General features: G+C 47.4%; 1 protein-coding gene across 8 annotated transcripts; it reads right to left on the bottom strand.

Moving 5' to 3' along the window:
- Nucleotides 1-1364: 1364 nt before the first annotated feature.
- On the bottom strand, nt 1365-29443 carry Pik3r5 (phosphoinositide-3-kinase regulatory subunit 5). 8 transcript variants are annotated; one of them, XM_035447950.1, is made up of 19 exons: nt 29337-29443; nt 24678-24889; nt 22625-22725; nt 21654-21722; nt 20783-20921; nt 14117-14186; nt 9070-9244; nt 8171-8324; nt 7078-7161; nt 6149-6851; nt 5866-6028; nt 5429-5554; nt 4818-4946; nt 4560-4653; nt 4233-4309; nt 3947-4040; nt 3771-3853; nt 3167-3279; nt 1365-3072 (listed from the first exon to the last, which is right to left on the bottom strand). In XM_035447950.1, exons 2-19 carry the CDS (start codon nt 24874-24876, stop codon nt 2931-2933), a joined length of 2715 nt encoding a protein of 904 aa, XP_035303841.1. In that variant the 5' UTR covers nt 24877-24889; nt 29337-29443; the 3' UTR covers nt 1365-2930. The 8 variants fall into 8 exon arrangements, with proteins under 8 accessions (XP_035303841.1, XP_027282901.1, XP_027282903.2 ...); XM_027427100.2 differs by having other exon boundaries at nt 24774-24889; XM_027427102.2 differs by lacking the exon at nt 29337-29443 and adding an exon at nt 28838-28975.
- Between the last annotated feature and the right edge of the window lie 32417 nt (nt 29444-61860).

The raw sequence follows: 61860 nt of genomic DNA, 5'->3' as shown, positions 1-61860 counted from the left end.
TTCGACCCCTGCTTCTCTCTCTACTTTCAGCTAGCAGAGAAGCTGGGGCCATCCCTGCCCAGGAGCTCTTGGCCCTGAAGGTGTAACCATTTGGATCTCAGGGACAGCTGGAGAGGTAATGGGCCACTCAGTTTCTGGCCCCAGCTACCTGGGAAGAACATAGGAGGTCCAGCCATTGTTTCTAAGGTGCCTTCTTTTCAGGAAGGCTTCCAGGTCCCCACTTAACTCAGCAGAGCTAAACACAGCTCTGGCTTTCAGCTCACAGAACCCCTAGGGACAGACAGATTTCCTGAACTACAGACTTTAGTAGCACAATCCCCTTTTACATACTTCCTCTCAGACATCCCACAACACCCCTGAGAATAGACCTGCCACCCCTTTTAGGGGTAAGGAGTAGCTTGCAGATGTGGTGAGGTAGCCAGGGTTGCCCACAGAGCATATCTTTTTTTTTTATCACACAGGTCCAAAGTGCCTGTGAGACCCACAGTGAAGACCTGGACTCACCCCACAGCTTGCAACCACGCCATGCTAAGCTCAGCTTAGACCAGATGATCCCTAAGTGTCTGTGGCCGAGTGGGAAAGAACAAACGCTGTTTTAGCCTACTGAGTTCTCAACATGCATGGCAGCCTACTGATACATTGTAACCTCCTCAGAGCCAAAGCAGCTATTCCGGGATGCTGGAGCTGGCATCCTCCACTGTCCAACACTTCCTTTTCCCTCCTTGTGACCCAAGTGTACAGGCAGTCATCCGGTGTGCAGGGCCATTATCGACCTCTCTCCCTTACTCTCTCTTTCCCTAGTATCATGGATCCAGGTCCTCTATTTCTCATCAGAGACAAGAGCCTCAGGCCCACCCCTTCCCCAAGGTTGGAGGCACAGGGACATCAGGATACCTTGGCTTATGTTTCTCAAGTGAGCGATACACAGAACTGCAACTGTCGAGATGTATAGGAGTTTTTGTTCTGTGGGTGAGCGTGTGTGATGTGGCTGAAATGGAGGAGTGTCAATGAAAATTTAGCACAAATATATTTTCTTTGGAGTGGAAAATTATAAATAAACAACTCAATCCCCAAGAGTCTTATTTCTGCTCCAACTGAAACGATTTTTTAAAATTTATTTTTTTATTGTTTTTATTTATGTATGTGTGTGTTTCTGTGTAAGTGAATGCCACATGTGTGAATGCCTTCGGAGGCCAGAAAAGGGCATCAAATCTCTTGGAGCTGGAGTACAGGCAGTTGTGAGGCACCCAATGCAGGTGCTGAGGATTTGGGTCCTCTGGAAGAGAGGCAAACGCTGCTGAGCCATCCCTCCAGCCCTGAATTGATAAATGTAAATCCCAAACAGTTCAACGACATGCTCCATATTGTAAGTCACTGAACATACAATAAATCAATTTTATTTCATAATAATATTAAATTCCATTCATTGATTCATGTCATGTTGATCATATAGAAGAACAACATGCTCACACCGCAAGTTAAAGTACACTGAAACACACGACTGGACACTGTTCCAGAACCTGGCAGATACACAGGTGGCTAAAATGGAGGGTTGACAACACAGTGGCTCTGCCCACAGTCTCGCAAGTCGTAAGCACTCTGGAGTTTCATGGGCTCCTATGAGCCCGGGGTCTTTGGTGCAAAACAGTTCTGAAGGGCAGGAAGGAGGGCTCTCTGTGCAACTTGTTAAACTTCCAAGGTTCCTTACCTGCCTGTGCTAGCCCAAGTTCAAGTCCTGGTCCAGACCGCCACCGCCTTACCACTCTAGCCACATTTTGTCAACTTTTTGAGCCCCTCCAGTTCGGTAGGCTTAAATTTCGGGTTCTTGGCCTATTGCATGCCAGTCCTTTTCCCTGCATGAGTGCCCTGTCTCTACCATTAGATACTCACCTCTCTGTCCTCTACCCCTCTGAGATCTTGTCCAGAGAAGATAGGAGCTGCTGTACACAGTGTGCACTAGCCCTCCCACTGAGAGGAAGTCAGGGCACTGGGACCCGCCTGCTAGGGAAGTGGGGGAGGATTCGTACCTAGGTGGCCCTTCCTGACTGCTGCTTAGCCCACATGGGTTCTGCCTCATCCATAGGTGAGGAAGGTCAAAGATGAGGATGATCTTGAAACCATGGGAGTCCTCAAGGGCAAAGGCAGGGCATCTGCAGCAGAGGGTCAGGCACCAGGCTTTCCTGGGCAGCTGCTGGGAGCCAAGCCCTGGTCAAGGTTCTTCAGGGACTCTCCCTTTGAGGACTTACTTCCCTTTTCCTTCAGTACTGAGGAACCAGAGGCTCAAAGAGATGCATTAACTTCCGCTGGCCGTTTAGCTAGAAAGGAACCAAGCATGTCCTGCCTCCCCAGTATCTGAGACCCAGAAAAGGGGCTCGGAAGAGAGTCGTACCAGGTCCTAGCAATGGACCACATATTAGTGCTGCTTTTCAAGGGATCCAGGGAGCTTGAGACAGAAAGCATGAGAGTGTGTGTGCTCGGAATAGTGGTAGTAGGATAAAGAGATGGTATCTGAGGCCAGAAAAAAGGTCTCACCTGTCTTTCTCCAATATATGCCTTAGAGAGACTGACCTCTAGATAGAGTCCCTGAGCTGTGGATAAACCAAAGATGGGCCCAGCCTAGGGCTTGGAAAGGAGGCCTAAACCACTGCAAGACTCAGACCTTTCTTCAGGGCCACTCGCCCATCCCTCTCCCTCTGCTCAGTGGAATCTGTAAGGCTAGGCAGCCGGGCCGTTCTTTCTCTAATGCTGGTTTCCTCATCAGATCTCTGAGGCTTCAGATACCACTGGCCACATGTCCCTGGCCCATGCAGGGCCTACAGAGCAATCCCAGTGCCGCCCAGGACAATTTGGTTCTCTACAGAGGGCAGATGCCCCGAGAGTGGTCCAGGAGAAACTGTGCACATTCCTGTCTAGCCTGGTTCCTAATTGCATTAGGGCAGAGCTCCACTGAAAGTCATGATGGGGAGGCAGAGAAGGGAGCACAGGTCAGGACCAGCCTGTGCTGGCTGGTTGAAGGACCTCTGGGATGGCAGGCTGCTCTTCTCCGGCTTGTAGCAGGGTGACACTTCACACCTACAGGGCAGGGTGGTATCAGAACAGGGATCTGCATGATCTACACCCTTCCCTGGGACCGCCTTTGCTTAGCAGAGCTGGCCCCCATTCTCACCTGACCACGCTCTGTAGGATCTTTCTCTCATCCTGGTCTAGACACACGGCAAAGGGGCAGCTGCTGGAGCCGATGATCTGCACCTTGTCCACTTTGATGTGGGACGTACTGATCTGGAAGGGAAACCCTAGTCAGGCCCCGGGGCCCTGACCATACCTTTGCCAGCCCTGGGCACTCCCTCCCCCTAGAAGTGCCTATAGGAGCTGCCAGGAAGGGGGGTGGGACAGGACTGGCTGGCAGCTCTTGAGCAATGACCATCAGGCCAGGCTGCCTCCTCCGCAGTCTCTGCCTCTGAGTCGGGAGGAATCAATGCACCTCTCCCTCCAACTCAGAGACCCCAGAGTTCCCTGATGTGGCGCCCATACTGGCTCAGACTTTGTGAGCCTGAATGACCATCACGCAACCACACGACCTTTTTCATATGTATGCATCCTCCACATTCTACGCCTGTATATACCACCCCCCAACCACACTCCACACGTGCCTCTCCTTTCCCAGCGATCCCTTCTCTGTCTCTCACACACACAACACTTGGCCACCTTCACATGCAAGTCCCACCGGACTCCTGCCGGCGCTGTGTGTGGGAGGTGAGAGAGGCTCTTACCTGGTTAAAGCCCTTTTTGGATTTAGGGTTCTGCCTTTTCAGCACTTCCGTCAGGGTTAGCGTCAGTGCCTCCATGCTGGAGTCTGAGGGTAAAGGGTGGCAAGGGCGGCTCAGGCCAGGCTCAGGACCTTCCAGCCAACGCCCCTCCCCTCAGCCATCCTCTCCAGCCCCCTCACCTAGCTCCTCTGGCTTCCGGCAGGCCTTGTTGAGGTTAACAGAGGTACAGACCTTCTCTAGGTTGCTCCAGCGGCTTCGCCCACTGATGGCTCCCTGGAAGGCAGCACAGCCAGACCCTTCAGCCCAGAGCCCCAGAGCCTGATGCCTTGGGAGGGTGTGGATGCTAAAGGGCTACTTATCGGTACAAAGGGAAGTCTGGGGGTCTACTAGCGGGCCTGGGAACACTAGAAGCAGCTCTGGGTCGGAGCTCTGGTGAGGAAGGGGCTCAGGACAGGCTTCACTTACCTTGCTGTAGATAATCTGTAGTGTTAAAGGAACGGCTTCCCGGTCATCATCAATGCCCAGCCGCTTGCTGCCTGGACCTGTGCCACACAGACACACTCTTCACTCCTTCTCCTTCCAGCATCCCTGCTTCCCTGGGTACCCCCTTCCTCTGGCCTAGACTCTTCAGGGCCCCAGTTCCCCAGGGACAGGATTCCTTCTGCACCCTATTCCTCCCCCCCTTTAGTCCTTCCTCTGCTCTTCCTTTACAGGACCCCATCTCCAGCCACTCCCTCCTTTTTTCTGACCCCACCTCCTAACCATCTCTATAAGTGTTCCCGCAGAGCCCACCTGAAGCCTTGATAGCACGTGTGGCCGCAGAGTGACCCAGTTCCAGAGACTGAATGAAGATCTCCGTAGTCTTCTCTCCAGTAATGAAAGTCAGCTGGAAGGGGCAGGAGCAGAGCACATATATCAGTGTGGACCCCTTGGACCAGCACAGGGGCTTCTTAGGGGTGAGGGTAGAGTGCTGTGGGCCCAGCTTGCCACAGGCTGGGACCTGGCCACGATGACCATGGTTACCAGGAAGTCTGGGAGAAGCAGTCTCACCTCTGTCTGATAGACCTGCAGCAACACTGGGCGGGCTGCAAAGCGGCAGTAGTAGAGCAACATGTCGGCCAAGATGGGCAGCTGGGTGGCCGAGCCCTCCAGAGGCCGAGATTCTGTCTTCAGGGACTGCTGTGATAGATGGGACAGCCAAGCCAGGTGGGGGATGTGGACGAATGAAGGAAGCCACCAGAGGAAGGGAGGTAAGGACACACACAGAGGCAGAGAGAACAATTTGGAGGCAGACAGAGCAAGAGGGAGAGAGAGAAAGTAAGGGAATCTGGAGGGACTTTTGGGCCAGGAGCCCAGTGTAGCCTTTGTGCTCCACCTTGCCTGGCACACAGACCTCCCGGGTGATAGCCAATAGAGAGAAAGGGAATTGACACCTAAATTCCTTTGTGCCCTCCTGAGGATCCGCCCCCTTTTCCACAGTGGCCCCAGCCCTTGTCTCTCGCACCCTGGGTTCAGTCTCCATTCTGCTTCTTATATACCCTTCCTCTCCCTTCCCAAGCCAGCCCTGGCCCTCTATGGATTTCCCCAAAGCCAGAATCTTCAAAGCGAGGCTGAATGACAGCAGCCAGTGAACTCTGGCCCCCACCACAGAGTCTACTTACCTGGCAAAGGACTTCAGGCGGCAGGTACATGAGGCCCAACACATTGCGTTCATACCAGGGGTCAAGCACACCGAGGTAGTGAGAAATGTCATTGGTACTGTCCTCCCATGAGGCCATGCCAAGCTCCTGGTTAAAGGGACAAGAGTTATCCCTACCACATAGAAGGCCAGGCCATCATAGCTATGGAGCACAGGATTCTATCTGTAACCCCAAGCTGAGCTTCTTTTCATCTCTAGAGAATTATGAAGGCATTCCATCTTTGTAGTCCAACAGAATGTCATACCCAAGTGCAGGGCGGAGACCTGGAAACAAGGGCCAGGCACAGGAAGTGCTCGCAGACACAGGGGTCATTTTGGATGATTTTTCAACCACTACCTGGAACCCGCGCTTGTCTATTCCACTTTCCCATCCCATTTGGCCCAAGGTTGGGGACATACTGCAGGGCTGGGGTGCTTCAAGGAGTCTGCAGGGAGTGGCGATGTCTGACTCAGAGAGGATGGGCAGGTACCAGAGCTTGTTCCCTGGCTTCGCTTCACGGGCACATAGAAGAACTGAAGCTTGAAGAACCGTGTGAGGAGCGGGTGACTGTTCTCCAGCCTCCTAGCGAGGAGATAGTAGGAGGTTAGCCCATGGTGACTCCAGGACTCTGGGTAGGCATATTCCACCAGCACCACAATCATGCTGCATACGGTAGCAACGGCACCCCGTTCCCGTCCTTACCTGAGCTTGCTGTATGCCCGAGCCACCTTCCCTGAAATTCGATCAGAGCCAAAGACCACAACCCGTAGTGTGGAAGCCTTGGGGTCCTCATCCCCACTGAGGAAGGGGCGGCGGCGCTGGTGGTTTGAGGGTGGGGCCAGAAGCCAGCTGGGTAGTTGGGTGCTGAGCTTGGGCTGGGGTAGGGAGCGGGAGCGCTGAGCCCTGGAGGGGAACTGGGCTGGACAGTCCAAGGGGCTGCAGAGGCTCCCTGCCCGCCGCAGGGGCAGGGTTGGGTCTGAGCTGCCCTCCAGGCTCCGAGAGTCTCTCCGCAGGACCAGCTGGCTGGTGCTCTTCAAGAGTTTATAGATCCTGTTGAACTTACGGCCAGGCCTGCGGTGACCCTGGCGTTGCTGGCTACCAGTCTTCTTGGGCCACTCTGAGGAGCTTTCCTCAGAGTCCTCCACGTAGCCACTGTCCACACCATCCGAGAGGCCAGAGACAAAGGTGGTCAGCACCTGGCGGGACAGCACTGGCCCTGAGGCCTGAGAGGAGGTAAGCAACAGAGTGGAGTCATGAGACACCAGAGAGCTGGTGGAGAGTAGCGAGTCCCTTTCAGCACAAGGCCTGTCGATCTCCAAGTCCTCCTCTTCCTCCTCTTCATCATCTCCCAGGATCCCTGGCTGCAGCAGTTCCTGTTCCTTGAGAAGAACTTCCTGTAGAATGTCTACAGAGAGACAAAAACAGTGTTTGGGCTGGTGTCTTTGAACCCTTGAGGAGGGTAATGGGCTCTGGAAGAGGTGTTTGGTCTAGGGTTATCATGTCCCCCATCGGCTAGGGTTATGGCCTGTGTAGTGGGCTGGGTGGGGGTGGGGTTTGCAGAGGAATGTGAAGCATTCAGAGGCAGGATCAGACAGACAGCTGGCAATGCCCTGACTCCCGTTGTCCCTTACCAAAGCTGTCCTGGTTCCAGCTGTAGGTATAGCACCTAGCGACAGGGATGGGGATGGTGTGGAGTTTTCCAGGGTTTGCAGTGTCTGTAAGAGCAGGGAAGACAGGAAGAAGGGACTGAGAAGGGGCCTTGAAGAATGGCCAGCCCAGCCCCCCAGCCTTGCAGAAGAGGCCAGAGTGGGAACAATACAGTTAGGGAGCCACAGAGCTGGATGGACTGGGGCACAATGAAATCCAGGATACCTGACTCTCAGCTACAGGGCCCTTCTTTAAAGAGCTATGTAAATGGCAAGCCCTTTCCTAACACTGTGGGTATGGACAAGTCACAGGCTCTGAGCCTCGTTTTACTGCCAGTCCAGGAAAAAAAATAGAAACGTTTTAAAAGGTTTGCTTGCATGTTTTTGTTTGTTTTGGCTTTTGTCTTTTTTCAAAACATGTTTGTTTGTTTGTTTGTTTGTTTGTTTTTGTGTGTGTAGCCCTGGCTGTCCTGGAACTCGCTCTGTAGACCAGGCTGGCCTCAAATTTGGAGATCCACCCCCCTCTGCCTCCCAAGTGCTGGGATTAAAGGTCTACACCTCTGTCTGGCCTGCACTTTTGTTTTGAGACAGTGTCTCACTATATGGTTGGCCTCAAACCCATAAACTTCCTGCCTTATCCCCCCATGTACTGAGATTACAAGTGTGTGCCACCATGCCAGGCTCCTTAAAAGGTTGAATGGGGAACATGGTACCTGAAGTTGCCAACCGATGCTCAGAATCTATGCCACCTGACTCTGGTAAGAGTGGCAGGGACACCTCTAACCTTTAGAGTAAGATGTGACCGTGATGCAGGTGGGCCCAGGGACATGTGCAGAGGTAAAGAGAGCAGCCGGATGCCCTCAGTGAGTTCTCTTCCTCTTGCTAACACAATAGCAACCCAGCCTTGTATCTGCCCACAGGAACTCTGCGTGGGGACCTGAGGATCACCCAGATGCTGAGGAACCTGGCCACTGGAAGGCTCTATGGCGCAGAGCTGCCAGGCCCACTGGTGTGCACACTCTGGGTACCAGAATAGATGTTGGGGAAGTGGACAGAGTTGTTGTCCCCCAGCCTTCACCTAAGATGCCAGGGAAGCCAGCTTTTTCTCCCACTGCCTTCAGCTTGGTCCGGAGCCATTTCCGGGCCTCTGCTGCATCTTCTATGCCAGATGCCAGCTCCTGTGCTTCTGTGGTCTCGGTGAAGATATCATCAAGCTCTTCTAGCGTCTTGGACTAAAAGTGCAGGAGGAGACAAGGTGTGTTCCCGGCCCATGATCAGGCTACCCGACTCTCCCAGTTCCCAGTACCTGACCAAGGGCAAGCTGCCCTCAGCTTCCTCACCCTCCTGGTGCTTGGGTGGCAAGGAGCCAAGCCACCCTTAGCCCACTGCCTTTCTATGTTCATTTTCAAAAGGCAGGAGAAAAAAAAGCCCAGTGAGAACACTGCAGAGTGGGAGGGATTTCATACCCCTCATGCACACAGAATGGCGAAGGGTTGTCCATACAGTGCAGCTAACTGGTCAGAGAGGCAGGAAGAAACACAGACCTTTGTCTAAATCTTATCCCCATTCCCACGGCATAGTGCCTTCTTCACCACAGAAGCTAGGCACCAATGCCCAACTCAGTGCCTAGAGCACAGCCAGATTCTGGCCAGGACCCAGAAGTGCATCAGGGCCAGCCTTGCAGCCAATGTCTAGAGGTGCCACTTGGGGTTATGGAAGTAGCATATCATGGTTTTTTTTGGTGTATTGTTTTGTTTTGTTTGTTTGTTTGGTTTTTTGAAGACAGGGCTTCTCTGTGTAGCCTTGGCTGTCCTGGAACTCACTCTGAAGACCAGGCTGACCTTGAACTCACAGAGATCTGCCTGCCCCTGCCTCCAAAGTGCTGGGATTAAGGGCATGTGCCACCACTGACTGGTGGAGGTAGAGTATCTTCATAGCAAAATGCTTCTTCATAGACCCAGGTTCCCTGGTCCTTACCTGAAGTTTGTGGTGCAGGCTAGGAAGGTCACAGTGGGCCCCAAACGTGGCCTGAAAAGCATGCAGGAGCAGGGTGATGTAGACACCATGTGGTGACTGTCTAGGTGCACTCAGCTTGTCTGCCACAGCAAGGAATTCAGCCTGTACCTCAACCGGGTTCAGCAACAGCACAGTGCTGGGGACACAGAGGACAGGCTATGGTTTTGCTGCGTCCTCCGTGCCTATGGAGCTCAGTTCCATTCGGGACTCCTCACAGGAGAGCAAAGCAAGGCAAGTGACAGAAGCTGCTAGGAAGGGGCTGGGGGCATTGCGTGTCCATTTCCATGGGGAATGCTTATGATTATGCTGGAGTGTTTTTCAGGTGGAGTTTTCAAAGACTCTTTCAGACCTGAACTTGAGGGCTGGAGAGATGGTTCAGTGCTTAAGAACTAAACTTGAGGGGCTGGAGAGAACACTTAGTAGTTAGTCACATATAGTGCTCCTGCAGAGAGCCTGTGTTCCCAGCACCCACATGGCAGCTCACAACCATCTGTAACCCAGCTCCAGGGAATTGGACACTTCTGACCTCTGCAGGCACCTGTACAAACATACCTATGCCCTCCCCCACACATACAGACCCACAAATAATTAAAAATAAATATTTTTCAAAAATACAATAAAAATATTTTTAAAAAACTGAACTCAAAGAGCTCAGTTAATAGAGTAACTATCTAGCATGCACAAAGCTCTGGGTTCGATACCCACGTAAACTTGGTGCTGTGGTGCATGCCTGTAACCCCAGCACTTGTGAGGGAGGGTCAAGAGGATTAGAAGTTCAAGATCAATCTTGTCTACATAACAGTTTCTAGGCTAGCAAGGAATACAAGAGATTCTTCCTCAAAATCAAACACAAAACCCTGAACTTTACTTTTGGTTGTGAGCCTAGCCTTTAATGGCTGAGCCATCTCTCCAGCCCTGAACTTTACTTTTAAACCTACGTTTCCCCTTAAGTTTTATTTAAGACAGGATTATGCTATGTATTCCAATCTGGCCCATGACTCTCTGCCCTTAGTCTACTGTGCTGCCTTGATTTTCACAGTCATTTATTCCTATGGGAAACCTGAATAGATACAAGTTATTCACAAAAGGAATGATTTGAAGCCAGGTGATGTGAAGCTCAGTGATGGCTTTTCAGGGGAGCAAGAGCATGCCTGCCACAGATTGTCATTTATTGTGACCTTGGGTGACATCTGCCCAGAGGCAGGAAGGTTGTCAAGTCAGGCCTGCCTCTGAATCCTCCACTCCTCCGGGCATCTTTCCAAACCAGACCAGAGGCATCAGGTCTATCATGGGGCTGGGAGAGGTAAGTGCTGGGCCACCTCTCCCTCCCAGCAGGATATCTGGGGGCCCTTGTGGTGTCAATGTTCAAATGTCTTTGTTATGGAAACTTTCAAACACATTCAAATATTAAGAGCATCATGGGACCTTTCTCATTTCTCTGTGGGTTTCAGAACCTCATAGTGTTAGCCCACAAGGGCTGTAGCAGAAATGGTCTGGACCTGCCCTCACAATCCCACGATGCATCAAACTCCAGGCTAAAGAGGCACCAACGAGGCAGGGTTCCTGCCAGACTCTAAAGGTATCTGTCCTGGAGGGAGGGAGGGAGGGAGGGAGGAGGGAGGAGAGGGAGGGAGGGAGGGGAGCAGTTCAGAGCACAAAGACAGACAGGCCCTGTCCATCAGAGAGACTACTTTTTGTTTGTGATTTTAAATTTCTCTACTCAGAATTAAAACGAGGTAGGCTCCATTAACAATGTCCAGCTGAGGCCCTGCTGAACACATGGTCATTCCTTTCACAGATACGTGCTTACCCCCACTGTATGTAGGACAAGGATAATGGAGCCCCTGCCCTGTCCAGCTTGATTGTTCTCAGTTTATAGACAATGAGAATGAGAATAAACATTTTCTAACCCTAAGCTTTTCCTAGTAAGTTTGGTTTCCTTATTGGAGAAGGCCTTTCTCACAGGGTTCATATAAGGCATATATATATATATATATATATATATATATATATATCATATCCATATATGATACATATATGGATACTTATGAATTGTTTATTTCAGGAACATTTTTTATATTTGGAGCATGGTGGCTCATGGTAGTGCTGAAGGGCTGGAGAAATGGCTCAGTGGTTAAGAGCCCTGGTTGCTCTTCCAGAGACCCAGGTTTGATTCCCAGTACCCACATGGTGGCTAATAACAGTCTATAATCCAGTCCTAGAGGATCTGACATCCTCCTCTGTCCTCTGCAGACACCAGCTATACACATGGGACACAGACATACATATGGGCAAAACACGCATACACAAAAAATAAAAACAAAACTTTTAATTTAGCAGGAGAATAATGCTCAGAGTCCCAGTACATAATGACAAGGAATTGGTGGTTATTCATTAGTCCATCTCTTCAGGTCTCTGGAAATACCTTATTTACTTACTGAACTATTGCACACAGTCCTCCTTACACAAGGTCTCAGTTGTGTAAGGAGCCAACCATGCTCCAAACATATAAAATGAAAAAGTCCAGAAATAAACAATTTATAAATTTAAACCTCAGGCAGTCCAGTTCCATTCACTGGAGACCTGACTCTTCCTCCTGTCTGGCAATATCCACCCAATACACAGTGTGCCCATTGGTCATTAAGTAGTCTCAATGACCAGAGAGCCACTCAAGGCACCGCAGGGGTTGTTTTTCAAGTGATCATTATTCTTTTTAATAATTTTACTGAGGCACATGCTGGCATTTGGGATATGCCAAAGAAACACTGTAAGTGAAAGTTTGTGGCATGTACTATCCATAGCTACAGACACCTACTGTGTGGCTAGGACCAGATCCACTGCAGGGAAGGGACTAACTGCCCAAATTTTCTATCTTTTCTGTTTGTTTCTCAGCATCCACCACAGGCTTTTTGTTGGCTCATTTTTAACTTAGAAGTGCCTAGAGCAGTGTGTACTCAGTGGTGTGATGTGTGTGTGTGTGTGTGTGTGTGTGTGTGTGGAGAGAGAGAGAGAGAGAGAGAGAGAGAGAGAGAGAGAGAGAGAGAGAGGTTGACCCTGGGTTTCTGACACATCATAGTTGATGCAGCGTGCCTCAGCAGTTAAGAGCACTGGCAGCTCTTCCAGTTCTAGAGGTCCTGAGTTCAATTCCCAGCAACCACATGGTGGCTCACAACCATCCGTAATGAGATCTGGTGCCCTCTTTGGCCTGTAGGCATACATGCAGACAGAACACTGTATACATAATGAATAAATCTTAAAAAAAAAAAAAGATGAGGCAGCAATCACAAACTTTGAGACCATGAGTGGTTCCTCAGCCAGGGCTCCATTCTCTAGTGTTTTTCCAGCTGCATACCCAACAGGGCCAGGTGTGATGACTCATCCAGAAATCTCAGCGCTCAGCAAACTGAGGCAGGGAATTGACACAAATTGCAGGCCAGATGGGGTTACATAGTAAGCTCTAGACTAGCCTGAGCTACAGTGTAAGACCCTGTCTTGAGAGTAATTCAAAACCAACACACACACACACACACACACACACACACAGAGAGAGAGAGAGAGAGAGAGAGAGAGAGAGAGAGAGAGAGAGAGAGAGAGAAACAGAGAGAGACAGAAAGACAGACAGACACACACAGAGACAGACAGACAGACAGACAGACAGACACACACACACACAGAGAGAGAGAGAGAGAGAGAGAGACAGAAACAGAGAGAGAGAGACAGAAAGACAGACAGACACACACAGAGACAGACAGACAGACAGACAGACAGACACACACACACACACACACAGAGAGAGAGAGAGAGAGAGAGAGAGAGAGAAACACATACACACACAGAGACAGAAAGACAGACACACACACAGAGACAGACAGACAGACAGACAGGCAGGCAGGCAGGCAGACAGACAGACAGACAGACAGACAGACAGACACACACACACACACACACACACACACACACACACACACACACACACACACACTGCAGTCTAGGACTCAGAGGTGAAGACAGCATCAGCCTGTGTGGTTCCAATCAGATCTTGTTATTTAAATGGAACAGAACAAAGCTGGTCACAGGGGCTGATTCATGTCTGTACTTGAAATGTGAAGGCAGGGGACCAAGAGTACAAAGCTGGAGTCTGTTACATAATAACTTTGGGGTAATAATTAAATAAGTAAGTAAGTACGGACAGCACAGAACCCATTATGTGTGATAGGGTTAAGCTTCATGAAACTCTGTCCCCATCCCTGTGCTAGGCTGTCAAACAATTTTTTTTTTTTATTTTAAAATAGGGTCTCACTATGTAGTACAGGCTGGCCTTTAACTTGCAATCTTCCGTCTTACATGTGGGAATTGCAGGTGTGTGTGACACCATGCCTGGTGTAAAAGTGTACTTTTTAGTATAAATGCAGATCAAGAAGAATGTGGAGAGCACTGTTTTAGTGACAGGAGAAAGATACTGTGGGGAAGGTCCTTGAGTATGGCCAAGTCAAACCCTGACTCAGATACTCACTAACTGTGTGATTTAGGGAAATTACTTGGCCTCTCTGGCCTCCAGTCTCTTCACCTGAAAGCAAGAGATGAAGAAAGTGATGTGTGCTAGCTCCCTTTAAGAATCTGAAGGAAGAAGACTGGAGAGATGGTTCAGTCATTAAGACCGCTGGCTGCTCTTACAGAGGACCCAGGTTCGATTCTCACCCACCCAGTCATGCACAACTATGCATAACTCCAGTCCCAGGAGATCTGATGCCTTTTTCTGGCCTCTATGGGCACATATACACATGCAGACAAAACACTCATAAATATTTTTTAAAAATCAATCTGAAGGAAGACCCTAAGCTCAGATAAAGGAATTGAGGTACAGAACAACACCACAGACACAACAGTTGCCGGGGTCCCTTGTTGGTTGGTGGCTGGAATGTGCAGTAATGGGTGAGTCCTGGATGCAGGGGGATGGCCAAGGGTGAAAGGCCCATGCCCTGGTTCCCCCTCCCCCGAGAACACTCACACAGTGGAACTTCGGTGCCTCCTGGTGGGCAGGCCCTGTTCAGCCCTCACCAGCCGTTGGTAGGAGATCCCTGTGAACCAACAAACAACACAGAGGAGAGGGTAGGTAGGTGGCTCAAGTCCCAGGCAGTTGTCCTGGGCCTCCCTGCAAGCCCGGTTCTGGACAGTTGGGCTGGGAGTGGCCGAGGAGGCTGTTAGAAGACAGCTGCTGTTTGGCCCTTGGGCAAGTGCTTTGCTTCTGTGGACTAGTGACTCCAGATGTAACATACCCTGTGACCTCAGCCTCCACACTGAAGCCAGTCTCTCTGGCTGCCTCTCTGTCCCTTCTTGACCACTTTGTCTGGGCCCCAGCCCCAGATTGGGAACAGACAGCAGGAGCCACTGGCCTTGGGCAGACAGTCATTGGAGCGTGGTCCTCAGTTCCCCCTGAAGAGACAGCTAGGGGGACACCTCTGTAGCTGCTCATAGCTGAGTCCCAGGCCCACTTGAGATGCACCAGCTTGGCCTTCCTGGAAGGCAGAATTTCACAGGAAGGAGAACTCAGGCCAAGGAGGCTGCCAAGTAGTTCCTAGACTCATGCACAGTGTCACTCACGCCTGGTGTCTTCCTGAAGCCGGGAGGATGTGTGTACCAGGTACCCATTAGCTTCCACACTCAACCTCAGATTAGCCAGGCAGCACCCTTCCGCCCTCCTCTTCTCTGCCTGGCTTCCCATACCACCTTGAGGACCTAGGTTTTGCCCAGTGCCTGCTTTTTCTGAAACTCAATCCCCATCATAGCCTGCCTCCTTTCCTCCCCTGTGACTTCAAACACCCACAAAGGAAACAATATCCAGGAATAGTCACAAGGAAGTCCCTGTTGGGCCCAGGGCACTCCTAGCTGGGACTGAGCTGAGGAGTGGAAGGGAATTCCCCTTGGATGCAGGAAAGCCAAGAGAGCTATAAACAAACACAAAGGCCATGGATTTTGTTTAGTAAATGACAGGAAATTACCAATCCGTGATCTTTTAACTTAGGACCTAATTGCTTTAACTGTTGGCCTTTTGTGTGATGTTTAGTTTCTGTAATTGTCACAGATGCCAAAATTAGGTCTACTTTGCATCCTTAAAACTGGCTTCTAGTCAATCCTTAAGAGTCTAAGGATTTGGGCTGCCATCTAGTGGCCATTCATATACATTGCAAAGATAAATTCAACTCGGCCACACCTTCTGCCAGTGTGACACACAGCATAGACCCAATGTTATTCTTGACTGCTGTACACACAGACAAGCAAACGAGCAAGTCTTCTGTTGCCACTATTTCCCTGTGTGTGTGTGTATGCATGCCTGCATGTTTATGGGCCCCATAAGTACATATGAATGTGCATGCAGTGTGTGTGTGCACTTGTGGGGGCCAGAGGTTGGCATAGGGTATCTTTCTCAATTGCTCTCGACCTTATAAACAGAGGCAGGGTCTCTCACTTGAACCCAGAGCTTGCTGGTTCTGCTATCTAGCCAGCCAGCTTGTCTTGGGGATTCCCTCCCACGCACTGGGGTTACAGGTAGGCTGTCAGTTCCGCCCAGAGGTCACAATGTGCTTGGAGGCAGAACTCAGGTATTCATGCTTGTATGTCAAGTGTTTTACACATGGAACAGTCCTTTCAGTGCTTTTCAAATGAGTAGTCCACTCCCTAGCGGCTCCTCATCTTCACTCCTGGCTCTGCCTTTGTTGACCTAGATGGACAGCCAGTCACACTCCAAGCCATAAAGTCCCTGTCCCTGAATATAAGGTCCCCAAAATGCCAGGCTGTGGACTTCCTAGCCCATTGCATGCCACACCAAGTGTTTGCCCTGGCCCCAAGCCCAACTGCCCAGCCTCTCTCCATTTTCCTAGTATATGTGCCTTTGGACTATTGGGCATTGTTGGCAACTGCTGGCCCTGTAGTCACTTGTCCTGTGACATCCATGATGAGGACCACCCTCTATCATGCCTCTTCTCTATGCCCATGTTATGGATATTTCCATTACCTCATCTCGGGGCTGGGGTGCAGCTAGGGAAGGGGGGGCGGCTTCCTACGTACTTCCCTGCTTCACTCTGCAGCACCAGAAGACACTGGTACCTCCTGACCCAGAGAAAGCTGTGTTCTGAGCTGATAACCTGTATGAATAGTCAAGATACCCACAGTTCCAAGCAGAAACACAACCATTTGATAAAACTCCCAAATCCCAACCGGAAGACGCATCTCAGTGCCCTCTGGCCTCTCTTGGTGATGGCCTCTACGATTTACCATGAGGTGAGGGGTTTATGGGATGCACTGATGGGGCTAGGGCCTGAGCTGGGAACACACTAGAGTAGACCAACACAGGGCATGGGACTTTGTCCTATATAGGAAATCTCCCAAAGGAGCACCGTGCTTACACAAAGACAGGAGCAGCTGGGTCTTGCAGGGATCGGGGCACCTGTCTTGGTGTTCAGAAAATGGGAGAGGACTTCACCATGACTTTTGGAATCAAGCAGATGTAGGTTTCCAGGTGGAGCACTTGTTAATGTGTGAGAGTGGACAAGCTGCTGGGCCTAGCTCCTGTGTCATCCATCATCCAAACAATGACGATGTAATTGTAAACAATGCAGTAACAAACAGTTACCACACCAAGGGCTGCTCTGAGGATGCATGGGACTGCACTCACCATGTTGAACACACTGTGAGCACACAGTAGTGACACCTCTGCCATTATCAACAGCAGAAGTCCTGCTTTGGTGGGGAGACTCAGAGATTAAGCAGCCTGTCCAGGGTCATTAGCTAGTATGCGCCAATACAGAGGTCCCTGTCACACTGAGAACATGTTCCTTCTCTCATACTCAACTGTATAGCTTGGACGGGGAAAGTGAATTTTCTAACTTACGTATATGTTGGGAATGCTCTGTCACTTCCTCACCCAATAGGACTGTATATGGCTAGGTGAGGCATAATCCTTGAGGTGTGTATGCTTTGAAAACTGCTGAATGCCTCACATGGAAAGTGCTGATGTCACCAGCTAGGGTTCCAGATCAGTCCTTGGCAGGCAAGTATGATATTCTGCATCACTGTGTTAGCAAGCAGGCAATGCTCAATATACACATAGGCTGAAGCCCAAAGGACTGTGCTTGCTGCAGTGGTTGACACCATTGGGGGTGGAGCCAGTAAAAAGGGGAGGCCCTACTTTGATAACCACCCACTTCCTCCATACATATGGAGACTATGAGCTGCTGTCTCCATAGCAACCGAGACTCAGCTGGGGAAGGGCCCAGCTCCCTAGGTTCGTCACCATCCCTCTTTATGCTCTTGGCAGGACCTGTCTCTGAAGTAATCAGCATCCAGATGCTTACTGCCCTCTGCAAGATGAATGGAGCAGCACTTCACAGACTGCCCCGGGAGACAGGCAGCACTGTGCACCTATTGTTCAGATGGGGAAACTGAGGCAAGATGTAAGCTCCACATCTTGCCAAAGGGTCTAGCAGCTAGAGAGAAGCAGACTCTGAGCCAGGAATCACAGAGGTCTGGTACCAAGTCCAAGGAACCACAGGGATACTGGCCTCTCCTTCAGGAGCTCAAGCTACTCAGGATCTATCCCAGCCTTTTCATACTGCTTCCCTTGGCCGGGCTCACTGAAGATGGAAGGAGGCCGTGCAAAAATAAGTAGCATCAAAAATCACACTAAGACATTTCCTAATAAGCCTACCTCCAAGTCACACAGAAGAAGGTAACTTTATTTAACCCACTACTTGCTGGGAACTAGGGCTCGGCTTCTGTGAACATAGAGGTTATCTTGCAGACAGAGAGAAAACTCACAAGTGTGTTTTGTTGCTGTTGGTGGTGATTTTGTTTGTTTTTGTTTTTCAAGACAGGGTTTCTCTGTGTAGCTCTAGGCTGTCCTGAAACTCACTCTGTAGACCAGGCTGGCCTCAAATTCACAGTGATCCACCTGCCTCTGTGTCCTGAGTGCTGGGATCAATGGCATGCACCACCATGCTGAGATACTCCCCTGCCTTTCTTGAAGCCAGTTCTACTACCTTGCTATTGGCTTAGCAGCAAATGTACTCTCGTTTTGATACAGGTTCAGTATGTAACTTTTGAGCTGTTTAGAAACGATTCTCTAGCACCAGGAGAGGTCATAGTTTCCTATTTCACTTCCGTTTGCCCTCACAGAGGAATGGGCAGCTCTGTGCGAGCTTCCTGCTCCTGGCATCTGACTTCTTCTAGGTCCTTAATGTGTATGTCTGAGACCTCTCACTCTGGGGAAATACCAAGGACTCTGAGCAATGAGTGACCACTTTGGGGTCCTCCCTGCTTTGAGGCAAAGGCCCATCCTCTATTTCCACCACCAATGGCTTCTCTGCCTGGCTCCCAAGCTTAGCATCCTTTTTTTCCAGGGTCATGGCTCACCTCCACCTGCCTCTCCACATCTGTTTGCTGGGCAGATGAGAACAGTGCTCCTGACCAACAACCCACAGAAGCATCTCAAGGCATAGCGAGCATCCTACTACGGTTCACCAGATGGTTCTGCTCGAAAGTGGGAAGCAGTCTTCCCAGAAGTGCAGCATCTCCCTGGACCACTTCAAATAAAGGAGTCATTCAGTTCTCTGGTGTGCACAAAGGCACTGGAAAGGCATTTGAAGCTTAAATCCTTTCTCTTGAAATTGCAAAAGGAAAGAAAACCTTTTCCTCCTAGAAAGGGACCCCAGTCAACAGCCAGAAGCTAAGACAGGTCCATGACAGAGATGGACCTCGCACTGATCGCTCACATTTAGGATACTGTGTTAAGTTGGGTCAGCAGACCATACACTGAGGATAGCCTGTAGTCTCTTTGCAAGAGCAGTAACTTCTCGGGGACTTAGATCTTTTAATTCTCCACCCAAGTCCCTACTGTGAGGAGAGGACTTTGGAGTTCACTAGCTTCATACACCACCTGCTCTGTTTATTTGTGTTGACTGGTTGTGGGGAAACAGACGGCAAAAGTCAAGGAGCAGAGAGATTTGGAGAAGTAAGTCATGGGTCCTTACAAAGAAATTCACAAACATCAGACCTGAACTTTTCAGCACCCCCGATCTGGGGAATAGACTATAGTACTCCTGTCAGCTCGTGTTTACTGTATATGACTGCAGTAAAACGCTGCTGTCACTAAACTCTACCTGGAGTGGGTAAACATTGCGATGGAAAGGAAAAGGGACTGCAATGTACAATGTATTTGGGGTGGATTTTTCAGTTAACTAGTTAATCAACATCTTTTTGATATAAGTTTCTGCTTTTAAGTATCATTTAAAAAAGATTTTATTTTACTTTTCTATTGTGTGCATACAGTGTGTTTGGAAAAGTGCATATGTGGGTGTAGGTGCTCTGGGTGGCCAGAAGAGGGCGACAGATCCCCTGGAATGTGAGTTAAAGTGGCTGTGAGGGGCACCATGTGAGTTCTGGGAACTAAAAGCAGAGCCTATGCAAGAATGCTACTTGCTCTTAATTGTGGAGCCATCTCTCCAGTCTCCATCTTAGAAAACTGAATAGCCTCCTGAGTCCGGGATGTTCTACTACTGAGTGGGGCTGGGAAATGGGGGAGCTTGTTCTCTTGATGTGGGCTACTCATCCAGGTGGTTGTCTCCAACTTGGATAAGCAATTGGGTGCTATAAAATTAAAATGTTACCTCTTCTGGATGAAGACCTGTTTTTGGTTTCTTTTTTTTTGCATAGGCAAACTACATATAAGGGAAACCAGGTAGATGCTCATGTTTAATGGAAATGCTTGTAGCAGTTCACCTGGCCTGTTGCCATATTGAAAATACTTTTATGGTGATAGTTTCCATATATCGAGGAGTTTTTGAATATCAAGAGAGAGTGTTGAAGCTAAGCAAATGTTTTAGAGGCATCTATTGAGATGACTTCCCTGGAGTGGAAACATGGTGAATGACTCTGGTATGGGACAGTCTCCCAGCAAATCAGACTTTAGTTGTTCTTCCTCTTTCTCTGTCATGGCTTTCCTATGGTTCTTCTCATCTTAAACAGCATTTGCAGTGGACAACGTGGCTCAGTAGGAAAGGGTGTTTGCCCACCAAGCCTCATGACCAGAATTCCATCCCCAGGACACACATGGTGGTAGTGGAGAACTGACTCCCAGCTGTCCTGTGACCCTCATGTGTGCGCCAAGGCACACACATGCACCACCACCCTACACAAAATAAATAAATGTGTCTTAAAACAGCATCCACAATTTCTCAAGAACTCTTACTTTTCAAATCCTAAATATGAAAGAACCTGGAAGCGCAAAGTCCTTGTTCCCACTTGTCAGGTCAGCCATCAACCCCTCCCTTCCCAGCAGCAGGCGCTGTCCCTGGAAAAGTCAATCTTGCAACTGCCTATTTGCTCCTGGGGCAAAGAGAACAAATAAAGACCTCTTCTCGTTGATTATTCTGGAGACTTCTCTGAGTGACCTACACAGGCCTGGAGAGGCTCCCTGAACAATTCCTTCTTAAATCATGTCCCACGTAGACAGTTTTAACTTGTGCAAACCTAACCATCTGACGATGGTTAAGCACACCACGAAGAAGGCACTGCCACCCCCTTAGGGTGTGGGTAAGGATGAGGTGGGCCACATGGGCAGAACTGTTCCGGAAAAGACAGTTATCCTAGTCACATGATCCCTGGCCCCCTTGGTCCTCACCTGGGGCCTTGAGCTCAGCATCAATGAAGGTGAGCAGCTCTTGGCAGATGCTGCAATAGGGAACTGGCCAGGTCAGGAAGCAGTGGTAGGTGCTGGCTGCCTTCAGAAGGAGGTCTGAATCCGGTGGGAAGTGTGGTGTCTAGGATAGAAATGGGTCAGTAAGAAGGGTGAAGAAGAGTTCACTTATATTTTAGAACAGCTTCTGCCTCCTTTTTGGAATATCCCACAGAGGACACACATCTCCTGGGAGCAGTTTGCCCCAGGACAAGATCAGGGAGAACTGAACAACAGATGGACAAGATGGTGCCCAGAGCGTCTCTACAGCAGTGGGCTTTGTTTTCATGCAACACTTGAGGAAGCCTCTCTGAAAAGCTGTCAGCTCAGAGGTTGTTATAAACAGTGCCACTGTTTCTACTCATTTTGAGGAACCATCTTCAGCATACATGCTACACATATGCAAATACCCTCATGAGAGGCAAATACTTTTACTCTTTGGGTGGACTGAGTTCAATGTACAAGCAGTCATTTGGTTCACCAGTCTGGTGAAATGCAGAGCTGGTCACAACAGGGAAAGCCGATCCCTAAGGTGAAAGAGGAGATGGACATAAAAATCTCCCAATGTTATCTCCCATGACCGTCCTATGACACAGTTCTCCATGGAAGCCCAGAGACGCCAGGCACCACGCAACCATCTATAGTGACTAGAGGCTTCCCAGGGTGGTGGCATGAAGGGACCTGAAGGTTGAAACCCATCTCAAGTGTCATCGCTCCCACGTTTCTCTGTTTATCCTTAGAGCTGTGAGGCCTGTGGCCTGGATGGAGGCTACTTCTCCCTCTCCTTCCTCTCAGCTCCTGGCCCACCCGGACTTACACAAAGGACAGTGGAATAGAAGAGCAAAGCCAGTGGGGCGAGGAGGTCATAGGTGCCTTTCTCTTGGACCTGTGGAGATGACAGGGAGGTCAAGTTCTCTCAGCCACTGTGCAACCTGAGGCACACAAAACAGTTCACCATCTCTTCTGGGATGACCCCAGCAGACTAATTCAGACATTTCCTTCTCTCTCACAACTATTGCTTGAGCCCTTCCACAAAACCCTCCATTGATGCTCCACAACAGTGGGCCCTTTACTCGTGACTTTGGGAGTTGGGTGGGGTGGGGGGGGCATGGCTGTTGAGTTGGTTTGCTTGTGATCAGTAAGCAAAGGCACCATGTAAATCTGATACCAGGATAATGACTGGATACTTCAATAAATAACAGACATAAGTGATGGACTTTCTTCTAGGGATAACTGGCTAAGAGAGAAAACCACCTTTACAACTCAGTCATACATTAAAAAAAAAAAAAAGACAAACAACTTAAAAGAGAATCTAATAGCTAGAGTCTATTTTGGGTACTTGGTCCATTCTGGAACCTCAGCCCGGGTCAGCATTAAAAGCCTGCACACTCTTCCGTCATAAAAGCCGGCACGCTGAGCTGTCAGAGGAGGCCTTGGCTTCCCTTGCCAATCACTTCCCTTCCTTGTCACTATTGCTGTGAATCTTTCTGAGAAAGGAATTCAGTAAAGCTCCCCGCCCCCCTTCCCTCCTTCCAGTCCATACCTTGACTTACAAGCAATATCTGTTCTAAGTAGCTTAAACTCAGGCCTTCACAACACCTGCTACAGTGTTGTGAAACACTGGACAGAAAAACACTCTTCCTAGGAAGAGTCAGTGCACAAGTGTGGCTGCTGGCCTCCCAGGTTGAGCAAGCCATCCAGGTGGTCCAGGAGCCTCAGCTCTGGCCTATGTCTTGACTCTACAAAGTCAGCCCTAGCTGTGATCATCAACATCTTGGTCACCCTCACCTCTCGGGTCTTCTGTAGGATCTGTTCCAGGAGGATGAGGAAGTGGCCCGGGTCCCTGCTGACCAGCTCTTGCAGGCTCCAGCAGTTCAGACACAGCCCAGCTAGACAGGGGACAAGTTAGGCTACTGGTTAGTTTTGCTCTCTCTGGCTAGCCACAGGCTAGAAGGGGTTTTAATTCTGGAATCCTGCCGTGGGAGAATATACCTGAGTATTTCTTTCTAAAGAGAGTCTGGGAGAAATGCCATCACTAGAAGCCCCCAAGCTCCATCAGGATGTAACAAAGCCAGACCTGTAGCCTCAGCATTAGGGAAGCTGAGGCAGTTGGATCATGAGTTCAGGGGCACCGTAGGCTACATAGTTCAAGGCTAGCCTGGGCTACATAGTGAGCCATACTAAGTAACAACAACAATGATCACAACAAAACAAAAAGTGTGCAAGACTTAATGGCCTGTTTCTCACTCTCATACCTGCATGGAGCTCCCTAGCCATGAGGGCTGCTGAGCTGACCTAGGATCCCTCAGAGGCCAAAGAACTTGCTGATTCTCTGCTCTAGAACCTCAGGTGCTGCAGTGGTCCCACCATCACCCTCGCCCAGCTTTCCTATGGTGGGTGCCAATTCCTACCAGAGGCAAGGAAGTTGGGCCAGAGGTAGAAATTGCTAGGAGAAGAAAGACAGGAGCCATGAGGAGCTCCACCCCAGAACCGAGGAGTCTGTGACAGTCACGACGGTCATGGGGCTTCCCAAGACTGCTTGGAGCAGAGACCAGGAAGGGGAAGCTTGATTCACTAAGTTGAAAAGCTCCAAGCACTTGTCACGGTGACTTCCCCAGACTTTCTTAATGTGTTGGTCTCTGTTTCCCTGAAGTCAGCAAGGGCAAACCCCTAAAAGTTAAAGAGGTGACCACAGGGATGGGGTTGCATAAGTGGTGTAGGGAGTGAGTGCATCAGGGGTGGTAGGGGATGTGACCTTCATGCAGCTGGGGGGCCATGCCTGTGGGTGTGTCGTGAGTGCCTCTGGATGTATATCCATGTACCTATAGATATTTTTTTTCTTTTTAAAACTTGAAAAAGGGCTGGGGTTGTAGCTCAGTGGTAGAATACTTGTCTAGCATGCATGAGACATTAGGTTCCACACCCAGTACTGCAGGAAAAAAAGGGGGAAAAACCAACAACAGAAAAAGAATAGCCTTGCAGAAATTAGATATTTCCATACTTCTTAATTTAATGATACTTACCCCCAACTCTATGTAAACTTTGGCTCTATCAAAACCAGGAAAGGAAGGAAGAAGGAAACGCATTATTTACTGACCTTCTACTATGTGCTAGTATGGTGCTAGACCTTTGCACACATTCTGTCCACCCAGTTTCCCATCTTCTAGTCATTATTATGCCCATTGGGGGTCCCACAAGGACAAATGGAATGTACTTGGTTGTACAGTCAGTGAGAGTTAATACAAATTTATCAAATTCCAAAGGACAGAGAAAGCTGTCCACAGAGGTGACATCTGAGCTGAGACCAGCTTAGGACGTGGCCAGTTTCCAGGGAAGAGATCCAGGCAGTAAGCACAAAGGTCCTGAGGCAGCAAGGAAGCAGGCATGTTCAAGAAGCAATGGCTATCTCCCTCAGAGCAGGGAGCTAAGTGATGTAGTGTGCAAGGAAACCTTCAGCAGCACAAGGCATCCTCACAACTAGGCTCCAGCCTCTAGGGACACAACTACCTCTGCCTGAAGACTCCCTGCAGCCTAGCTGAGATTCTGTCTTTGTACTATTGAAGGAAGAGCAGAGTGGGGCTGTGGAAAGAACCAGAAAACAAGCAAACAATGTTTGGGGAGAGTTGTCTGCAGTCCCAGCTGCTCTTTTGGAGATAGTGGCTGTTTCTAACAGGTTTCATTCTGTGTGTCTACAGATGCTAAGGAAACAAGACAGTGCTAGGAGGAGGAAAGGTAGGAGGAAGAGGAGGAGGGAGAGGAGGAAAATTCTGTGAGAGAAAGCTGGAGAGCCTCATATGGAGGACTTTAAACAAGGACTGTGTCTTCCTCCTGGCTTGCTCACCTGGCACACAGGAATGGAAGCAGAATCTGCTGGCTGCGATACCTGGCCTCTGAGGCTTCATCCAGTTCTGGAATGTCTCCCAGTTCCCAGACCTACCTGACCAGGGTGCAGAACGGCGTCCGAGGCTCAGTCCATGCAAGCATCGCTCCAGGGCATGCTGGATGCGGTCCTCGGTGCACGTTGTGGCTGCTGATTGCATCCTGAGTCATTGCCTGTATGGGGGATAAACACCAGTCAGCTTGTTGGACTCCCTTCCAGGAGAACATCAGTCTAGGAGAGCTCTCACTCAGTAGGGCAGTGGTAAAAGTGGACAGGTGCTCACAGTCCACTTGGGTGCTGTGGGCACTGTGCAAGGAAGCTTCCAGCTGCCTACAGGGAGGGGGCAGTTTCTAGCAGGTTCATCTGTGCAGCAGGAGAGATCACCCCTGTGACAGAAAAGCATGGAGGTGGAGGAAAAGAGGTTCCAGGATGGGAATCAAGGGAGACATGGGACATGCCTGCTCACCAGGCAGTAGGGAGTGTTGCCAAGTGCCCAGAAAATGCCCAGAGATGTCCAGAGAATGGCCAGACCTCAGATATCTGGGCAGGGGACCTCCAGGTGGGAATCAAAACCTTTGTGGGGGTTTTCTTGTGAATTCCCAGACCTGTGTCCCCTTGTCCTGCAGGGTATCCCTCCACCTGCTGGACACCCCAACACCAGCGTTAGGGCTAGAACAAGGGTGGAGTTCTGTCCTCACACCCCCCATCCCCCTCCCATACAGGGACCTAGTTCCTTCCCTCCTTAACCTCTTATTTTGCCCAGCCCCCTTCTGCATTTTCCAGAGATCCAGCGGGCTCAGCTAGAAGGCTACAAGGAGGGGACTTCAGAAAGGGTTTTAGTATCAGGAGGGAAACTGAGAGCCTCTAATAGGACCAACCCCACGTCTTGGTTTTGGGGAGGGCTCTCCGGGTTCTTCAGAAGCCATGGGAGGCATCTTCAGACAGTGACTAAACCAGTTTGTGGCATCCAACAAAGTGAGACCCAAACCGGACTCTGCTGGTCATGAGATTTGTGGCAAATGTCCGAGCTTTCCCCCAAACCTCAGTTTGCTCATCTGTAAAGTGGAGACGGTGATGGTATGGGATGTCAAAAGGCTGCGGGGGGTGGGGGTGGGGTGCAGCACTCTGACTAAGCATCCACTGTGAGATCTGTATCATGAGACCATCGCTGCCACACTTGCCTGCCCTCAGGGGTCTATTCCACTGCAGACACTGTCCCTAGCCTGTCAGGCCTGGTCATCTGGGAAACTGAGGGGTTGGAACAGTTCTGGGGATCTGAGGACCAACCAGGAAACCAGAAAAGGAAGAAGAACTGTGGAACTGAGCCATGCAAACGACATGCAAAGAGGGATGAACTCGCCAACTTAGATCCAGATGGCCATTCAGATCCCAGAGTCCCAGCCTAGGCAAATCCTCCTGCCTCCCCAGCCTGGGGGAGTACAAGCATCCCCTGAGGCAGGCTCTTCCTGAGCTGTCTGCTCCACTGCCGTCCCTAGAGAATGACGATGCCTCATGAAACTGGGATAGCACAGTAACGCCCATGCATCTATGCCATCTTTCATTTCCTGACAACCTATGTCTCTACTATGTGCCTGGGGCAGAGCAAGCATTTGTTCCTGGGTGGAGGACATTGGCCTCCATTAACTATAGGAAGACAGGGACTCCCGGATGAGAGTATGGCATTGGGAAAGGGCCGGCTGACTAGCCCACACTTGGTTGTTTAGGATCTCCAAAGAAGGGATTTAAAGCCAGATAGGGACACCTAGGGTTACGTGAGAGGAAAAATATTCCAGAAAGATGAGATAGTTTTGCTAAGGTCTAGGTGTAGGAATGAGCTTGCCAAGGACCTGGACCCTGGAGCCAGTTGTCAGGACCTTGGAATCCAGTCTGTCCCAGGTCCCATGGCCCTGGAGGGTGGGATGGTGAACTGAGCTCAGAAGAATTTTCACTTACTATTATTCATGACCAAGCCCCTGAATGTTAGCCTCGGTGATGCCAGGATACCTCAAAGTACCTGTAAGCCCTTTCCTAATGGCTGTCATGCTTGCCTTTGGACCAGGTAGAAGCCACTGCCCCTAACAGATAGGGCAATTTCCTGTGCCCTGCTCCTTTTTCATTTTGGGCTGTGCTGGTACCCAGTGTGGCTTAATGACTATGGTATTAACACCTGTGAAGAAACCCTGCCCTTATTGACAGCACCTATCCAACCTGTCCACCAGCTCTGAGCTGACAGCACCTGTTGAAGGAGCTGGAACACTAGGAACCGTCATACAGACGACCTCGGAGACCCATGCCATGACCCAGCCTTTGTCCTTATAGCTGCTCCACCATCAACCCCAAGCCAACTTCCTGAGGGAGACAGGAAGTCACCCCAGCAGATCCTTCACTTTCCACAAGGGGTATCTGGAACCTGGCATGGATAAGGCTTGCCTAGGCCACCAGGAGCAGGCAGAGCCAGAGAGGGAAGTCATACTGCTCTCTCAACAGCTCAGTGGGGCAGATAGGACTTCCCTTTCTCCATAGCTGTGGCTGAACCCTAACCCCAGGTGCAAAGTGCTGAATGTCCCATGCTCTACGGTTCCATGGAGAGGTCGCTCAGCAGTTGAGAGCACTTGATACTCCTGCAGAGAATCCAAGTTTGGCATGGGTTCCCTGCACCCATGCCAGCAGCTCACAACCACCAGCTCCAAGGGTTCCAACACCTCTGGTCTCTTCAGGCACCTTCACACACACACATGTAATGTAAACTTAAATGAATCTTTAAAGTTTCAATAGCTACTTGGACAGGGGCTGCAATGACCTTGGTGCTGTTTGCATGGACCTAGAACAGCAGTGTGTATACTCGCCACCATAAAGAGGAAATGGGTTGTTGACCATTCCGGAAGGCCCACACTCCCTCCAAAACCAAGGGCTTGAAGGATTTGAAGAGAATGTCTGAGTCTCCTACCAGGTGAGGTACCATCAAGTCACTCCCAATGCATCAGGAGCTTTGGCAGGGAGCAGGGAAGAGGCAGAAGTGACAGCTTGCAAGCCCACTGTACGGGGAGGGGTCTGGACATCAGGAAGTCAGTTGGGCTTAAGCAGGAGCCCATCATTGGGGTGGGAAATCCCAGTAGCAAAGACTGGAAGGCTGAACCAACTCTGCAGGATACTAGTGGGGCAGGAGAAAAAGATGGGCAATTAGCGACACAGAGGAATAGAATAACTTGCCTGAGTTTACACAGCTGAGAGGTGGCAAAGCCAGAATGCAAAACTAGGGAGTCTAGGTTCTTAACCCTGCACAGACTGTCCTTCTGCAAATAAGGTGCACTTAGAAAAAAAAAGAAGAAAAGAAGGAAGGAAGGAAAGAAGGAAAGAAGGAAGGAAGGAAGGAAGGAAGGAAGGAAGGAAGGAAGGAAGGAAGGAAGGAAACCAATGCATGTCTCTACTTCGAGGGAAAACTCGGTTACCAGAATTTTACTTGGTGAGGTTTACATTTCCAGATGCTGTTGATCTTGAATCCTACCATGTCTGTGTACACCAGCTGCCTAGCCCAGCCTGCCTCTTCCAGAAAATGGACACCCTTACTAGCCACAGAGATGACACCCTAAAGCAAGGTAGCATACCAGGTCCTGCCTCTCTAGCCTGGGGGTTGGATAAAGCTAAGTGAACTGGGTCTTAAGTCACCTCTCTGGTCTTGCTGGTGTGACCAACATGAGTCTCCTTTGTCTTATACTGTCTTGATGCAAATGTGAGACACAAATGAGCCTTTTCAGCCCCCACTTTTTCTGCCATGTCCTTGTCCTTACAGGCATCAGAGCCCAGTATCCTCGTTTGCTGCTAGCAGCCTCCCCTTCCCCCGCCCCATGTCAACAGCACCCCAAATACTGCTCCAGTGCCTGCTGACCCGTGGCTTCTTCACCCTTCTTCCTGTGGCCTCAGTGTTAACTGGTTCTAAGGAGACAGCCAAGGTCTTCTCTTTGGAAGAGCCAGATGTCCTCAGAGACCAGGGCAGAGTTTCTGGTATGCTGGGCTCCCTGGCATATTGCATTTATCTACTCGTGCACAGACAGACATACAGGCAGACAAAACACCCTTACACATAAAAATAAATAAATGATTTAAAAAAAAATAGGACCTACTGGATGCTGGGCCTGAGGAGCCTGAAGAAGACAATAGAAATGCAGTGTAGGAGTCCCTCAGTGAACTACAGAGATGAGAGTAGGAGTGGACTCACTCAGAGCCTAGTGGGTCATGTCAGCCCTTGTGCTCAATGCCTGGCCTTGTACGCTCAATTTGGCCCTGATGACTCAGTGACATCAGCCATTCTTCATGACTTGTGGGCAGAGCCCCATTGGCTCTAGGGAAGGGGTTACAGAAGACAGTAGGATGAACAGACACCTTTTCCAAGAGCTTGGAAAGCAAGATCCGGCTTGTTCAGTATCTGATGCCCAACCCTGGGATCCCCCTCATTAAGAGGAGTCCCCATTGTAAATTTCCAGATGCCACCAGACAGGCTTCCCTGAAGGGCAGTGTTGAAACATTAAACAGTGGCCACTTCCACGTCCAAGTTCCTTTTCTGAGCCAGTGCAGAGGGCTGGTGACCTTACTGAGGAACCTGAAGAGAGTAGGAAGGCTTACCCTGAGAGACAGCAGAAGCCTGAAGCGGGAGTGTGAGCCCAGACAATGGGTAGTCTTCAGCAGCCTTTGCTTGGATGGGCGATCACACCCTCCGGCCAGCAGTGAGTCACCTCAGCTCTTACCCTTAAGTTATTTTTGAATCTCTTTTCTAATTTCTCCTAGAGTTACTGGAACAGGTTTTCAAATGCCTATTTTATGAATTCTGGTTTTCTGACCTCATTCCTTTTTATCAAAATTTCAAAATGCATTGGCAAGGACAGGTATTCCCACATTATTTTACAATGATTTCTGAATCTGCAGTCTCTCCATGCTGTATCACTATATTGTCTAAGCATAGATTCAGACCTGTGCTAAACATTTTATGGAAGGTTACAGTTGCTGAAATAATTATGTTTGACATTTACATTAGGCGTAGTAACCATGGTAACAGCATTTGTGGACAGTGGCTGGAGACCTGACTTGTCTAATCACTCACTATTGCATGTCTTTGTACCCCGGAGTTCTTTATTTCAGTTCACTTCTTGCTCAGCTGGGTGTTCTGAATAATGGCAGGCTGAGTGTGTGGCTAAGGTGTGAAATCTTATAAGTCATATGTCATTCAAGAACTATAGCCTTGCCAGTGACAGAGCTGGCAGCATTCATCATCCTCCCCACCCCTTCCCTATGCCTACAGAAACCACAGTTAGCAAAAACAAAATGGCTGTGACAATGAAAAGAATTATTTAATGTGATTGGATAAAAATTAATGTAGAAATTAATATTTTCTCATTGTAAAATGAAGGCATGCTCTAGGGAAAGGGCCCGCTTATAATAACATCAAGAGAAATAAAAATAATAAACTTTCAAGATAAGCAATTTTTGGGGGTGCTTTCCAGGCAGGGTTTTTCTGTGGCTTTGGAGGCTGTCCTGGAACTAGCTCTTGTAGACCAGGCTGGTCTCGAACTCACAGAGATCCTGCCTGCCTCTTCGTCCCAAATGCTGGGATCAAAGGTGTGTGCCACTACTGCCCAGCAAGATATGCAATTTTTATGAATAAAACTTTTGAGGGGCAGAAAAGAAGAGAAGAGTACGTGGAAACAAACACATCCTCTCATTAGGTGGAAGATCCAGAATCACGAATAACAACGCAAAAAAGGATCAAAAGCCTAAACCGGAAGCTGCAAAACTCTTGGACACAACAGAAGAAGCTTCTTCACACTGTATTTGTAGACGGCTCCCTGGAGCTAACACCGCCATACTCACTCCTGTTGCTGTGATAAAACACTATGACCAACACAGAAGGAAGAGTTTATTTGGGCACACGATTCCAGAGGGTTAGAGCCTGTAAAGCTCTAACAGCATGGCAGCAGGTGGTGGGCACGATAGTTGGGGCAGGAAGCTGAGAGTTCACATTCTCAACCACAAGCATCAAGCAGGCAGAACAAACTAGAAGGAGGAGAGGCCTTTTTATCTCAAAGATCACCCCTGGTGACATGCATCCTCCCTCAAGGCTGCACAATCTAAACCTCCCCCAAACAACTCCACCAACTGGGGACCAAGTGTTCAAATGTCCAAGACTATGGGAGACATGACTTGTGCAAACACTGAAACTACACAATGAAGAAGCCCGGGCCACAAAAGAAAAACACGGACAAATCAGATATCAGAGCCCAAACTAAATCAGATCTGAGAAACAACACTGCATGAAAGTCTATGGTCAGGGGTAAAATGTCCACAGAACAGAAGGCTTTCTTGTTATTTGAGTGATAATGGACTAATATCACTCCTACAAAGTGATATTAGTCGAAAAGAACTCCTACAACTCAACCCCATCACCATCACCATCCTTCATTCCCAATAGACAAAGGACTTGAATAAATGTTTCTCCAGATAAATATGCAGGCGGCTAATAGATACTCGAAAGGAGCTTTTTGGTGCCAATGAGATGACTCAATAGATAAAAAACAATTGTCACACATGCGCATGACCTCAGTTCAATCCCTAGAAACTTACATAAAAGTAAAAGGGGAAAACAGACTTCACAAAATGTCCTCTGATCTGCACACGTGGGCCATGGCAGGTGCACCCTACACACATGCATCATGCCCCCCACATACGCAATAACACTGATAGTAATAGAGAGTTTTCACTGTTGGTCAACATGGAAATGCAAATCAAAACTAGGCTACTCCTATTAGTATGGCTATTATTAAATAAAAACAACAGCAAAGTAAATGTCAGGGTGTGAAGAAGTCTGGATGTATGAGACTCTGCTCTGGGAATGTGAAACAGTGTAGCAGCCACGGAAGAACAAGATTCCTCAAAAGACGACCAAGAGAACTGGCATATATGATCCTGCAGCTTCAATTCTGGACGTAGGCTCAGGATAAATGAAAGCAAGTTCATGAATGTCCATGTTCATAGAGGCATTAGTTACAGTGGCCGGAGACTGAAAGCAGCCCAAGAATCCATGGGTAACTGAATGGACAAACGAGGGGTGTGTGTGTGTGTGTGTGTGTGTGTGTGTGTGTGTGTGTGTGTGTTAGCATTCAGTCCCTCTCATAGGAAGGAAATCCTGGCATGACACACACTGCAATGCAGATGAACCTTGAGCAGATTATGCTGGTGAAGTAAGTTGGAATGCATGGGTGCCCCTGTGTGAGGCAGAATAGTCAGTCATAGAAATAGAAAGTTGACTTATGGCTGCCAAAGGCTGAGGGAAGGGGGTAGGAAGTGGTTTAATGAGTACAGAGACATGAGATGAAAAGAGTTCTGGAGACCAATGGCATTACTGGGTGAATGGACTAAAGACTACTGAACAGGGGTGGGGGTGTGGCTCTGCTTGTGACGCCCACATAAATGAGACGTGATGATGCACAACTGTAACTCCAGCACTCAGAAAGCAGAGGCAGGAGGACCACAAGTTCAGAGTCACCCTCAGTACTTGAGGTTAGTCTGGGGAGTCTGGGGATACATGAGACACTGTCTTAAAAAAGAAAAAAAAAGTTTTTTAAAGGTTATTAGATAGTTGACACAAATGTGGTTAAATTGTTTGTTATACAGTATGTACATTTTACCACAAGTAGAAGAAAAGAATTAATTAGTGTGATATTCCAAAGGAATGTCAACTCATCATGAATTTCAGTTGGAAGCAGTGGTTCTCAACCTTCCTAGTGCTATGAACCTTTAGTTCAGTTCCTCATGTTGTGGTGACCCCCAACCACAAAATTATTTTTGTTGCAACTTCAAAACTCTAATTGTGCTACTGTTATGAATTGTAATGTAAATACCTGATAGACAGGCTATCTGATATACAATCCCAATGTGACCCACAGGTTGAGAATCACTGTCCTAGAGCGTAGTAAAGAGGGAGACAAGGAGCAAGGAGGGAAGGTTGGCTACTGCTGAGTGACTTTTCTGTCTCACACACTGTTTTTCAGTTCCACTTGCTGATTCCATTTGATGACCACACTCTCCTGAAGACACAATCATGGTTGCCCACAATTCCTGCCGCTCAAGCAGGTTACGCCATTCATTTATTCAGGCGTCTGTCATCACAGTTCCTATGGTCTGAGCTGGAAGCACCTTCAAACTTGGTCTAACTCTCAAAGTCCACATCCTCTCTCCATTCGTCCACAGGAACTCATCCCCTAGACATGCAAAGGTCTGCACACCTAGGCTGTGTGCATGAGAGTGGAGGGTTCAGATGACGCCTCTCCCTTCACCATGTGCAATCAGGCTTAGCAGCAAGCTCCCCTGCCCACTGAGCCATCTCTCTGGCCCAGTTTGTACAACTTTATATGAAACAGACACTGATTTAAGAGTCCTGTTTATTCCAGTCTAGAACTCTCCAGAAGTCTGAGGAACCATTTACTATGCTATTAGGAACTCAGAAACTGGTGCCATCTTTCCAGATGTACAGAGAAGGGGGGATACACGTTTCTATAAATAGAGGAATCTGGGTGCACCTATGCGTACACTCCAAACTGAAAGCCACATGCCCCGCTACACACACACACACACACACACACACACACACACACACACACTCACACGTACTTAGTTTAAAGCGACAAAAAATAAATCTTTAAAAACATTTCTGAGGAAGTCAGGTAAAGCCCGATTTATGGCAGATTAAGGTTAGGTCTCCAAGTGAGTCTGCACACCAAGGGGTGTTTATCCTCTTTTGCATTCTCCTTTAATGAAGACAGGCGGGGTACATTTGCTGAAATGGAAAAGCTTAGCAGGAAGAGGATTTGGGGGTGAAAGCTGCACAACCTGCTGACCCCAGGGGAAAGCCGCACATATACATTTGGGGTTTCACAGATTAGTGGTCTGGGAAGTGAGGGACCCTGTGAAGACAGAAGTGAAGGACTCAGGAGCTCAGGGCCACATGGAGGGGCTCTGTGATCATAGGGCAAGAAGGCCCAACAGGATAGGTGGAGGGGACAGAGAGAGGTGACAAACAACTGGCTCCGGGAGTTTTGCTTTGACGGGTTCGGAACATCTCATAACTGCAGTTTCATTTATCCTACTTTATTGAGCAGAGTTTCTGGTAATTGTGACCAAAAAAAATCTTAAGGTTCTTTCAGTTGTTCTTTTATTACACTTTTGATCCCAGCACTCCGGAGGCAGAGGGAGGCAGATCGCCCTAAGTTTGAGGCCATCAAGTCTAGAACAACCAGGGTGGCATGGTGAGACCCTGTCTCATGTATTTCTACCTAAACAAAATCACATGCCAAAATTAAAATGACAATCATCTCCAAGAGGAAAAATGAGGTACATTCATCTATAGACATTTTATAATAATTGATACTTTACACCACTATTTTGTCTTGAGACAGTGTTTCATGTAGCCCAGAGTGGCTTCATAAACCACCATCCTCCGTGAACTTTTGATCTTCCTGTCTCTTCTTCAAAAGTGCTGGGAGTCCAGTCATATACCATCACACTTGGTTTGTGTGGTGCTGAGGATTAAGCCAGGGAGGGCTCTGTGCACGCTAGGCGAGCCCTCTACCAGCGGAGCTACAACCCGATCCTTACATCTCACTTTTAATCACACAAAGAATGGTGTTGCATCTGTTAAAATGAGAAAAATGGTTCTTTTTTGTGTTCTTCCTGTTCAGTGCACCTGCACACGCTGGGCAGAATATGTAACATGATCCTATGGGTGTCTGAAGGGCAGAGGAAGGCAGAGCAGCCAAGGGCACTGGGAACACAGAATGGTCGAGTGACATAGCTGCAAGTTCCCCAGGTTTTCTTCTTGCTCACATAGTCTCAACAGTGACAAGCTGGCAGCCCAGAAAGTCAGTGCATACGACAGGAAAAGATGACTTTTCCCCAGGACACAGAATGGGGCAGCTGAACGAGACAGGCAGCCTTCAAGCCGCAGGGTCTCTGTTCCATGCAAGCTCCATGAGAAAGTGTGGTGTCACTGCTGCCAGTGATGGCGAGGAAAAAGCTTACCCTTCCACTCTGCCACCTACACACAGGCTCTCCAGATCTCTGCTAGAGGACTGAGGAATCCAAGTAGAAAGCCAGGTCCTTCATCCTCATGGTGGTCAAGAGTCCTGTCCCCCGCCCCACACGATGTCAGTAGACAGTGGAATCTGAGTTTCCACCCCAGACAATAAGTGTTCCCAGTCCCCAACAGGTGGTGTTAAGGAAAACCTAGTGCAGAGTCTGGACTCTCACTGGTGCCTGCAGTAGTGAGGTTATCCTTTCTCCCATCACCATGGTAACAATGGAGCAGTAACTATGTACTCCTGTCCCTTCCAGCCAGAGAGGAATAGGTGGAGGCCTAATAGAAAGCCGGACTTCCTTTCTACCCATCAGTAACAAAGACCCGCCCCCAACATCAGGGGGTGGAGCATGGAACCAGGGCTTCCACCTGCATTGTGCAGTAATGTGGCAGGGATCCCCACTTCCCTGTTGGAGCTGTGTCAGAGAAGGCAACTAAAACGTAAGAATGAAATAAGACTCAGATCCTCCTAACTCTCACCATACCCACGATGACCATGTTTTAATTAAGAAGAACTTGTCATGGGGCTGGGGAGATGGCTGAGTTCGTGTGTAAGCCCCAGGGCTTGAGTTTAGACCCCAGAACCCATGCAGAAAGCTGGGTGTAGCAGTGCCTATTTATAACCAGAGCATGGACAGGAGAATCCGTGGAGCTGACTGGACGGCCACAATAGGTGAATCAATTAGCTTCAAATTCAGAGAAAGACTATGGCAAAAACAAAATTCAAGGTGGAAAGACATTGAAAAGTCACCTAATGTTGACCTTGGCCTCCACATGCACACAAACATGCCAACGAATACACATACGACATCACACACACACACACACACACACACACACACACACACACACACACACACACGCACACACACACATGCACCATGTACATCTAAAGAAATGACACAGCAGAAACAAGGAAGATCTCAAACCTAACTTTAAACGTCATAGGCAGGGCACTGAGAGAAGGCCCAGCTCTGCAGTTAAGGGTGCTTGCTGATGCAGCCCGACTTCTGATCCCAGAACCTACATCACGTGGTTCACAAACTGCCTCTAACTCCAGCTCCAGGGAGCCTGATGCCCTTTGGCCCTCCCAGGCATGGATATCCACATGCAGAAACCCACACACAGACACATGAATCAAATTTAAAATAAATCTTTTAAAGAGTTACTAGATGCCACTGCTAGGTTGACAGGTGTCAAAATTTTTTAAATAGCTATTGGGAAATGTTCACTGGGCAATTATAAACTCCCTAAGCACAAAGGAAGGGGGGGAGGAGGGAGGGAGGAGAAGGAGGAAAGGAAGATAAATAAATAGACATGAGAATATTACTAAATGAAATGTTACAAATGAGAAATAAAACAACTAAATAAAAAACTCAGAAGGCTTGGTGGCACATGCCTTTAATTCCAGCACTCAGGAGGCAGAGGCAGGCAGAGCTCTGTGAGTTCCAGGACAGCCAAGGCTACATACTCAACAACAGAATAGAGAACAGAGCAGGAAAAACAAACATGGATAACATCACCTACTGATAATAACAGACAGACAAAAATAGACTGATGAGGAAATCGGAAAGACCTAACAAAAGATCTAGTATTTACATCAGTAGAGTCCCAGTGGAAAAAGAAGAAGAGGAGAGGAGTGGGAAAGTACTAAAAGGTGGGGGGAGGGCTGGAGAAATGGCTCATGTGTTTAGAGCACTGGCTGCTCTCACAGAGGACCTGGGTTCGGTTCTCAGAACCCATTCAAGTGGTTCACAACTCAATTCCAGTTCCAGGGATCTGATGCCTTCTTCTGGCCTCTGTAGACACCAGACATGCATATAGTACACTTACATTACATTCAGGCAAGCACTCACATACATAAAATAAAAATGAATAAATCTTTAAAAAAGTTAAAACACTCAAGTTTATGAAGTTTCAAAACTTCTTTTGAGATTATAAAGTAAATGAAAAAGCCAGACACTAGAATAAAAGATTGCTCTCCCCACATACATGCATGCATTCATGCACACGTAGCAAATGATTCCTATCCCAGGAGTGAACACTTACTTAACAAAAGATACACAAGTGAGCAATAAACACACTAAAATATTGTCAAAACAGTTAGTCACTGGCAAAAACCACAATGAAAGAACCCAACTCTAGAATATCTAAAATAAAAAATAACAATAACAAGTTGATGAGGATATGGAACAATCATACATTGTTGATGGAATTGTGAAACAGTACAGAGTTGAAAATCAGTTTGGCAATTTCACAAAATTAAACAATCACCTAGCCTTTGACCTAATTAGTCCATTCCTTTCCACAAAAGAAGTGAAAACTTATGTTGACAAAAGACTTGTGCAATAGTGTTCATAGAAAGTTTTATTCAGAATAACCTCCCCCTGGCACCAACCTGATCCATCAACAGAGGGATAATTTGCTATTATGCAATGTATTATTATAATACAATGCTTTGTTATTGAGTTATACATGGAAGATGAATCATGAATACATGTAATGACATGGATAAAACCCCAAAATATGGTGTGGAATGGAGATGCACAAAAAAAAAAAAAAAAAAAACACAGGTGCTTTCCGGCTCCACTTACAAGATGTTTTAAAACAGACAAAACTAGTGGAGAAATGAATCAACTGGTGGTCACCCGGTAGATAACAGAGAAGAAGCTTCAGGAATGGGCATGAGGGAGAGGCCTTCAAAACCTAGGGATCTGGGTATCAGAAGATTGCTCCCAGTCCCCTTAAAATTTTCCTATTGTTTTTCACTGCCCTGGGACACAGTTCATAAGAGCCCCCTCCCCCCCCAAGAGATCTAGGCCCTTCATTCCAGGGCAGAGCTAAACTTGTGCCTTAGCTCTTTCTGCTTGAAATATTGCTCTCCCATCCCCTCATGCTCAACTTAATCCCAACATGCACTCCTCTATCTTGCTTACAATTCATATCCTTACTTACTTGTTTTTATTTCCATTTTATGTATATGGGTATTTTTTTCTGCCTGTATGCCCATGTACCACTTGTGTGCCTGGTGCCGGAGGATGGCAGAAGAGGGCATTACATCTCTTGGAACTGGAATTGCAGATGGTTGTGAGCTGTGTTGTGGCTCCTAGGAATGGAACCAAGGTACGCTAGATGGACAGGCAGTGTTCTTACCTGATGAACCATCTCTCCAGCCCCGTTCAGATCTTTTAAACATATATATATGCGTGTGTTTATGGGTGTGTATATGCCACAGTGTATATGTGGGCGGTCACAGAACAACTTGTAAGAGTCAGTTCTCCGCTCCTATCATGTGAGTCCCAGGGCTGAACTCAGGTTCTCAGGTTTGGTGACAAGTGTCATTACCTACTCAACCTTCTGGTTGTCCCACAGTTCAATTTTTTGAGGGAGTTCTTTTGACCTCCAGGTGGGGTGGGTGCCTACTTTACCCTCCCGACATCCACAGCCTCTCTGCCTCCTCGATGACTTCATTACAACTGTCTGTTCCCATTCCGGGCCTTTCAATCCTGACTGCAGTGGCCTGTTCACCACGTCAAAGGTTCCGACACCATAGCTTGACATGGGGCCTGGGCTGCTTCTCCTTGCACAATGATATGAGTATACAAACCAAATCCCCACCCTAATATGTACCCAAGATGTTATGCCCATATGAGCAATAGGGGATATTCTTCAGGCCTGAGGGGAAATCACACCGACTACAACACCCCAGTGAGTCAGTCTGCATAGATGTTGACTAAGTCGGTTTTGGACACCCACAGTGAGGGCATATTGCCTGGAAGACCAGTTTCCTCCTTGATTTCCTCAGCTAGGGGCCAAAGAAGGAGGTACAGGTCAGAACCCAAACTTCCTGAGCAGCAGCATCCTTAAGACCAGAGCATGAAAACGGGAGCTGTCTCAGGCCCTCTCCCTTTGCCTTCTCCCCACACTAAGAAGACAACTGCACAATTCTGACTTTGTTCTCCCTGAATACTTTGTTCTCTATTTTAGGTCTTTTCCTTTCCATATAAATTGGTCCATATCGTCAAAGTGACTTTGGATTTTTGTTTGGATTTCACCGATGCCATAAATCAATTAATGGGAAAACTGGTACCCTAACCATAGTGAGGTTTCCTATTTATGAACATGGAATGCTTCTCCATTTATTTATATTTTCTTAGATTTCTTTCACTGGTTTGAGGGTGTCCACATAAAGATCTTGATACACTGAGTATTTTGCTATAGATTAGAGTCTACATAAGTACTTCATTTTTTGATGGCTATGTAGATGCTAGTGTTTTTTTTAATTTTTAAGATACATTTTTATTATTTTACGTGTATAAGTGTTTGCCTGCATGTGTGTCTGTGCACCACATGTGTACTTGGTACCCATGGAGGTGGTGAACCTCCATAGCAAATGGGTCTTTCATAACAAATGCCCTTAACCACTGAGCCAACTCTCAGCCCAATGGTACTTCTTTTTATTTCAAATTCCAACAATGCATTGCTGATCTATATAGAAACACAATTGACTGCATATACACATCCTCTATCCTCCAACCTTGCTACAACTGTCTGTTAGTTCAAGAAATTTTGATGTTACTCTTTATTCTTCAGGATTCCATATAGAAAATACTCTCAGCCACAAACGAGACCAGTTTTATGACTTCCTTCCCTTTCTGTAAATGCAGTATTTCCTTTTCTTGGTTTTTGCATTAGCTAGGACAGAAAAGTATGAACTTGAGTAGGAGTGGAGAGCCAGCATCTTAGTGAGGAAGTATCTAGTTTCTTGACATTGAGTACAAAGCTAGCTACAGCTTCTTTGTAAGCACACTTTCTCTGTTTGGAGACACTAGAATGACGTGTCTCTCTAGTCCTGCCTTGTGAATTTTTGCTGTGCATGGGTGAGAGATTGTGCTGAAAAAAATTTTTTTTCTGGATCTATTGATATGATCATGATGTTTCTTCTTTAGGCTGTCGAAGCCATGGGCTACGTTAGTTGAATTTAAAATGCTGACTAAAGGTCATGTACCCAGAATACATCCCTCATGGTCTACAGTGTTTCTGGTCATGGTGCAGAGCTCTTTTGTGTATTGTTGGATTAAAATTGCTTTCCAGCTGTTGCTGACTTTGGTAGCCATGGGCATGAGGGATACTGATCTATATCTGCCCTCCTATGTCTGTCTTCTTACAACAGCTAGGTAACCTTGAACTCCCAATTCTCCAGCCTCCACCTCCTGAGTGCAGGGACTACACACTTATACCACCATGTCTATATTACGTGGTCCGAGGGATTAAACCCAGGGTTTCTTGCTTGCTAGGAAAGCACTCTGTCCACTGAGCTACTCTCCAGGCCATGACTGCTCTCCTGTTTATCAGCCATGACTAATCGGAACTTGAAGTTAAGATACATTGACTTAGTTATTTCTTTCTGATTTGGGCATTAGTGTAACGCCGACCTCGGAAACTGAGTTGAACCTGGGTGTGGTGGTGCACAGTTTTGATCCCTGCACTTGGGAGCTGGATCCCTGTGAATGAACTCCAGGTCAGCCTGGGCTACACAGTGAGAACCTTTTTAAAAGAGGGAGCTAAGGAACACTCTTTCATCTTGCATTTTCTGGAATGGATTTCAGTATGCTATTAGTATTTTCCCTTAAATGTTCACTAGAATTCATCAGTGAAACCATACAGGTCTGGTGGGTCCATTTTGGAAGACAACTAATTATTTTTATTTATTTTGTTTGTTTGTTTGTGACTGGAGAGACAGTCGCGGGTGCTGGGAACCGAACTCCTATATTTTTGGTTATGAGCCTAGTCTTTAAGGGTTGAGCCATCTCTCCAGCCCAGATGACTAATTATTAATTTGCTTTGCTTAACAGACAAAAAGCTAATCTGAGGATTTATCTCAGTAGCAATAATCAACCTGTCCATTTTACTCAAACTATCATATTTGCATGTTAGAGGTATCCATAATGCCCCCTTCCACTGTCAATGAGGTTGGTGCAGAAATTTGCTTTTTTTAAATCGAGATTTAGTTCGTGTAACATAAAAAATTCACCACTGTGAAGTGTCCACTCTAGTGTTCAGAATGCTTAATATATTATACAACCATCACCATTGCCTTTGCTTACACATTTCCATCACCAAGAAGCCCTGTACCTGCTTCCCCATCCCCTGGCAACCAGAAATCTACTTCCATCTTTATGTGCATTTCATACAAACAGAATTATGTGATATATAGTCTTTTGCATTTGAGTTTCCTCATTTAACATGTTTCCTAGGGTAACATATTCCATCATGTGGGCATGCCCTAAGTATATCTTCAATAGCTATACTTATAGGTCAATATTCAGACATGGAAATACCTAAACTCCACCAAAGAAAAAGATGAAAAGTATTATCCATGTGTGATCCAAGTGTACCCACCTATATGAACAGAAATGGACTTAGCCTGGGGATTCCTTTGGAATTGAAAAGAATTACGCTTGCATCTCCTAGGCTTAAACAAAGTGCTGCTGTAACTGCATGCCACCTGCTTTGGTGGAACCCCTCTTCTGTCAGGTGCCTAAGTAGGAAGCCAATTGTATATGGAACAATCCTTACAGGTTGGCATTATGCATCCCCATTTGACATGTGAAGAAATCATGGGTCTGAGACCTGTAGCCAGTGAGAGTCAAGATGAGAATTCAAGGACCCCAATGCCTAAACTCTCCTCAGCTGTCAGGGAACACCTAGAATTCTTGACCTAACTGCTCCAGTAATAAGCACTCCTTATGGTTTTTAGTTTGTTTGTTTGCTGTGAGCCTACCTGACAGTCTGGAGAAGTCTACAGAACCCTCTTCAGAATAATGTTTTAAACGTATGAGATTAAATCTACACAATTGCAAAGGAAATGCATCCCATGTGTGATGGTTACGTTGACTGTTGATCTGACAAGAGTTAGAATCACCATGGAAACAAACCTCTAGGCAAATCTTGAGTTTCTAGATTAGGTTAATTGAGGTAGAAATATCCATCATCCCATGAACTAGGGTCCTGGACTGTGCTTTAAAGAAAAGAGAAACAGGGGGGCTGGAGAGACGGCTTAGTGGTTAAGAGCACTGGCTGCTTTCCCAGAGGTCCTGAGTTCAATTCCCAGCACCCATATGGCATCTCACAACTGTGTGTAACTCCAATTGCAGGAGATCTGGCATTCTCACACAGGCATATATGCAGGTAAAACACCAATGCACATAAACTATAAATAAATTGATTTTTAAAAAGAAGCAGGGTGTGTGGGAAGGGTTGGAGAGATAGCTCAGGGTTAAAAGCATTCCTTGCTCTTCCAGAGGACCTAGGTTTGATTCCTAGCACCTACAAAGCTGCTCACAACTCTAACCCCATGGTATCCAATGCTTTCTTCTGGCTTCCATGGACACCAGTTATGCCAGGAGTGCAAAGACATACATGCAGCCCAAACACTCATACACATAAAACAATAAAATTGAGAGAGAGGAGAGAAGGGAGCTGAGAAACTACAGCAACAAGACAAGGGACTCACACACCATGGAAATACAATTGCTAATTATTTTTAAACAACCACATTTCTAAAGTAATAACATAAACATCCTTTTAACACATTAAATAACAAAACCCAGCAGTAAGTCTAGTTCCTACTGCCTCTCTGCAATATTAAAAAGCATAAACAACAAAAGCTATCTGCAACCACTGTAGAGTGATACTCACACATCTGGATTTCTGTTGGTGACAAAGACACAGGTGCTACTGATCTGACTGTGGCTTATTGACTATGCTCATACTGAAAGGGAACACTAACTAAAATGATGTCACCCAGTCCTCCAGCCACATTCATGGGCCTCTAGGTGAGACTTTCTACCCCACCCCTACCCCCTGCCCTGTAGCTATGAAGCCCCGAGGGATGGGGACATGGGCCTGGGGCCTGCTATCAGTCGTTTATGTTCACATCCTGGAGTCCCAGTGTGACCTTGCTGCCACTTTCCCTGTCCAGTTCAGAGTTCCCACAATTTGCTTGCTTTCTGGGTGCTCCCTAAACAGTCTATCACCAGCCCCCGCCTAAGCTTGTCTCCCACACCCTGTGTCTAGGGATAGTTCAATGCCTCTGCCAAGCAACATCCCCAGCGTGGTGTGGGGAGTTTCTGATCTCTCATACCAGACTTTTTATATGAGTTCAAAAGGGCAGTCCCTCCCTGATCTTAGCTCCCCTGGGATGAGGCATGGTGTCAAGACTACAGCAATAAATGAAAACTCAGGGGCAGATATCTGTAGAGAAGGCAAGACAGGCCAGGACCTCTTGATGCTAGGCACAGCCCATCTCATGTCCCAGGGCCCTGCTTGGAGAGTGGAGGAAATGGGGCATACACATAACTTCTGGGCTATAGTTTTTCAGAATGAGATGGGCTTTCCACATTGCCATATTATGGGGTAGATTGCTACAGCAAAGCAGCCTGGTTAAACCAACCACCAGACATCCTCAGGGCTTACCCCTGACCTGAAGAGACTCAGGGAAAACCCCGTAGGTGACTCTAGGAAACAGCAGCACTATCTAGAGCTTTCCTATAGATCCAATCACACGTGGGATGCATTTCCACAATCCTTCTCCTCCTTGTTTTTCCTCTTTATTCCAGGCACTTGGAGACAGTCTCTCCTCTTTCAGTTGCAGTGTTCCCAAGAACAGAAAAGTGATATCTGAGAGCCCCTACATCTCCTTTCTGACCAGTCAGAGATGAAGGACTTCCCATAATGGTGATGCCACACAAGAGGAAAAGCAGTAGGTCGGTGGTACCACTCCAGCTGCCCTGGTAACAGCAGGTCCCATAGCAGAGGCAGCTTTATTTCTAGTCCAACCACAGTAAAACTGTGGGGCTGGAGGAGAGGGAGGCAGGCTCAGGCACTCCATAGAAAGACAGCTTAACTTGATATCCTTCATGATGTTTCCATGGTTACCTCATCTGACCCATCTCTACAGCAGTCCCTGGGGCTGAGGAAGGAGGCTACAGAAGCCAAATGGACAGCGAAGAGAGGAGGGTGGCCAGGCAAAGAGTGCCAGGAGGAGGCTTTCAGGGTTGGGTTGCTTGGCAACGCCCTCCAAACAACCTGGGCCTGACATAGATGAAAGGAACTCAAAAAACAAAAACAGAAAAGTCAAGATGCACACCAGCAGCCCCAATGTTTCCTGTTTTTCTAACAAATCAATGATGATTTCCAAGAAAAGCAAGCTGTACTGCACTCGCCCCAGGCACAGCCGCAGAATTTGCACATCTGGCCTGTGCTTCAAGAGCAGCCAGCGGTGAGCTGTGCCACAGGATGTGTCAGAACACCTCAGGACTCTGCAGCCTGAGGATCCTGAGAGGAGCAGGGCCAGGGAACCACCTGCCAGAGCCAGCCCAGGAGGTAGGCACTCTTTACTACCTGCCAGTTCATCCCAAAGCTGCTTCAAATCCCACCTATCATACTAATGCATCAATGTGTCAGAAGTGCCATCCATAAGATAAAGAAACAGGAAGACCGTCCATTCTTAGAGAACCCTCTGGGGAGGGTTATGTGTGTGTGTTGGGGGGGCTTCCCGCAGGCCAGGCCAATCTACATTTCCTCAGAATGTCTAGTAAGATGGTGTAAGGGCTCCAGGAAAGACCCATGGGGCTGTGTTTCCTTGGCAACATGAAGCTGATAAAAGTAGAAGCAAGGTCACTCAGGAAGCTTCCCACAAGGCATCCCATCCCACCTAGTGCCTTGCCTCTCCCTTTTCTGTTACAGAGATTTCCCAGGTTCCTAGTGAGAAGCTCCTGGCAGGATAGTCAGGCCTGATCTGGGGCTGAAGATCAACCTCCAGCCTTCTCCTTGTCTCTTGGCCTCTCCAAAAAAGCATGTCTGCTGCCTTCTGCGTAAACATATCCAGGAAGCCGCCATTGTCCCCGGGAGAGCCCTTTCACACCTGTCTCAAATTTTCTTTCTCCCCCACAACCAAAACCTCCACAGTACCTCTGCACCCACACTTGGTTGCTCGAGGCGCTGGAAAATACCACCTCCCTGTGGGTCCTGCCAAGCTGGGGATTCCACTCTGCTCACTCAGGCAGAAGGCAATTTATTTCTAAGCAAGCTCAGACTGCTGCCCAGCTTAGTCCTCCTGCACCCCACAGAGGTAGGCAGGCAGTAAGCAGGGAGCCATGGAATGAGAAAAGGAGAAGATTTTGAAGTCTATTCTTTCTGTCTTATTCCTGTTTGGCAGGTACCTTAGCTGGATGGATCTAATGTTCATATCACACACAGAGACACTTACACCCTGCTGAATCATATAAAACTAAGATGTAGGCTGTGCATATTGTGTCTTGAATGCAGTCATGTGTTATTTATCAACAGGGGGCATGCATCCTTAAGATATGCTGTAGGAGCCGGGCACGGTGACACACGCCTTTAATCCTAGCACTCAGGAGGCAGAGGCAAGCGGATCTCTGTGCTGGAGGCCATCCTGGCTTACAAAGCAAGTTCCCAGGACAGCCAGGGTTGTTACAGGGAGAAACCCTGTCTCTACAAACAAACAAACAACAAACACAAGATTTGCTGTAGGAAAGCATCATTAGGATATGGTGCAGGGAAAGACATCATCAGACAGTTTGGTGGTCAAGCAGCCATTACAATGCACTCACATGAGCACAAGATGCAGGAGGCTGCTGCTGGCACAACATGCTATGTACCTGACGCGGACATTTTTTATATAAAAGAAGAATCTAGTAAGTATATAAATCAGTAGCAGTGGCGAAAATCACTTATTGTCATTATGAAGGTCTTACCACTCTACGTAATTATGCACTCTGTCCTTTGAATGTTTAGTAGCATACCAGCATTGCCACAAATGCATGAGTAATGTGGTGTGCTCCAATTTTTTGACAGCCATGTCACTAGACAATAGTAATTTTTCAGCTCCATTATAATGTTACGGGGATGCCATGGTATGCCCATTTCATTATCAATGGGTATGAAGCTAGAGTGTAAGAAGTCATGCTGTGCAGCTGTGGAGCTTTCTCACTACAAAGGCCTGGCCTGGCTCCCTTCTCTCACTTTTAAGGGAGGGTAGGAACACACACTACCCACTGAAGCAGGCTCTGGCCCTTCCCCACTCAGATGGCACATCCCGGACTCATTAGATTTGTTGGGGACCAGCCACTCTCTGCAGCATCTAATCAGATGCCAGCTCCATAGGACTCCACCCTGACAAACCAACAAGTCTACCCTTACCCCTGTTATACATGCTGCTTCTAGGGGACAAAACACCAACCCCAAAGCTGTACTCCTCTACCTGGCTCCTGACGGTCCTTTGGCCAGTAGTTTCCATGACTGGCTCAGAGGGAGTTAATGACACTCCTGTTGGCAGGAGAAAGAAGAGAAAAGTCCCTGAAAACTCACCATAGGAAAACAAAATGCTCAGATGGGCATGGTGGTATCTGGCTGTCAGCCCAGCACTTAGGAAGCTGAGGTGAGAGGATGTTGAGTTTGAGGCCAGCCTGGGCTATACAGCAAGCTCCAGACTGTTCTTGTCTACTTAGTAAGATCTGGTCTCAGACAAAAACAAAACAGAACAAAAATCAAAGGAATAAGAACAAGGAAACAGAAGGGTTATGATAAGATTGTGGTACCCAAAGATGGTTATAGTGGTGTTTCTACAATCCAGTAGAATCTAGTTCCTTAACAAGTGAATTTTAACTTCCCTGTCCTTAAACTGAGGTATGCCAGTGACTGTGACAGTCAGTGACACAGTGGAAGTGGCCTGATGTAGCTTCCAAGACCAGGTCATGAATGGTAAGGCAGCGCCTCTCCTCTTCCACCCAGAGTTTGCCTTGATGCAAGGAAGTCCAAGACATATAGAGAAGAATCTGTAGGTGCTCCATCCATAGTTCTGCTCTCCAGATATTTTTGTCTTTCCAAACACCAAACGTTGCACCAAATGCTGAACACATCACGAACACAGAGACACCATCCTGCTACACCGGTTCAAACCCTTGACACCCCCATAATCAAGGAAGTAACTGACACCATACAGCACTACATTTTAGGGCAGTTTCTTTCACAACCATAGTGTGAACATGCCTGGCACATGTGCTGGATGGATGGATGGATGGATGGATGGATGGATGCAATGAGAAAGAAGTCAAAAGGAAGACAAAAGAAGATGGAAACATTAGAACTGAGGCTCAGACACTGCTTTCCTTACCTGGGTCATAAAGCCCTGAGCCACCATCTAGAGATGGCAAGGACTTCAATTGGAATTAGAAGGCCCAACTGGGCTGAAATTAGATCTTTAAACCAAACTTAAACTTTCATGCTTTCTGTTTCTCTCATCTGGAAGATCACAGACAACTGTGGAAACTGCCGTCTTTGATTCTGACTACGGTGCAACCTTCTCAAAACAGAAGTGAAAGGCAAATCCGGAGGACATGAGCACATCATCCTAGCGTGTGTAGTCCTCGCTGAAGACAACACTAGGTGCAGAAAATGAGTCACAGATTTTGAGGAAGCAGATTTCCAAGAGGCTGACACTTGAGAGGAAAGAAAACTGAAAACCAAAGCCATGTCATGCGGGCATGTGGTGTCGTTAGGGGAGAAGGCAAGGGGGTGTACAGGAGCCAGGACAGAAGGGAGGACCCCAAATAAGAATGCATGAATTACACTGTGAGCATGTTACAAAGCAAGGCTTGAGAAGGATGTGGGAGACATTGGCGAGGCCTTGCCAAGTTGTTTTCAAAGTCCAAAGCAGGCAGTGTCCACCCCTGGCAGCTGAAGGTGAAGTCAGATCTCCATTGCCATCCATTTCCTGAAGGAGCCTGGCTGCCCTAGCACACAGTGATGGTCAAGAGTGGTTTATTAAGTCCATAGGAAATGTGTACTAAAAGTCTATGACAGCGGTTCTCAACTTTCCTAATGTTGCAACCCTTTAATACAGTTCCTCATGTTGTGGTGGCCCCCAACTATAAGATTATTCTCATTGTTACTTCATAACTGTGATTTTGCTACTATTAGGAATTGTAATGTAAATATTTTTGCAGATACAGGTTTGTCAACCGGGTTGAGACCCACAGATTGAGAACTGCTGGTCTATTACATGATGGGCCTCCCAAGGCTTTGAGAACTCAAAATCTCACAAATCTCATGGATGGGGAAAGGGTGGATCCTGAGTGGTTATCACATAATATCATAGGGGCAGAAACAAAAATTCCAAAGTAGACAAACAACCCTGTAGAAAAATAGGCAAAATACTAGAGCCTATATCTCGAGAAAGCCAGTTGGCCTCTAAATACATGGAGAGTCACTCAAATTGATCAATCACAAAGGAAATGCACATTATAATCACAATTTGATGCCACTACAGGCCCAGAAGAATGGCTGCAGTGAGGATGGCAAACAGTGTGTGTGAGGACTTACAGCAACATGAACGCTCACAGTGGCCCATTGGACTGTCACCTGCTAGGACCACGTCCACACAGAAAAGCCCTCAGTGGCTCTGCTACATATCACCCTGGCCCGGGCTTAGGACACAGCCAGAAAGCACAGGAAAAAAGCATCCAAAATGGACTTCAAACTAGAAACAACCTCAAAGGTTCCATGTCCCAGTGGCGTTCACTATAGGGGAGGCCCAGTAGGGACTCGGAGGCAGGAGAATGGACATTGGCCAAGATTCTACAGGGGAGTAGTTTCCAGAAAGTATTCCCAGAGGAGGAGCTGTCCTGGATGGTGAGAAGTGGAGAGTGGAAAGGCAAGGAGTGGGAGACCGTGTAATTCCTATAAGGAGCCATTAGCCATTTGGTCCCTTGAATGCAGTGGTTCTCAACCTGCGTGTCACAGTCCCTTTGGCAAACCTCTAGCTCCAAAAATATTCACATTACGATTCATAACAGTGGCAAAATTACAGTCATGAAGTAGCAATGAAAATAATTTTATGGTTGGGGGTCATCACAAAATGAGAAATCATATTAAAGGGTTGAGATCCACTGCATTAAAGGCTAAGCATGGCACAGACACATTAGATGAAGCTGTCTGGGCTGCAGTGGTAGACTGTGAATGGTCTCTGATGACAGACTAAGAACAGAAGGGCTTATACAGGGGTCCTGTGGATCTGTTGCTAAAGTTTGACCCGGCAAATGACACACTCAACTGACTAGGGATTAGAAGTTCTCAGGAACCACAGGGTGGATATAGACTGAGGGAGAGAGTCTGATAAAAAAAGATCTGAAGTGGTGGGGATGAAATCCAGAACCCTTCACATGCTAGGCAAAAACTACTACTGAGCCAACCCCAGAACCTGCTGCTTATATTACACTTTGGGTTATAGGTGTGGATAAATTCGTCTCAGACAAATCAAGAAAAGGAAGCACTGTTTGACATCTATAAAACTAGAGAAAATGATGGATGTGTTAGAGAAAGAGAGAGATAAGAGGGAATAGAGGGGGGGAAAGTAGAATCATGGGAATCCACCAGCCCCTAGGTGATATTCTCTGATATTCTCTATGTACTGTGAAGAGGCAGTTCATGAACACTTAGATGGGGATCCTGAAACTCCAGGGGCTGGAAGGGGTTTGTTCATTTGTAACAAAACAAAGCAAACTGCTACAAAAACAATGCTCCTGAATTGTAGCAAGTCTTGTAACAATTTGGTGATACTATAAACAAACGTGGTGGCTCCTTTGCTGACTTAGGAAACTCACCCAGAAGGTTGAGCATCTTTATCTAAAGGGACATCAATCATAAAACACTAAAGATTTCTGCTGTTGGGACCTGTGTGGAGTGCCATCTTTTTTTAAATGTGCTAAAATATACAAAATATAAAATACAATATGCAATATCATGCAACATGCAACTCAGTGGCAAGAAGTGCTTTTTTTGTTTTTTTTGTTTTTGTTTTGTTTTTCGAGACAGAGTTTCTTTGTGGCTTTGGAGGCTGTCCAGACACTAGCTCTTGTAGACCAGGCTGGTCTGGAACTCACAGAGATCCACCTGCCTCTGCCTCCTGAGGACTGAGACTAAAGGCGTGTGCTGCCAATGCCCGGAGCTATGAAGTGCTTTCCTATCAGGTGCAGCCATCCCTCTTCTCCATCCCTTTCACGTTTTTATCATCCTGCACCATAATACTGTACATGCTGTACACTAACTCTGTTTCCCCTTCCTCTCAGCTTCTGGCCGCCTCTACTCTCCTTCCCATCCCTCTAGAGGGCTTTGACAGCAGTGGGTCATTCACACAAATGGAAGCGAACAGAATTTGTTCTTTTGTGTTTGGCTTATTTCACTTAGCATTGTGAATTCAAGGCCAATCCATGTTATAATAGGTGTTAGAACTGCATTCCTTTTTACGGTTGAAGAACATTGCACTGTGCATATATAATGTATACATTTGTCTACCAATGGACACTTGAGGTGGTTCTTTTGGGACAGCATGTCATTTTTGATGTGTGTATGATGTATTGTGAATGTAAATGAGCATGTTTGTGTATACGCGCACACATGTGTAAGCCACAGCACATGTGTGGAGGTCGTAGCGTAACCTCAGGCTTGCTCCTCGCCTTCCCCCTTATTTGAGGCAAGGCTCTTCACTGTAACTGCTGAATGCACCAGGCTAGCCCCTGACCTTCTGGGTTTCACCTCTCAGTAGGGGTGCTGAGATTACAGATAGGCCTGGCTTTTCACAGGGGACTCAGACTCGATTTCTCATGCTTATACAGCAAGTGCCTTAACCGCTGAACCATCTTTCTGACACACGTGCTTATTGTTTAGACATAGGTTTTGTTTTGTTTTGTTTTTGTTTTTGTTTTTGAGACAGGGTTTCTCTGTGTAGCTTTGGAGCCTATCCTAGAACTCGCTCTGGAGACCAGGCTGGCCTTGAACTCACAGAGATCCGCCTGCCTCTGCCTCCCGAGTGCTGGGATTAACGGCGTGTGCCACCAATGCCCGACTAGACATAGTTTTTCACAGGACTTTCAAGACATGTGTATTCAAAGGCAGAAGCAATGAAGTTTATGTGTCAGTGGGGATTCACTAAAATGAGTGGATTTCAAATATGGTTAAGACATATCCTATTTCAGTAAGAGATTAGGGACCATCTGCGACCGACCAATAAGGTCACCATGAGAATATTTCATGACTACTTTTCCTCCCTCTGAGACAGCAAACACATCAGTGAAAGGGATGCTCCTACCTTCACCTTCTGAGCTACAGTCCAGGGGAAGCAATCCCTATCTATGAAAACATAGGGGAGAGAGAAAGGAATGGATGGTATTCTCTGAAGAGGCTGAGCTCTAGACCCAAAGTGTGTCCATCATTGCATGGTGACCCTAGCCCCAACCAAGTCCTTCAGCACCCCCTCGGAGATGCCTGCAGACTGTATAATTTAGCCTTAGCCCTCAAAAGGCATTCTCGGGCAGCTACATCCATCTCAGAGGGCAGCTCAGAGCCTTGGGCTAAAGTGGAACACAAAGGAAGGAATGGCAGTTGCTGCATCACGGCATGGTCCATTGAGGGCTTGTGTCTGTCAGTTCCTCCTCATGCCCACAGTCTTGTACATTTGGCTCAGGAAACTTCTGGAACAAGATTTCATTCCGCTCCTAATAGGTCACATAATTTGGGCCTGTGCTCAGTCTCACAACTTCAGAACTGTGTTTTCTTGAAACCTGAAGGCTGGCTCAACTCCACTTTACATCTTCTTCCATGCCCTCAGAGCAACTTCTGCTTTTCTCAAGCAGGCGGGTTTTGTTGTTGTTGTTGTTTGGGTTTCTTGTTTTGTTTTGTTTTTTGATACATCTAAAACTCATGGTAATCCTCCTGCCTCAGATTCCCCAGTACTTGGTTCACAGGTATGTGTCATCACACCCATTGACTGGATGTTTTTATTAGCAAATCCTTTAAAGGGCCACACCCTTATCACTGTTTGTTTTCCTTTACCTAAAGTTCATAGCAAATGTTCTTACACAAACCAATATTCTCACATTGTAACCCACAGTCCAGCATATACACTTTCACACCTCAGCCCCGAAGCTGGGTGGCTCATATATTCCATCCTTTCTCTGATGAGTTCAGAAAAACAACATACCTAAAACCATCCTTGTCTCTTTAAAATTGAGCTGTAGGGTGGTCCTCTCACTACAGAGAAATGTGGAGGGCATTCCTATCCCCTTGGCCAAGAAGACCTAAAGAACTTTCCGAGATCTTTCCAGATACTTGCATCAGGGCCTGTGGACAATAAGGGGCTCTGGACACAAGCTTATGTTCTTGTAGGTGACACAGTGATGGATCCAGGCAAATGGTTAGGTGCCCCAGAATTTGCCACACTCCATGAGAAGACAGGAAGACCACATCAGCCTCCTCAGGCCACATAAGTATGTATGCACAGAGGAGACAGCACCCTCCATCTAGGTGGACCCCAAATCAGAAATGGGAGTTCTGTCTGCTGGGGAGGTTTTTCCACAGGCTCCTCCCCAGAGAGAGAGGCCTCCTTCCTCTCCAAAGCACAGTTCTTCTTCAGAAAAATGAAGGCAGGACTAGGCAGATGGCTTAGTCCATGAACTGTTGGTCTTACACGCATGATGACCTCAGTTTGGATCCCCAGAACCCATGTAAAAAGGTTTGGCATAAAAGCCTTCGGTCACCGGGCATTGGTGCCGCACACCTTTAATCCCAGCCTTCGGGAGGCAAAGGCGGGAAGATCTCTGTGAGTTCAAGGCTAGCCTGGTCTACAGAGTGAGTGCCAGGATAGGCTCCAAAGCTGCACAGAGAAACTCTGTCTTGAAAAACAAATCAAAACAAACAAAATGCCTGCAGTCCCAGGGTGGGTAGTTAGGGAGGGGCGAGCAGGGACAGGAGGATGCCTGGAGCTCACTGGCCAGCTCATCTTGCTGGATTGGTGAGGTTCAGGTCCAGTGTGAGACCCTGTTTCAAACAGAAATAATGTGGAAAACAACAGAGGAAGACATTGGACATTGACCACTGGACTCCACAAGCATGTGGACATGCACATACCCCAGACACCTGTGTAAATACATCCAAACATGTACTCATGCACACACTACACACAGAAAGAATGAAGGAAGGAAGGAAGGAAAGCAGAAAGAGAAAAGAAAGGGGGAAGGAAAGAAAAGAGAGCAGGAGGGAAGAAAGAGGGAGGGGATAAGGAAGCAAAGGAAAATAACAATCTTGTCCTTTCTCCCTCATGTTGGCCCATGGTCCTCCTGGAGTCTGAGACGGGAGCTTGTTCCTGTTGTTGTTCTAAAGGGTTCCCAGCGAGTGGGAACAAGGCTGTGTCTGTGAAAAGCACTTTGTGGTTTTGCAAGTTATGAAGGGCACTATGATGTAAAACAATCATAATTATTTATAGTATTTTCTTCCCAATTTAAACACATGTATTCTTCTTCATCTCCCTTGAACTATCCCTAGGTCGGGTAGGCCAGGCACCTCTACAGATGTCTGAAGAATCCCCCAGAAATGCCTTCAACCAGTTCTTGTTTCACTCCTGAAAACACAGCTCCTAGTTGCCCCACAGCCTACTGGGTAGGCGGGACAGGAAGCCCCTAGGCCATGTAAATACTGTGTTGCAAACAGACACTTCCCCAGCCTTCTGTATACAAGCTGTCACAGACTGGGGCTTGTCAGGGGTTGGGGAGAGGCTCCTCAGGACTTCCCCCACCCTCTGCTGATGCTGAATGGACTAAAGACAGCAAGAGGATTCCCAGAAGGGTCAGCACCTGCAGGTGGCCAGAGCTCCTGGGGTCTGAAACAGTCCCAGAGGACACCTGCCTTGTCCTGTCCCAGAAAGGCACTGACACAGGTGTCTAAACCTATCAGCTACTCTCAGGAAGCCAGTGAGATGCTTGGAAGGTACAGCCCCTGGGAGAGCTGCAGTGAAAACACCCCACCCCCAGAGAGTCCAAATATGGGCCACTTAGCCTATCAGCCAGGCCCCATGGCTGAGGCTCAGGTCTTCCTGGACTGGCTGCTTCAAGGGGCAGTCAGAGCCTCAACCACCTCTGACTGAACACAGACAAATGCCTGCCCTCCCAAAGCACAGGGGACTCAGGAGTGTCGAAAGTGCTTGAAAACATTCTTTACCTGCAAAGGCTGGGGGGCGGGGTGGGAATGGAGCAAGAGCATGTTAGGTCTTGGGGGAAACTGAGCTCGAGAGGACGAGACTATATAAAGAACACAGTCAGACTCTACTGTATCCTAAAGAAGACCAAGGCCTTTAGGCTTTCCCCAAAGTGGCATGCCATCTAAGGGGTCTGGCTGCAGTAATGAAGATTTTGTGGCTCCTGATAGAGAAAGGAAGAGCCTGTGACAAAAGCCCACTACAGGTACACAGTGAAGAAAACCCAAGTGGACATCAGATGAAGGGACAGGTAGATAAGAGATAAAAGAGTCATGGAGTCAGGGAGCATCATCACAATGGGACAGAGTGGAGGGAGACGGATGCTGGGCGACATCAGAGACGATGCCAAGATTTCAGAACTGGAGTCTAGCTACAGAAGAAACAGAAAGAAGGAAGTCCTTAGAAGTGTAATTAGGTCCCAGATGTGTGTTCACAGTGAAGCAGTGTATCTAAGGGAAAACAGATAATATGTCACGGAGACAAAGGTTGGGATGAGAAAGAGAAGAATATCCGGGGAAAGAGAGGACCAAGACCAGAAGAGGACTGGCTGACTAGAGGCATGAGTGGGGCCGGGAAAGCTCCAGTTAACAGCAGAAGCATCAAATTTCCATAGAGACTTCCAAGAAGTGAGGCTCAGTGGCACACACTTGTAATTCCAGGAGGGTCACAAGTAAGAGTCACTTTGAGGGAACTGCTCAGTTTTAGGATTGTTCCCTCTAGTTTTAAGTTAGGTTTCATAGCAATCACTTTTTAAAAAGTTCTGTGGGTTTTTGTTTTGTTTTGTTTTTAGACAATCTCACTATGTAGCCTGGAGGAGATAGTAATACTGGGAGGAAGGAGGGACGGAGGGAGGGAGGGAGGGAGGGAGGGAGGGAGGGAGGGAGGCTCAAGAAAGATGCAGGCAAGAAAGAGGCTATTGCAATTTGCCAACATAAACTCAACGTGACTATAGATGAAACTGTCCAATCAAGACATGACTGACAATAAGGACTGCCACAGTTGTGGCTTGAGAAGGGACTTATAGTCACAGGGATTCTTGTCACAATGGACGCCAGGAGTGGATGAGCAGGTCCTTTCTACTGAGCCATCAGAGCAGTTCCCACAAGACTGCAACAAGAGAGCAGAAGAGAAACTACCAGGTGAGAATCCTGGAGTCAACTGGTCCAGGAGGCAGCAGGCTGGGAGAGATGAGGAGGACACTATGTACAACCAAACCATCAGTCTCCTGCTCCCTCTAGTAGCCTGAGTGTTTGTCACACCACAGCCATAGAATCCCCCCAACACAGTCATAGGCCATGGCTCTGAACTGGTTTTCTCAAAATGAATCTCCCAAGATGTCAGTACAGAAATGAATGCAAAATTCAAAGGCTTATGAAACATTGGCTTGAAAGTCTTACATTCAAGAGGCCATTCACACCTGGCTCACCATGGAGGCTGTGTGGCTGACTGTGACAGTTTAATGGATTCTGCCCAGATGACTTTTAGGAGGACTTAGTATGTCAAAGGAAGCAAATAACAGAAGACCCCCAAGCAGAGTCCACAGCCTAAGCTTAGGCTGTGCGTAAGATCTAGTCTCCAGTGGTGGTCACTATGGTCAGGGATGTTTTCTGACAGCCAGGAGGAACACACTGTGAAGAGAGATGGGGGACTTTTGAGGGAACTGCCCAGCTGTAGGAACTGTTCCCTCAGAGCCACTAAACTTCTTACATTTGAATAATGTTTTTTAGAATAATCAACCTGAAAAAAAATTTTTGAGACATTCTTGCTATGTAGCTTAGGCTGTCCTCAAACTCATGATGGCTCTCTTACAGGCGAGCACCACCACTCCCAGACAGAACAGTCTTGTCCACCATTGACACCATCTCTAGGAGGGACAGGAGGAGCGGAGTATCTCACACCCCACTCTCACAGCTATCACAACTGTAGGACCAACAGGCATTTTCCTTGAACACTTCTACCAACGGGGCGATCTCTGTCAACATGTGCCCTGTTCCGACTTTCTCTAAGCCCTTCCTTGAAGTGAGCTGAAGTCAGTTCCCTTTCATTTCTCCTCACTGAGCCCATTCCCATCCTATTCACCTTTTCCAAAGGACGCTGCCCTTCAAACATCTGAAAGATGGGCGACACCTCACTCATCTCTGCTTAGAGAAAAACTTGGGTTTTTAAAATAATTCCCATGAAGGTAACAGGGAGAGCTGCACTCAGAAGGATCTGCCTGGCTTCCTGTGGGAATGACCTTCATATAAACGGAAGGTCGTGTAAGGTGAAGACTCAGTGACTGATTGTTAAGAACCTGACTCTGTGGTGTCAGCTCCAGGTGGCTGGGGATTATAGGTGTGCACCTAAGAGAACTAAAAAGTAGTGGAGAGAAGAGCATGGAGAGTGGGAAGCTGGGGATCCAGCAGCAGAGCTGTTCCCACAGCTCTCAAGGGACAGACCCCTGTCCTGCTCGGACAAGTGCCTCCAAGTTGACCTTGCAAAGCAGCAAACTAGAAATTAATGACAACAGTGAGGGCAAACTCACCCTGTGTTGGGGGTAATTTGAACCTTAGATGGTCCCCAAAGGTATGTATACGCTAAAGGCTTGGTCTCTAGTTTAGTGCTTTTAGAGGGTGATGGGACCTTTAAGAAGTGGGGGTTAATGAGAGGTCTTTAGGTCACTGGATTGCATGTATGTAGGAGACCGAAAGACTCCAGAGTGTCTCTCTTTTATCTGTCTCCATCTCTCTTTGTGTCTTCTTGTCTCTCTGTCTCTCCCTTGTATCTGTCTCTGAGTCTCTCTGTCTCTGCCTGTCTCTGTCTCTCTGCTTCTCAGTCATGATATAAGCAGTTTTATTCTATTTCATTTCAGCCATGATCTACTCCCTCACCACAGGCTCATATCAATGAAGCCAACCCATCAGAGATCGAAAGCTCCAAAACTTGGATCCTAAATCATTCCTTTCTCTTTACGACTTGGTTATCTCAGGTGTCTGACGATGCTGGGAAGCTAACATGTAAATACAGATGCAAAACTCCTAAAGAGGCTCACATATAAACTCATGTCAAGGTGCAAGAACACAATTTTCTAATATATGTTTAAAAATATTTTTGACAGCCTTAATATTTTTGGTCATGCTTTTAAATGCTCCCTACAAACGAGCAATTGAAGAAAACATCTTTCAAACACATTACTTTACTGCTAATGTCTCACAATCACACAGAAAGGAAGTCTTAAAGACAAGCCAATCTCCAGGAACGCAGCTTTGTAGACTTAAGTTGCAAAGAACTGATAGTGGCCATGTCTTCTCTGTCCCTCAGTCCTAGCCATAAATCCGGTTCCTCAGGCTGGGGAGCAGAATAGAGTGCTCCTTGACAGCACTCTACTAGCAAAGGCAATGCCCATCCACCATCCTGGAAATAGGTTGAAGTCAAATCTTCACAAGTAATCCAGAAGATGGTAGCTGGCCATGGTGGCACACACCTGTAATTCCAGCTCTCCGGTGACAGAGGCAGGAGGAGTGCAAGTGACAGGGCAGTCAGAGTGACATAGTGAAATCCCAAGTTAAAAAATAAAATCCAGAAGATGTCCTTAGTGTTGATCACGAAGTTCAGCGGTCCGCAGCCATATGTCTCCAAGTCTCACTAGAGTCACTAGGTGGTTCCCTGAGTGCCCTATAAAGAACTCATTACCCATTACCACCCATGGCTTGACTCTACTAACAACTCTCAAGGGACTTTCCTGTGGAGACTCACTGCATAGAGACCATTGTGTTTTCTGGAACATACTAAGCCAGGCGCTAGACAATAGAAGTCTAAGAAGACCTTGGAGTTGTATGTAAGATAGACTGTGTGTGTGTGTGTGTGTGTGTGTGTGTGTGTGTGTGTGTGTGCATGTGTGTATGTGTTTACCCTTTCATCAGCATTTCAAACAGGTTCAACCTGTGGGTCTTGATCCTTGGGGGGGGGGTGTGAATGACCCTCTCACAGGAGTCATCTAAGACCATCAGAAAATACAGATATTTACATTATGATTCATAAAAGTAGCAAAATTACAGTTATAAAGTAACAATGAAAATAATTTTATGGTTGGGGCTCACCACAACATGAGGAACTGCATTAAAGGGTTGCAGAGTTAGGAAGGTTGAGGGAGAACCACTGCTCTAGAAAGTGTTTGAAACTCTTCTAGAAGAACCGTAGGTGTAGATGACGTGATCTAACTAATGCAGAAAACCCCAAGTGGAGGTAGGCCACGTTGACTAGGTTGGGTGGAAGTGGTTATGTGAAGATTTGCCTGACAAGAACCCACACCACGGAGCCACACAGGAGCAAACACTCAACCAAACATCCAGCTAGATGTCCAAGTGGATGTCGGGGTTCTGGGAATACAGATTTAAATGGAGAAGTGGGAGCTGGAAAATGGAGAAGCCATGATACAGAGAATCAAGAGCTGGGTTTCTGAACTCAGCGAGAACATGGTTCCCAAGAGGGACCAGATAAAGGCATGGCTACAATGGGTAGACTTTCCCATGGGTAGAGAGACTCCCTGAACTACTAAGGAAAAGCATGTCTACAAAGGGTCCAGAGTGGGACATGCTCTCCAGCAATGAACAGAGAAAAAGAAGAGGGAGCCTTCCCCCACTGCAATGATAGTTAAGACCTTGATGTCCACAAATTGCACCTTGGGATAAGGGAAAGGGAAGGAGCATGAAAAGAATCCTTGGTTCGTGTCTGATGTGGAACAAAGTCATGACATTCAGTTGTGACATCTAATTTCAAAACAAGGGATCCCCTCATGATCACACACATACACCCTGAGTTGTTGGGGGACAAACTCATGAGGGAAGATAACCACAGAGCCATGAGCAGGGGGCTGGAAAATGTCATCTTATTATTATCATGAGTATTCTATATCTCTCAGGTCTTCAGTAAAATCTGACATAATTCTAAACCCCAAACTCCCTTTCTGTAACCCCACAGTATCATGTAATCCTCACACTTAGAATTAGATGATCCCTGTATTGGGTGTCCTGAACTACTAGACCACATCTCCTTGAAAGCAGGAGCAATCCCTGCCTTCCCATGTCTTCTGGGCCTGGTCCACGACTGTACACCGAACATGTTCCACAGGAAAGTGCTGACTATGGAAGGTTAGGCAGGATCAAAGCCACACCGCTGCCATGTAGATAGGGGAAACGACACTCAGAGAGGCAAATGAGTGCAATCAAGGCTTTGTGGCTACAGTGGAGGAGTGGGGTAGAAACAGGACCCCTAGGCTGGAATCCACCTTCAGTCCTCACATCCCAGCCCTGCCCCTCACCCCACCATGAAGAAACCACACAAGCTCATTTGCCTAGGTCAACATAATAACAAGACTCCAGAGGACATGAAAATGAAAAGCACAACAGTCTCTAGGGACCCCACCCTGCTGACCCCGACACTATCCTGCATCTAAGCATCTTCTGCTGGGGACGTGCATAGAAGGCTTAGATCCCAGGGAGACTCAGCTTGAAGGGGTGACAGCTTGAAGCTACACTGATCATGAACAGGCCATAGCTATGTTGGTCCCTGGTAAATCCCTGCAGGCCAAGGCAGTCAGTGCTATACTGGGAGGCCATAGAGGACAGTACCTCAGTGTTACAGGATGAGAGCAGGGTTGGGAAAAGACTCTGGAAGATGGAGCTTGAAGATGGAATTTTCAGTCCACCAGGTGGGTAGAGAAAGGGAAGATGAAACAGTATCTTCACAGCTGAGGTCTGATTGAGCTTCACAAGAGGAAGCAGAAGGCTGTACCTAGGTTGGGAATGGATTTGGGATCTCCCATCACCATAGCAACATGATGTAGGAGGCCCCCTAAAGCCAAGCTCTGTTGGCCAGAATCTGGGACCCAAAAGATAGTTAGGAGCCTTGAGCTCTTAGCTGTGAAAGTTATCTACTTTCTCATTTATCATCCACTTGTAATGTCTATGTCTTGAACACACAGAAGTCACCTAACATATAATTCCAATTATCCAAAAGGTAACTGCCAGCCTAGAAGAAGAAAAGAAGGAGGAGGAGGAGAAGGAGGAGGAGGAGGCGGGAGAGAGAGAGAGAGAGAGAGAGAGAGAGAGAGAGAGAGAGAGAGAGAAACTACCTCAGAAGTACAAGGTAAGGCACATATTTGACAACCACAGGCCACTGCTGGAGCTTGCTTCTCTCTGGTCAAGAGCAGATGCCAGAGTCAGCCCAGGCCTGGCATTTTTCTGAGTGGCTTCAGCACCCCATTTCCTTATCTGCAAAGTGGGGGTGATAGCTACAGCTATCTCAGCTATCAAGATGAAATGGCACAAAGCAACTTAGCATGGTGTCCAATACACCACAAAATTGTAGCCAAAGGAGGAAAGTCACGCAGAAGGATGAAAGAGAAATGGTGGGAGATGTATCAGAAGCAGGCCCGGGGTGCAAATGAGAAGGGCGGGTTACAAGTAGTTGATCACATTCTGGAGAAGTTACTAAATCGGACCTGATGTGCTCTACTTAACAAAGCAGCCAACACTGTCTTTAAAGTGAGATACTGTAGGGCCGGGCATGATGGTGCATGCCTTTAATCCAAGCTGAAAAGCAGTTCAAAAAGCACTTGGGAGTAAGAGGTAGCCAGATCTCTGCAAGTTCAAGGCCATCCTGGTCTACACAGTGAGTTTCAGGTCAGCTAGGGGCCACACAGTGAAACTGTCTTAAAAGCAAAACAAAGCAAACAAAACAAAACAAACAAATAAAAAAACTAGACACCAAAAAAAGGTTGGTGCTTATGGGGTATAAGTTTTTAAATGTATGCAGAATAGGAGAATGACATGATTCTGTGTGTACCCATGTACATCTAAAACATTTCCCTAAATCTGTAAAATATATCCTGTATTTAACCGACTGCAAGATGCCATTGATTGTAAAGATGCACCATCATTTTGTATTGATGAAGAAAAAATACTGGGGCTCATTATAATTGTAACATGTTAACTTTAACATTGCTAAAATATGAATGTAAAGAGGGCCATAGCGTTATTGCATGTAATATCAGCACTTGGAGTTGAAGGTCAGTCTCAGCTATATACTGAATTGGAGGTCAGCATGGTGTACAGCCTGAGACTGTCTCAAAAACAAAACAAAACAAACAAACAAAAAAACCAAATAAACAGAGCAGGGAAGATGGCTTCCCTCCAAGCTTGACAACCCGAGTTTGTTCTGGAACTCACAGAGTAGGAGAGAACCATCTTCCTCTAGTTGCCCTCTGACCTCCACATGTACCATGGCAAGCATGCACACGTACGTACACTCACACCCACAAAATACATAATAAATGTTTTAAATAATAATTGATATAGAGAAATAAAAAGTGAACATAGGTACATCTCCAAATTGAGGATAAGTCCTTATATGTAATATGCATTGCTCTTCCATTCATCTGTGGCAAACGTGAGAACTCACACCAGGCTACATATACACCTATACATAGCTCATAGTTCAGCCCCTTGGTTCTGATGAGCCTCTTTAAATAAAGCTGCTCTATGCGCTTTTAAGAAACAAAAGTGGACATCTCCTGTGTAGCTCTCCTAGCACCTGTCTCCTTTCATTTCCCACAGGGCCCAGTAGATCAGAAGTGTACAGCCCGTTTTACAAATAAGGAGACTGAGGCAAGCAGAGGGGTGTCATATGCCAGGGTCTGGCTGGAACTCAGGTCTGTCTCTATTTCATCTGACACATGGTTCCCAAACAACAGCTCCACCACCATGGCTTAACGACCTTATTTAAAACTTGGTTCACCTTGGAAAGCTGTGCTGCACGCCTGGGGCCCGAGATTCTGTTTTGACAGGCATTGCAGGAGCACAACACTGCTCTGGGAACCCAACCTTACCAAGTGGTCCACAGCAGGCAGAGAGCAAAGCCCAAAGCAGAGG

Source organism: Cricetulus griseus, chromosome 7 (assembly GCF_003668045.3).
Source record: "Cricetulus griseus strain 17A/GY chromosome 7, alternate assembly CriGri-PICRH-1.0, whole genome shotgun sequence".
Classification (NCBI taxonomy): domain Eukaryota; kingdom Metazoa; phylum Chordata; class Mammalia; order Rodentia; family Cricetidae; genus Cricetulus; species Cricetulus griseus.
The sequence above is the reverse complement of the archived record's forward strand: the minus strand, read 5'-3'. Positions and strand labels throughout refer to the sequence as shown.

What these genes read in the sequence shown, in the direction of transcription:
- Pik3r5 (XM_035447950.1), bottom strand. Translation starts at nt 24,876, where the DNA reads ATGCAATCAGCAGCCACAACGTGCACCGAGGACCGCATCCAGCATGCC. An exon ending in TCTATTCCACTGTCCTTTGT is followed by an intron (nt 20,922 to 21,653) that starts GTAAGTCCGGGT and finishes TTTCTATCCTAG; the next exon opens with ACACCACACTTCCCACCGGA. An exon ending in TACAGATTATCTACAGCAAG is followed by an intron (nt 4,041 to 4,232) that starts GTAAGTGAAGCC and finishes GCTGCCTTCCAG; the next exon opens with GGAGCCATCAGTGGGCGAAG.